General features: G+C 52.3%; 1 protein-coding gene and 1 pseudogene across 3 annotated transcripts; one reads left to right on the forward strand and one right to left on the reverse strand.

Annotated features, from left to right (window-relative positions):
• Positions 1-2,764: 2,764 nt before the first annotated feature.
• FBXO10 (F-box protein 10) lies at positions 2,765-60,318 on the reverse strand. 3 transcript variants are annotated; one of them, XM_051843964.2, is made up of 12 exons: positions 60,181-60,318; positions 36,963-37,174; positions 28,253-28,843; positions 25,134-25,955; positions 22,198-22,347; positions 18,625-18,761; positions 12,450-12,520; positions 10,585-10,737; positions 9,433-9,702; positions 7,898-8,211; positions 5,544-5,725; positions 2,765-4,222 (listed from the first exon to the last, which is right to left on the reverse strand). In XM_051843964.2, exons 3-12 carry the CDS (start codon positions 28,835-28,837, stop codon positions 4,048-4,050), a joined length of 2,859 nt encoding a protein of 952 aa, XP_051699924.1. In that variant the 5' UTR covers positions 28,838-28,843; positions 36,963-37,174; positions 60,181-60,318; the 3' UTR covers positions 2,765-4,047. The 3 variants fall into 3 exon arrangements, with proteins under 3 accessions (XP_051699924.1, XP_069910661.1, XP_069910663.1); XM_070054560.1 differs by lacking the exon at positions 60,181-60,318 and adding an exon at positions 39,147-39,309; XM_070054562.1 differs by lacking the exon at positions 36,963-37,174.
• LOC100344958 (prefoldin subunit 4 pseudogene) lies at positions 38,190-38,760 on the forward strand (annotated as a pseudogene).
• Positions 60,319-60,948: the final 630 nt, after the last annotated feature.

Here is a 60,948-nt window from a genome sequence, read left to right on the forward strand (position 1 = left end):
GGGGCTCTGGGATGTAGAGGTTCTAGGAGCAAGGTTGAGTTTATCCGTCCACCTGTCTGTCCATCATCTGTCCGTCCAGCACTTAATGAGCTTTGCTATAGGCTGGGCAGGCGGAGGACCAGCGATGAACAAGATGGGCGGGTAACGTCCTTGCCATCAAAGAACATGGGGGCAGGTGTGCCAGACAAATCAGACTGTTCAGAATCACTGCCAACATGGGTGATGTGAAGGGGCACTCAACAGAGAGAGAGATCAGGAATGTGTTCCACAGAGGTGGTGTCCAAAGGTCCTGAGGAGTGGGCAGGATTTGGACAGGGAGATAGATTTTGGCTCAACTAAGGAAAAAGTGGATCCGATGGAATGGGTTCTGCGGGTGCAGAGCAGAGCTGGGCGGGGCTTCCGCTGCTCTCGCCCTTCCTCCCAAGCATGTGGAGGTGGCCGTGTGTCCTGGCCATACCTTTTGCTGCTGCCTGAGCAGTAGGTAGCGGCACTCCCCACACCTCTGCCTGTAAGCTCTCAGCACTTAAGTGGACTTTTGAGCCATGGGGCCTGAAGCAGCAAGGGGGTGGTGACCTCACCAGTCTGGGATGCGGGCATTACGGATGGAAATGGGGATGATTCTGGGTGCCACAGGACGGATCAGTCACATACTAGGTTATGCTCCTTTGACTAAACCCCTATAATCCATACTGCCCGGCATCTGGTTCGGGTGATTTGCTTGTGATGCACCTCTCTTGGCCACAGACACCAGGGCCTCTGCTGTGTTAGCCTCATGCTAGGTCCTAGCTTCATGCTAGGACTCAGGCTGATGGGAGTGACCCCATCTGACCCCGGCCATCTACCAGCTGAGGGAGAAGCAATGGAAGATATCTCGCTAGCTCTTGAAGCTCCTGCCTGGTGGTGACACTCAGCCATGTCTGCTCACGTTCATCTGTCAAATCCAGCCACATAGCCACTCCTGATGTCCACCAAAGTCCCCTGGGAGGAGCAACAGATCTTTAATAGTCTACCACAGTTTGTGGGTATTTTCAATTAAAAAAAAAATCATTTATTTGAAAGGCAGAGTGACAGCTCTTCCATCTGCTGGTTCAGTCCCCAAATGGCCACAACAGCCCAGGCTGGAGCAAGGCTGAAGCCAGGAGTCAGGAACTGCACGTGGGTGGCAGGGACCTGTCCTGGGCCATTTGCTGCTGCTGGGATGCATTAAGCTGGATGGGAAGCAGTAGCTGAGACCAGAAGCAGGCACTCTGACGGGCTGTAAGCATTCCAAGTGGCTGCTTAGCCTGCCTGCACCACGATGCTCACTCCACTTTAGATTGAGAATTTTTTACTTCATTACTATAAATGAAGAGCTGGTATTTTCTAATACGCACTAAAATAAGCTTTTAGAGGGCTGGTGCTGTGGCGCAGCTGGTTAAAGCCCCAGCCTGCAGTGCTGATATCCCATATGGGCACCAGTTTGAGTCCCGGCTGCTCCTCTTCCAATCCAGCTCTCTGCTATGGCCTGGGAAAGCAGTAGAAGATGGCCCAAGTCCTTGGGCCCCTGTACCCGTGTGGGAGACCTGGAAGAAGCTCCTGGCTTCAGATCGGTGCTGCTCTGGCCATTGCGGTCATTTAGGGAGTGAACCAGTGGAATGAAGACTCACTCTCTGCCTCTCCGCCTCTCCTCTCTGTGTAACTCTGACTTTCAAATAAGTAAAGTAATCCTTTAAAAAAAATAAGCTTTTAGGATGAAAATATCCTGCCACCCATGTGGGAGACCCAGATGGACTCTGGACTCCTGGCTTTGGCCCGGCCCAGTCCTAACTGTTGTGGGCACTGGGGAGTGAAGCAGTGGATTGGAACATTCCCCTGTGTCCCTGCTTTTCAAGTAGATGAAAATAAATAAATATTAAGAAAAAAAAAAAGATCTTGGAATGGAAAAAGGACACTGGCTAGCAGTGGAGATGAATCTAAATGAGGCACGGACTTGGAGAGCGGCGATGCGCAGAACTGGGTTTGTTAGTGTCGCTCCCCTACTCGCGGAGGAACGACACACCGGACCCTGCGCTGTTCTCTTTGCCCGGCCCTTCCCGGGTTAGCTGCCGGCACCCCCGCCGCTTTCCCCGCTTCTGTGGAGGAGCGGCACACCGCCAGCCGGTGCTCTCAGATGCTCCTGGTGCATGTTGTCTCTCTCCTCCTTTATAGTCCTCTTCCACCAATCCGTGCTCTGCTGCACACACACCGAGCACGCTGCTCTCCTCCAATCAGAAGCAGGATCAGCTCCTGCAGCTTGTTAGTTGAATTGGTGAGGCAGCTGTGTGGAAGTTGTTTACTCCCTCTCAGCGCCATATGGTGGGAGATCAGATGCATAGAATTAGTCTTAGCAGTTCCAGTAATTTAGTCTGGTCTCGTCTCGGTTGCTCCCCACAGTTAGTTTTGGCAAGTGTGTTCAGCATAGAGAGAGGGACACGTGCTCAGGTTTTCTGGGCATCTAAGATACCTTGAGAGATGGTCTATTAATGAAAAAGAAGATAAGTGGATTTACAAATGCTGAGTGCTAACTTCTCAGGTGACCGGTGGATGTGGCCAGAGACAGTGAGGCTGGGAAGAGTGCATCTGAGGACTGTTACTGGTGACCTTCACAAAGCCCTGGCGTGAGTTAGGGCCCAGGGGGTGGCAGAGCTGGCATGTGCCTTGGGGAGAGCGGGGCCGTGCAGGGCCAGCAGCTGGTGCCCCAGAGAGCCAGTGTGCACTCACACCAAGGAAGGGCCCCACACGTGCCTTTTAAAATATAGAACTTTATTTTGGTTATCAAGATTTGTATAAGTTCACAGAAAAGTCATTTCTTACAAAATAATCAAGGCAGCATTTTGTACAGCGACTCACACTGGGGCCACCACACACAAGTGCAAAGGACAGTGCTGGGCACAGAAAGGGCTGGCACACTCATGCCTGAGTCCCGGGGAGAGGCCAGCACTCCTGGCTCCCTCCAGCCCCCCTTCCCAGCCCACCCAACAGCAGCACCGAGGGCCCGACCTTAGCAGCCGGGGAAGCCGTCTGCCCAGCGCGGTGCAGCAGTCCCGCACAGAAGGCCAAGTGGGGGGACTGTTCAGGCTGAGCTGGCCCTGCATCCAGCCCCTCCCCACGTTGGGGGCAAGCCCGCCTGGCACCGCAGCCTCCGCATTCCCAGGACAGTTCAGGAAGCCCCTGGGAGCTGGCTTTCCTCTCCTCACTGAGGCCACAGCCCCGGCAGTGAGGTGTGGCTCCCGGCTCAGGGAGCCCACGGTGAGCGGGCAGACCCGGGAGCTCCAGGACAAGGCAGAAAGTGCTCAGGACCCTGAGAGGGCAGAGGGCTGGGAGGCTCTGCCGGGGGAGGGCAGTGTCCGCCAACCCTGGAGGAGTGGGTGGGGCCTGGGCTCAGGGCATGCCAGGGAGGGGCTGAGTGGGAACCAAGGCACAAGAGCGGGAGCCAGGGTCGTGCCAGGGACCGGGGGCACTCACTGGGGATTTGGATCCTCCCCCGGGGCAGGCACAGGGTTAATGTCCCCCAGAGTCGGAGGGGGGGCTCCTTGAGAATAGAGGAGCCTCACACATCCTTGGCTGCCCACCTAGCACCTGCCTGCACAGCTGTGCCGCTAGGGAAGGGAGCCTCTGGCAGCAAGAGGTCCCTGTCATCCCTGGGGCGCTTTTAGGAGGGGCTTCCACCCCAAGTCCCTCCCTCAAGTTCTTGTCCCTGTCTAAGAGACCTTACTTAAATAAGCGAAAACTCCACTGCTGCAGCCTGCAGAGGCAGCCAGGAGGGGGCGCTAGGGTCAGGGGAAGGGGGCCCAGGCCAGGAGCAGCTGTCTCCACCCCACTGGAGTCTCTCCCTGAGAAGAGGCTTGGTCGGTGCACGTCACGCGGGCTTCCCTACAAAAGCCCGAGTCCCCAGCTCTCCACGAAACCTGCCAGCTCCTGCCCCTTCTCCTCCCAGGGCTGTGGAGCTGAAGTCCCAGCAGGCTGGGGCCTGCGCTTTCGGGGTGGCAAGGCGGAGGCGCTGGTCTCTCAGCCCTGGCAGGTGCGCCCCTACAGGATGGTGCAGAAGATGCTGCGGTTGCTGTGGTAGCCGCCTTCCACGCGCGCTGTGATCCTGGTCCCCATGGCCGTGACCTTCTGCCCGCTGTGGCCTGCAGAGGGGCCTCTGAGGGGGTTTTCAAGGTGAGGCCGAGCAGGTGGGTTTACCAGGCGCCACGTGTCGGACCTGGAGGTGCAAACCCGGAGTCAGGAACTGTGAGGCCTGAACGCCTGCAGGTCCCTGGGTCTGGTCTCTCCCAGGCGAGAGGCCGCCCACCGAGGGGCTGAAGGCCCGCTCTCCGCCCCACTCTGCACAGGTCTTCTGGGAGAAGTTCCCTCCATGGGCCCTGCTCTCCCTACCCACTTCCAGGAAGAATCTGGGTAAGACCAGCAGCCTGCTGAATGACTGCGACTGTTCACAGCAGCTTTGTTCGTAACCACCAAAGCTAGACACTAGGGTGGGTGCTTGGCCAAGGGGTTAAAACACTAGGATGCCCGCATCCCATATCAGTACCTGGGTTTGAGTCCCAGCTCTGCCTCTAATCCAGCTTCCTGCAAGGCAGCAGATGATGGCCATGAGTTGGGTCCCCAGTACCTGCAACAGCCCGAGCTAGGCCAGGAACACCACCTGGGTCTCACAGGGGAGGCAGGGCCCAAGCACCTGAGCCATCATCTGCTGCCTCCAGGGTGCATTCGCAGGAAGCTGGGTCAGAAACTGAGACTTGCACAGCAAGTGTGCATCCCAAATGGTGACTTAACCACTATACTTAACCACTCCCAGAGCACTCACTTGATAAACCGAACCCGGCAGAATAAACAGGATAGGGTGGACTAGGGCCTGGCCCACAGGCAGGAGGGGATCATCGTCACCATCTTTGCACAAAGCTCTGACCAATCAGAACAAGCTGGACTGCTAATACGTGTCAGAGGTCAGGGTAAGGGGTGCTTAGGTCTTAATCAGACTGGCAGTGGTTGGGGGAGAGAAGCCAGATGCAAGAATACTCTAGAAGCAGAACCCAGAGGACCTGGCTGAGCGGACTTTGGTGCCGGGGAGCAAGAGGCGGCAAAGCTTTATAGCCGGGGGCTGGTGATGCCATCACATGGGGAACATGGGAGGAGAAGCTCTGGGGATGATGAGTGGGAGGCAACTGGGAACTGAGGCAGAGGTACTAGACACAAGTACTGCAGCAGGAAGAGCACCTAGCATTTTTGTGAAACTACAGATAGTCAGATCTGACCTTATCCCAAGTTGGTGCCAAAAGGGGAGATAGTAACAACTAGATTTCACTAAGGCTCAGAGGTGTCTCAGTAACTTGCCCAAAGTCACACAGCCAGTACCTGGCAGAGATGAGACATGAAACCAAATACCCTGATGCTCAGGTCTGTTCCCTCCCAGGGAGTCAGGTACAAGTTCTCTGGCCAGGCCGCCGGGGCAAGGGCAGCCGGGTCACTAGGCCTGCGTCTGGCTCCCCAGCGACCTCATGGTTCGGGCAGCGCTGGGCACTTACTTCTTCCTGAAGACCAGGAACTTGTTGTTCTGCATGACACAGTCCCGGTTGTTTGCGATCTGCTGGAAGATGGTCTTGCTGGTCTTGCCCTGGAAGATGATGTTATCCTGCACCAGGGCCTTGGCGCGGCCCCGCACTGCGATGCCGTAGGCCCGGAATGAGTGGATCCGGTTCTTTATTACCTGGGAGAGGCAGCCACAGCTTGTCAGACCTCAGGGACTCAGGCAAGTGAGTCACTTACATGGTAAACTATAAAACCGAGGTGGTAAAACATTCTAGGTGGGGGCCAGGGCTGTGGCGTAGCAGACAAAGCTGCCACCTGCAATGCCGACATCCCATATAGGCGCTGCTTCCTATCCAGCTCCCTGCTGTAGCCTGGGAAAGCAGTAGAAGATGGCCCAAGTACTTGGGCTCCTGCACCCACATGGGAGATTGGAAGAAGCTCTTGGCTTCAGCCTAGCACAGCCCTAGCCATTGTGGCTAGGGAGTGAAACAGCAGGTGGAAGATCTCTTTGTCTCTCTCCTTTCTCTCTAATGCTTTCAAATAAATAAATGTTTTAAAAAAAAAAAAAGACAAAGACAAAAGAGAAAGAGTTATTTCCGGGTCTCCCACGGGAGTATGGGGCCCAAGGACATCTGTTGTCTTCTGCTGCTTTCCCGGGTGCATTAGCAGGGAGCTGGACTGGAAGTGGAGCCATCAGGACACTGGTGTCCGTATGGGATGCCGGCACTGCAGGAGGCTGCTTAACCCTCTGTGCCACAGCACCGGCTCTGACTTTCAAATAAATAAATAAATCTTAAAAAATAATAAGCTAGGTAGGTCAGCCGAGAGCCAAAGGAACTCAAGGAAGAGCAAGAAGACCAGCCTGGAGGAACCAGGGAAAGCTTCCTGGAGGAGGTGATGTGTTAGCTGTCAGAGTTACCAGGTGCAGAGCAAGGGCGAGTTATTCCAGGAAGAAGCCACGTGCAAGGGCTGGTAGAGAGGAAGCTGGTGCCGGAAGCCAGGGCTGCTGAGACCCAACTGAGGCCGCGGTGTGGCCCTCGCTCCCTGTTTCCACAGCACTCGGAAGCCAAGTCGAGGAGTTCTCTGCTCCTCGCCTGTCACTGCTTGTGCAGCTGCAGAGCTGACCAGAGCCTCTGGGGCCCGATTCCACCAGGGCAGGGACCGGGTCCGTCGGGGAAGCCGTGCAATGGCCCCAGCGCAGAGGTCTGCACACGGAGCTCGGCGCTCACGGTGTGAGGCGCAGGCAGACAGGCGAAGGAATGGGTGTACGGCACTGCGGGAAGAGGGGCTCTGCGAGGGGCAGCTACCCCGACGTCCTAAGAGGCGCCTCAGACAGCTGGAGGACTCGGAAAATTGGGGCAGGGGGTTTCCAGCGCACGTGGAAGAGCATGTGCAAAGGCCCTGAGGCAGGATGTCTATGAAGCACCCGCTGCATGCCGGATCGTGCACAGATCATTCTCCTGGGGAAGGGAGCTGAAATAGTTCTGACCCTGACCCGGGACCAGGAAGACGCCTCAGGAGGCTTCTAGCACCCCCGGCCTCCTGTGGGTGAACTCTCACTCAGCCTTCAGGGCCCAGCTTGCGCGTCCCTTCCTATGTGCGGCCCCACTGGCATATCCAGGGGCACGTCTTGGCAGGAGGGACGGCATCCCCTGCAGAGCTGGGAGCTCGTGCTTCTGCGCTGGGCAGAGGGGCACACGCCGCAGCCGTGCACGCGCCCTCACCTTGGTGTCGGGCACACGCCGCAGCTGTGCACACACCCTACCTTGGTGTCGGGCACATGTCACACAGCCGTGCACGCACCCTCACCTTGGTGTCGGGCACACGCCGCAGCTGTGCACACACCCTACCTTGGTGTCGGGCACATGTCACACAGCCGTGCACGCACCCTCACCTTGGTGTCGGGCACACGCCGCAGCTGTGCACACACCCTACCTTGGTGTCGGGCACATGTCACACAGCCATGCACACACCCTCACCTTGGTGTTGGGCACTCGTCACACAGCCGTGCACATGCCCTCACCTTGGTGTTGGGCACTCGTCACACAGCCGTGCACATGCCCTCACCTTGGTGTCGGGCACACGTCACACAGCCGTGCACGCGCCCTCACCTTGGTGTCACACAGCCATGCACACACCCTCACCCTGGTGTCGGGCACACGTCACACAGCCATGCACACGCCCTCACCTTGGTGTCGGGCACATGTCACACAGCCGTGCACATGCCCTCACCTTGGTGTCGGGCACACGTCACGCAGCCGTGCACGCGCCCTCACCTTGGTGTCACACAGCCATGCACACACCCTACCTTGGTGTCGGGCACATGCCGCAGCCGTGCACGCGCCCTCACCTTGGTGTCGGACCTGGGCAGCAGCTGCAGCCCGCTGCCCCGGTTGCCGATGATGTCGTTTTCAATGACGACTGTGCTGTCGCCTTTGGTGATGACGCCGTGGCCTCTGTTGTCATAGATGCCATTTCCCCGGAGCTCCACCTTGCACTGGGCCTCGACCTTGACCCCACTCTGGCGGTTGCAAGAGATGCTGTTGTTGGCCACGCGGGTGAGCTGGCTGCTCTGGGCCACGGTGATGCCCCGGTCGCCATTGGCATGGATTACGTTGGCGGTGACGTGCAGGGCCTCGCTGCTCTGGACGTAGAGTCCTGAGGCTACGGGCAGGGAGAGCACAAGGTGGTCCCAGAGTCAGCCCTGACAACACGGGTGGGCAAGTCTGCCCTGAATCACACGCCCCGGTGGGCGAGCCTGAGTCGGCTCTGCCTGGGCCTCTGCCAAGCTTCCCCCCTCGTGGAGACGAGAGCCGCCTATTCCACGCAGACACGGCCGCCAGCTCCACCCACCAGGAAATGTACCCGTTTGTTTTCTTTCCCATACTGAGCTGGAGTCTGCCTCCCTACTGGTTGTTTTTTTTTTTTTTTTTAAGATTTATTTTATTTGAAAGGAAGAGTTACAGAGAGGCAGAGAGAGAGAGAGAGAGAGAGAGAGAGAGACAGAAAGGTCTTCCATCCGCTGGTTCACTCCCCAGATGGCTGCAACAGCCAGAGCTGAGCTGATCTAAAGCCAGGAGCCAGGAGCTTCTTCCTGGTCTCCCACACGGGTACAGGGGCCTGAGGACTTGGGCCATCTTCTACTGCTTTCCCAGGCCATAGCAGAGAGCTGGCTAAGAAGAAGAGCAACTGGGACATGAACTGGCACCCAAATGGGAGGCTGGCACTGCAGGTGGCTATGCCACAGCGCCAGCCCCGTGCCTCCCTACTGTTGTATTTTCTTCGTAAGAGAAACTCTGTAACTTGTATTATTATTATTTTTTTTTTGACAGGCAGAGTGGACAGTGAGAGAGAGACAGAGAGAAAGGTCTTCCTTTTCCATTGGTTAACCCCTCAATGCCCGCTGCGGCTGGCAGGCTGCGGCCGGTGCACCGTGGTGATCCGAAGCCAGGAGCCAGGTGCTTCTCCTGGTCTCCCATGCAGGTGCAGGGCCCAAGGACCTGGGCCATCCTCCACTGCACTCCTGGGCCACAGCAGAGAGCTGGACTGGAAGAGGAGCAACAGGGACAGAATCTGGTGCCCCGACCGGGACTAGAACCCGGTGTGCCGGCGCCGCAGGCAGAGGATTAGCCTAGTGAGCCGTGGCGCTGGCTGTAACTTGTATTATTAAGAGAAAGAATATGTGTCTGAAAGAAGTCAGGGAAGGGAGCCGGGGTGCTGGCGTTGCCTATGCTCGGACACTGTGTGTGCACGGGAGCCTGGCACGTGGACCTGCTGGGAAGAGGGTATGGCAGGTCCGGGCGGGGCGGGGCAGACTCTGCAGTAGCTCTGGAGGTGTGGGGCGCCAGGGAGGGTTCTTGAGTGGATGTAGTGGGAGGCACTCACCTCCGTTATGGTTTACACTGTTGGACTCCACCAGCGCCACGGTGACAGGCCGGCGCAGTGGGTCGTCGTCTTTCTCCAGCTCCGGCTCCCAGAGGATGGCGTCCCCGTCCTCGCTGAAGTTCTCCTGGGCGCCGTGGCCTCCAGGGAACTCGCTGGCGCCATCCTTCTGGCTGAACACTGCCACCCCGTACAGGCCGTTGTAGCTGACGTGGTTGCTGGTGACGTGGGGCAGGCTGGATGACATCATCCACACGCCACAGCCCTTGTTAGCTAGGACAACCAAGAGCCGGTCACTGGCACCCAACGGCAGGGGAGGTAGCACCCAGTGTCCCTGCAAGCGGGGAGCAAAGAGGCACTGGCCTGGGGGACAGAGGCCCTGACTGGCTAATGGCCTTGGCCTGGCTGGCGAGAGGAATCAGCTCAACTGCAGGGGCTAGGACCATTCCACAGGGTGAGTGCTGCTGACCACTGTCAAGGCCACACTGAGAGCAGGGGCGCGTGCACTGTCACTGTGCAGCCAACCCCTCCCCACCAACCCCACCCCTCTGAGGCTGCGGCCTCCGTCTGTGTTCCAGCCGCCGGCTTCCTAGGCGTGGCACCCTGACCGGGTGAGCAAGCCCTCCATGCCCCATGTTGGCGGGCTGACAGCGGTACCTAAGGCAGGCGGCAGGTGGCAGGCGTGAGGAATGTGTGTGATATGTGTGCAGAGGTGGCCCGAGAAGTGTTCTCAGTACCTTGGGCACCATCCAGGAGACAAGAGCCTGCTCTAAGCCCCCGACAGGGGTAGCAGTTTTCTGTGAGTGTCTTGTTTTCTTGGTAAATGAGGGTACTTCAAAAAGTCAGGGAAAATGGAATTTAAAAATAAATCTATTCTGGTGCAAAGACACCTGGAACCCACACACAATTTTTTTATAATATGCATTTCGGTTCTCTGGCTCACAGAGGAGCCCGGAGCCCAGGTCAGAGCTGCCTGTGGCCGTCCTCAGTGGGAGTAAGGGAGGTATGGCTCTGTTATGCTGGCCCCTGGGGCTGATGGGAGGGGCTCCCAGCCGGTGAGGCCTGTGTGACCGAGACCGAGGCGTTCCCTGGGGTCCCAGGAAGCCGGTGACTTTCTCGGGACTTCCGGCCCCCTCCCTGGGAACCCCCGCTCACCGTAGATGGTGTTTCCTTCTATCAGGCCCTTGCCCTCGTCCCCGACGACCACGCCGTCGGAGTAGCCAAAGCAGATGAGGTTGCTCCTGAGTACGGGGACGCCTCCGCGGCGGATGTCCACGCCGCCCCACTGGTTCTCACGGATGACATTTTCTACAGAGACAGGCAGAGAATGAGGTCCACAGCCAAGAGCCATCTCTGGCACTGGCAATGGGGCGTGGACAGCTAGAAGGGGCACTCCAGACAGCATACACAGACCCGGCCGGGCCGGCAGTCAGCACCTCGCAGTGCGTCTGTCTGTGGGTTGGGTGCTTCTCGTTCCCCGGAAGCTGCTGTTCCCCGGGGCCCACAAAGCCCAAAAGGCAGCGTCCAGCCCTCCCCCAACGCCAGCCAAAGCGCTAGCCTGCCTGTCTGCCGCGGCTCTGTGCTTTGACCAAACCCTCCTCTTCCTCCTCCTGCGGGAGCGCACTGAAGAGACAGGGGCGCCCCAGATCCTGCTGCTGTCCGCTGTGGTAGGCCAGACTCCTGACCTCCCGGGACTTGGGTGCAAAGACTCAGGAGAGCAGCCCCACCTCTGGCCCCTTGCCCCTCGCTCACCGCCCTCCCATCCCACAAGCACGCGCGCCAATCTGGGGCCTGCTGGGTCTGCTCCACAGCCCCCTGAGGAAGGCTCTTTCCTGGGCTCCCTCCTGGCACTCAGATTCTGGCTTGGGCCAGCTCCTTCCAAGGGCCTGCTCCGACCACACAGCCCCTCACCACCTGGCTTTTTTTTTTTTTTTTTTTTTTTTTTTTTTTTTGACAGGCAGAGTGGACAGTGAGAGAGAGAAAGGTCCTCCCTTGCCGTTGGTTCACCCTCCAATGGCCACTGCGGCCGGCACGCTGCGGCCGGCGCACCGAGCTGATCCGAAGGCAGGAGCCAGGTGCTTCTCCTGGTCTCCCATGGGGTGCAGGGCCCAAGCACTTGGGCCATCCTCCACTGCACTCCCTGGCCACAGCAGAGAGCTGGCCTGGAAGAGGGGCAACCAGGACAGAATCCGGTGCCCCGACTGGGACTAGAACCCGGTGTGCCGGCGCCACAGGCGGAGGATTAGCCTAATGAGCCACGGCACGGACCACCACCTGGCTTTAACGACCCGGCGAGCACTTATTGCCCTCACACAGGCCCTTTCTCGCTCACATCAAGGTTTTATTTTTTGGTTTCTGCCTTCTAAGATGCAGTTCCCAAGAGCAGAGATGGTGTCTGCTTCGCTCACTGCTGCATCTCCGGCCCCTGGAACACGACCTGCGTGCAGTGTGTGCTCAGCAAGTGTCTGAGGAAGGCTGGCACGGGCTGTCCAACTCCCGCGCACACCCTAAGGCTGGCTCTGCTCTGTGCTGAGGCTCCACTGACGGACGAGGCTTGATCCTCAGCCTGTGGAATCTAAGCCTTGAAACAGGCGGTGGACAAGACAGGTCACTGAGACACTGAGCAGGACAGGCTGGGGCGGCTGTGTGCACGGGGAGGGCGCCTAGGAAGTGACTCTGAGGCCGAGACCCAGGGGTGAGGAGTTGGCCAGGCAGAGAGGGCTCGCCGGAGCAGGGGAGGTGCATCCACAGCGGAGGGCGGGACCCAGCCAGGTGGCCTGGCATCAATGCTTCTGCAAGAGTCACGACACTGCCAGGCGAGATCTTCCAGTTCTAGGCCTGGTAAAGGGCAGAGACCGGCCCTGTGCTAGGCCTTCCCACGGCTAAGGTGGCCCAGGCGTCCCTGAGGGCCAGCCCACGAGACAGAGAAAGAGAACAAAGTCTGTGGCGAGGCCGGGGACGCTGGCCAGGTTGCTGGCGGCCTTGGCTGGCGGAGGCCCCACCCCCAGCCCATCCCATACCTGTGATGAGGCCTTTGCCATTCTCATTCACAGCTATGCCAGCAGCACGGCCCTTGAAGATGTGGTTCCCACTGAAACAGATGAGAACAAGAGAGAGGTGAGCCCAGGGTACCAGTGTCTGCTTTAACACGACCGCCTTTCCTGGGGGCTTCCTTATGGCTGAGTCCACAGAGACCTAAAGCACTGCCCAAAGCCCCACAAGCCAAGTATTTAGAAATCTTTTACTGTCCCTGGGACGGGCAGACCAACACCAAATCCACAACTGCCCACACAAGCACCAGGACAGCCTCTTACCAACTACATATAAACACCACTTTATTAGTTTATAGGTGGCTCTAATGTTTGTTATTTTCATCTACTTGAAAGGCAGACCATTGGGAGGGGGAAAAAAGAGAGAGAGAGGGGGAGAAAGGGAGGAGGAGAAAGACAGAGGAGATCTTCCATCTTCTGGTTCACTCCCCAAATGCCCGCAACATCCAGGGATGGGCCAAGCCTGAACTCTGTCCAGGTCTCATTTATATCGCAGAGTCCCAGGGCCTGAGCACCCTCTGCTGCCTCCCAGAGTGGAAGCCGAGTATCCAGGACTCAGACCAGCACTCCTCCAATACTGGATGTGGGTGTCCCAAGTGGCAGCTGAAGCCACTAGGCCACAACACCTGCCCCTAAACACCACTTTAAACTGATGCCTTCATGGTTCCCGGGTCACGGGTGAAGTCTCGGTGGCACAGAGTTCCTAGGTGGCTGTGTGTCCCAAGTGTGAATTAGACTCTGCCTGTATCGAAGGCACAGTCTCCCATTTGCAGCCAAGTCACTCCTCATGCTTAAAAGGAGAACACCAGATTCTGACAGGGGGTTTCAGGAACACTGGCAAAGTGCCTGGGAGCTGGGCAGGTGCTGTGGTGTAGTAGACCAAGCCTCCACCTGCAGTGCGAGCATACCATATGGGCGCTGGTTCAGATCCAGCTCCAGCTCCCTGCTATGTGCCTGGGAAAGCAGGCCCAACTGCTTGGGCCCCTGCACTTACAATGGAGACCCTGAAGAGGCTCCTGGCCCTGGCCCTGGCCTGGCACAGTCCTGGCCGTTGTGGCCATTTGGGGAGTGAACCAGTAGATGGAAGATCATCTCTCTCTCTCTCTCCTTTTCTCTCGGTATCTCTGCCTTTCAAATAAATAAATCTTAAAAACAAAAACAGAAACAAGAAGTGCCTGTGAAATCTTACAGGCAGTAGCCTGCGGATGCAAGCTGTGCGAGGACATGTGCCGGCTCAGAGAGCCACACAACCCTCACTGCCACATGCAGGCCTGGGCAATGAGTTCCTCAAAGCAATGCAGTGGGGCTGGCGTGTGGCACTGAGGTAAGCTGCCCGCTCGATGCCAGCATCTCATATATCGGGGTGTCTGGAATCGAGGACTGCCTCTTTCTCTCTTTCTCCCTTTCTCCCTTTCTCTCTCTCTTTCTCTCTTTCTTTCAAAGATTTCTTTATTTCAAAAGTAGAGTTAGTTGGGCCAATCTGAAGCAATGAGCCAGGAGCTTCTTCCAAGTCTCCCATGTGGGTGCAGGGGCCCAAGGACTCAGGCCATCTTCTACTGCTTTCCCAGGTCATAGCAGCGAGCTGGATTATAAGAGGAACAGCCAGGAACCGAACCGGTGTCCATGTGGGATGTTGGCACTGTAGGCGGCAGCTTTACTCACTATGCCACTGCGCTGGCCCCCAGCCTCTGTTTCTGATCCAGCTTTCTGCTAATGCTCCAGGGAAGGCAGCAGAAGATGGCCAAATTCCTTAGGCCCCTGCCACACAAGTGGGAGACCCAGATGGAGTTCCTGGCTGTTGTGAACATTTGGGGAATGAACCAGTGGACAGAACTCTCTCAGTCCATCTTTCATGTAAGTAAATAAATAAATACATCTGAAAAACAACTCCACCGACTACCAATGCAAGTCTCTGCACCCCAGATTCACTGTCCACAAAGACAAAGCAAGTCACCCCTGACATCAACAGTACTGGGCTGTCCCCAGAGGACACATGCTGGCTGTTTGTCATCCTTACTAACAGGAATGCCATAATGCCCTTCCCCACCAGAAGGGCCCTGCCCTGAGGGACCTAGCTCCGAACACTCATCTGGGCCTTCAGGGCCTAACACAGGCCTGGCCCTCCACGGCACCTCACTGATTAGGAGTCTGCCAAGTGTTCCCACTGCTTGGGCAGGATCCAAATGACTTCCTGGGGATGAAGATGGACAATTATGTTGATGTTGGGAAGGCCAAGTGCCAACTCCATCTATGTATTTTGGAGTTTAACAAGCAAAATTATCCCTTTCTTTTAAACTCAGATTTGAAGAGTCTGCTTTGGTCTGGTCACTTCAATCATCTGATAGTTCCCGCGGGTTTCTAGCATTCTCAGTCAGATGCGGTACCTGGGCTGCAGCATGCCATATCCACATCTTAGACAGCTGGGCCACAGGCAGCAAATGCATGGCTCGTATATTCCCCCCCCCCTCATTTTATTTGAAAGGAAGAATGACAGAGGGAGAAAGACAGAGATTGTCCATACTCTGGTTCACTTCCCAAATGCTTGCAATAGCCAGGACTAGGCCAGGCTAAGGCCAGGAGCCCAGAACTTAATCCGAGTCTCCTACGTGGGTGGGAGAGACTCAGACTCGAGTCACCAGCTGCTGCCTCCCAGGGTGCTCAGCAGCAAGAAGCCGGATGGAAGCAGAGCCAGGACTTGAACCAGCCACTCCAATAAGGGACGCAGGAGTCCCAAGCAGCATGTTCTCTGCTGCATCAACGCCCACTCGGGTGATCCGTTTTTAGTACAAATCTCACTTCCAGAAAAGATCATGGCCACTCGGAGAAACCTGTACGCCGAGAAGGCAAAATAAAGGAGAAATAGACAACACCTAGAAGGGGACCGATTGGAGCACCAACAACCAAGGACAGGACATTTACTGCAGGTGAGCAGGCTGAGCCCTGTGCTTCCTTGTAGCCAAGGCAAAAAGAAAAGCACAACAGGTTCCATAAATCTCAGTGGCAAAGACATGTGCTGTGGTTTTCTCCTTGCAGGTCACTGTGGGGATGGATCTCAGTCTTCCTTCTGAATCCTCCCCTAGACTCCTGCTCCCCATCACAAAGAACTGCTGGAAGAAAGCACACAACCTTTCCTTTCAAGGTGATGATGTTTTAAAACCCAGGTCACTGATCTGATGACGCTATTCCTCATTCAAGCCCTCCAGCGGTTCCCGAGCACCACAAGGTGAGGTCCAAACCAAGAAGCCGGGTGTATTAGTTTCCTGTTGTTTCTATCACAAACTACCACGGTGCTAGTGGCTCAAAACAGCACAAACTTGTTTCCCAGGGCAGGAGTTTAGAAGTCCAATGAGGAGACTTGGTTCACTGTCACTTCCAGCGTCTAGAGGTTGGCCCCATTTCTTGGCTGATGGCCTCATCACTCTGACCTCTGCTTCTGCCGTCTCCTCCTGCTCCCTTCTTACGAGGACCTCTGCTGCTCTACTGAGACCATGCGATAATCCAGAGTCAGTCCCTGATTAATCCGATCCCATCTAGAAAGCTCCTCTTGCCGGGTCAAGGAGAGCAGTTTCTGGTTCCGGGGACGAGTCAGTATTCTGCCTCCCACAGCTAGCATTCGGGCCCTGTGTGCTCTGGCAGCAAGCTGTCCTTGCACCGTCTCCCAGAGGATCGTGTGTCTCTACATACTCTGAATTTCGCTGCCACTGGGCCCGAATGCCTTTCCCAGCCATAAAATCCTGTTTCTCCTTTAAGCAAATATCAGCTCCCCACATGCCCTTCCCCCACACTCAGCCCAAACTGTGGCTGAGCTGGTTTGGCATGTGGCATGGAGACCCAGGGAGGCTGCCGTGGTGACGGTGAGCTCCATGGAGTACACTGCGCTGATACAGTTTTTATGCTGCTGGCCCCTTATATGAACTAACTTACATCTGTGTTAAATATACAATATGTGGGCTGGTGCTGTGGTACAGCAGGTTAGCCTGTAACCTGTGACACTGGCATCCCATGTGGGTGCCGGTTTAGGTCCCGGCTGTTCTACTTCTGATTCAGCTCCCTGCTAATGGCCTGGGAAGGCAGCAGATGATGGCCCAAGTACTGGGTCCCCTGCCGCCCACATGGAATTCCAGGTTCCTGGCTTTGGCCTGGTCCATCTCTGGTTGCTGTAGCCATTTAGGGAGTGAATCAGCAGATGGAAGACCTCTCTGTCTCTCTCTGTAACTTTGCTTTTCAAGTAAATAAATAATTCTTAAAAAAAAAACAAAACAAAACAAATAAATCACATATCAATCAACACATATACATACAAACATATACCCTTAAGGCAATAGAAGGGAAAATAGCTCTATGAACACAAATTACTATCAATAAGCTAGTGTCTAGCAGTAGAAAGACAACATCTGCCTAAAAATAATAGAACTGGCTTAGAAATTATGGTATATCAAAAAAAGTCACTTTCCAAAGTGATAAAGGCCACAAAAGTACACACAGAATACAAGGAAACCTTGGAAGATCTGCTGCATATCATGGCCAGCTTTTTTTTTTTTTTTTTTTTTTTTTGAATTTATTTGAAACAGAGCTACAGAGGGATAGAGAGAGCCAGAGAGAGGGAGACAGATATTCCACCCACTGGGTCACTCTCCAGATGGACACAATGGTTCACCCAGGCTGGAGTCAGGAGTCAGGAGCTTCATCCAGGTCTCCCATGTGGGTGCAGGGGCCCAAGCACTTGGGCCATCCTCTACTGCTTTCCTAAGCACATTAGCAGGGAGATGGATCGGAAGTAGAACATCCAGGACACACACCAGTGCCCATATGGGACGCCTGCAATGCAGGCGGCAGTTTAATCCACTACACCACAACGCTGTCCCAAATACCAAGTATTTTCCTAGGGCACAGACACACCCGTGGGAGGCCTCTGCTCAGTGGCTGCCAGCGTCGTGACACAGTGGGTTAAACTGTTGCTTAGGACACTCACTTCCCATATCAGAGTGCCTGGCTCAAGTTCCAGCTACTCTGCTTTTGATCCAGCTTCCTGTAATATGCCTGGGAGGACGCAGATAATGGCCCAGGTACTTGGGTTCCTGCCATCCACATGGAGAGTTCCTGGATCCTGGCTTTGGCCTGGGCAAGTCCTGGCTGTTGCAGGTATTTGGAGAGTGAACCAGTAGATGGAGGCTTTCTCTCGCTCTTCCTCTCCCTCTTTTACTCTTTCAAATAAAGAAATAATAATTCAATCTTAAAAAAAAAAAAAAAAAAAACAGTAATCACCCACCGTGTAGACAGAATAAACTCCACTGTCCTCAGCTTGGTTGCCATCAGGCCTTTCCCAGCTGGCCCAAGCCTGTCTATCACTTTCTACTCTGCTGTGCCATGGGGGTATAAGGTCACACAGCGGTGACATGGGGCCCAAGATTATTTTAGGACACTTTCAACGTACACCAATGTCACCATTTTTATCAGGATTGTTCCTGAGCCATGGGGGACTGTTTGCTGACCTGCAACCCGGGTCATGTGGTTTCCTTTCTTAGGAATGGCCCCTGCCCTCACCGGCTCTATGAGATTCCAAGTCCTAACCATAGTCCAAAGTGTGACTCTAATGCAACCTCCTAACTGAGGCCTTCCCACATCCACCCAGTCAGAATGCTTTTGGAAGCAATGGGATGGAGTCTGCCAGTCTGCCTCATCCTCTAGTGGGATGGCAGACACAGGGTCCCTGTACTGCCGCTGTTCCTCCCAGCTACGACTCACATCACTAACTCATCATAGCACACTCTCATGCTAGGCCGACGTAGCTCCAGGATCTTAACACAGCCTCCCAGGAGGCCACCATCAACAGACAGTAGCTGTCCAGTGAGTGGACATCGCCATAGCACCCCTGACCCAGACTATGTCTGTACATGGAAGTCCTCCTAGGGATCAGACCTGGTCCTTGCCCACGTCTGTCAGCCCTCGGGAGAGGTGCCCAGTGACATCTGTGGATGGACAGAGCACCAAGGCAGCTGTGCCACTGCAGTGGGATGAGGCAAGTGTCTGCTTCCCTTGCACGTGCACAGTCATTTTCAAATGAGGAAAGAGGGAGTGCAGGAAACAGGGCAGAGGACAACGGGGCCACTGACCAGCGAGACAGCCAAGGGACGGCAGCACATACCTCACGATTGGGTTTCCATGGTACAGGATATAAATTCCGGCCTCCTTATTGGAAAATATTTGATTATTCCGGATGACGCCTTTCCCATTGCCGAGGACCACAATGCCAGAGCGAAGGCCATGGTGGATCTGGTTACACTGCAAGTGAAAGTGAGACGCCATGGAACACACATCAGACATGCCACAGAGCCACAGGCTGCGCAACCACGGGCTCACAATGCTGCCAGGCGCCAGGATCAACAAAGCAGAGAGAAGACTGTCACTGGGAAGACCCCAGCCGTGACTGAGGGGACACACCCGCTGTGGCCCTGCCCTTCCTGCACAGGTGTGCACGGGGACAATGTGGAGATGGGAGTCTTTGTGCCTGGCCTCTCAGGATGTGCTACGGAGGTACCTGCTTGCCCAGGGCTTTGGCACTTCCTCTGCAAGGCAGGCTGCTGAAAGTTTCTGACCCTCTAAAGCAGGGGTGGGAGCCTTTTTCTTCCATTTGGATATCTGTAACATCATCTGTGGGCCATATAAAATCATCAACTTAAAAATTGGCCTGCTATAGATTTACTGAATTTTGAGTCCTGCCTGTGGTGGCCTTGGCAGGGCCAGACTGAATGATTCACACAGCAGCCATCCAGGCCCCATCTCCCAGGCCCCAGAGCCCACCTCCCAGGGAGGGGCAGCACAATGCTGGCCAAGTCCAGTCCCAAGGCGGGACACATCCAGGGAGAGCCAGTGGCTTCTGGTCTTTACTTCTCATGCATGGGGAGGCCTGTGGGAAGATGCAGGTGCTTGGGGCTTAGCTGTACCATGGGGCAGAAGGTCACAGAAGGTTTAGGAACTGCAAGATACTCAGAGACATTCATTTCTAATACCTCCTTAAACAAATGGGGAAATGTCCAGGATTACATTGTCCATTTGTGACAGAGCAATGTCTGAAACTAGTTTTCTGTCTCCTGGTCCAGGTAGTTGCTTTGCTCACTGACTTTATTTTACCACTGGAAAAACTATTTTATTTGGGAGGGAGAGGAGAAGGAAGAGGAGGAGAGAGAGAGAGGAGAGTGCGTGTGTGCAAGTGGACTGGTTCACTCCCCAAATGTCCGGGAGCCAGGAACTCAATCCAGGGTGGGTGCAGGGACCCAACTACATAAGCCATCCTCTGTTGCTCCTGGGCTGCACACCAGCAGGAAACTGGCCTGGGGCAGAGCCAGGACGAGCACCCAGCACTGATGTGGGACACGGGCATCTCAACCACAGCACCGAGTGCCTGCCCTTGAATTAATCTTTTAGATTATAGTAAATTATAATAAAATCCTCCCTCTATACAGCCAAAACCTAATCCCACACTTAAACCAGGGTGTGATTTTACAGAAACAAAATTCTAGCATGTTTTCAACATCTCCTCACTCTCTCCCTTTCCAGGTTTTCCCCAAATGATCTGGCAGACTCGCCAGGGCAACCACAGCCTGAGAGAAGTCCCTTGCAGGGTTAAAAAGCTCCGAGAGGCCGGCGCCATGGCTCACTGGGTTAATCCTCCGCCTGCGGTGCCAGCATCCCATATGGGCGCTGGGTTCTAGTCCCGGTTGCTCCTCTTCCAGTCCAGCTCTCTGCTGTGGCCCGGGAGGGCAGTGGAGGATGGCCCAAGTGCTTGTGCCCTGCACCTGCATGTGACACCAGGAGGAAGCGCCTGGCTCCTGGCTTTGGATAAGTGCAGCGCCGGCCATAGTGGCCATTTGGGGGGTGAACCAATGGAAGGAAGACCTTTCTCTCTCTGTCTATAACTCTACCTGTCCAAAAAAAAAAAAAAAAACAAAAAACAAAACAAAACAAAAAAACACGGAAGCAAGCTGAGAGAGAGAGAGACATGTGCAATGGCACAGCCTTTCACAAAGCCAGGACTGAAATGTGCTTCCCCTCCCTGCTCTCCACCTGCTCAATTGGCCTGCTTCCCTCTGTCCCTCTGTCTGGGGAAGGCAGATTCCTCTCATCTCTTGGCAAGGGGGGCAACCGGTTCCCAGGCCAAGGCCATGTACCAACCACCAGCTGCATGGCAGAACACAGCAAGGGGAGGGCCCGGCAGAGGACAGTCTTTAAATACAGCTGGGAATCCTCTCTCTGCACTTTCAGGGAGGTCGTGGCTCGAAAGGCTTAAGAACATCAGCCCGAGTCAGGCTGCCTGGATTCAGGCAGTTGTACGACTTTGAGCAAGGTCCCCTGCCTCTTTCCTGCTTCAACGTCCTCACCTATAAAATGGAGCTAATAATCCTCCTTCGGAGGCTGTGTGAGGATTAAACAATAATTAAATATCTATAAAGGAGAGTATCTGTCATCCCATAAACATTACACGTTAAGGGCAGCTATAATTTTTCTAAGCTCATATAAAGACTGTCATAGTTCCCAACTTCTGGGAAACGTGTGTTTCCAGAAAAGTCCGAGTAGAAAAGAGGTTGGTCTCTCATGACACTGCTCAGATTACAGCATTTGAAGTGGTTTCCACACTGGTGTGAAATCAAACTCAATATGCAAAAATTCACAGTGCCCATGAATAACAACTTTAGAATTAAAGATCCCGGGGCCAGCGCTGTGGCACAGCGGGTAGAACTGCCTCCTGTAGTGCTGGCGTCCTATGTGGGCACCTGTTAGAATCCTGGCTGCTCCATTTCCAACCTGGCTCCCTGCTAATGGGCTTGAGAGAGCAGCGGAGGATGGTCCAAGTGCTTGGGCCTCTGTACCCACATGGCAGACCCAGAGGAAACTCCTGGCTTCAGAATGGCCTAGCTCTGGCCATTGTGGTCATTTGGGGACCAAATCAGCAGATGAAAGATCTCTGTCTCTTCCTCTCTCTCTCTCTATAATTCTGCCTTTCAAATAAATAGATAAATCTTTTAAAAAACCAAAAAGCTAAAGATCCTAAATGCCCCGTTTACAGAAAAGAGTGAATTAACGTGGAGGGTTGTTTCTGGACTCAGCTCCAAGTGGATGGATCTGAATCTGGGGCGGATGTCCATCCTTACTTTATTTATTTATACAAGCCATTTTCAGGAACGGGTGCTTTCTTTTTCTTTTCAAAGATTTCATTTATTTATTTGAGAAACAGAGTTACAGACAGAAGCAGAGACAGAGACAGAGGTCTTCCATCCACTGGTCCATTCCCCCATTGGCCTCAATGGCCAGAACTGAGCTGATCTGAAGCCAGGAGTCAGGAGCTTCTTTTGGGACTCTCAAGTGGGTGCAGGGGCCCAAGCTCTGGGGCCATCTTCTACTGCTTTCCCAGGCCACAGCAGGGAGCTAGATCGGAGGAGGAGCAGCCAGGACGTGAACCGGCGCCCACATGGGATGCCGGCACCACAGCCGGAGGCCTAGCTCACTATGCCACAGCGCTGGCCCTCTATCCTTATTCTTATCAAACTCAAAGCCAACACAGCACACGAGAGCAGAGGGAGGGCCTCTTCCTCCCTCATGGGAGGCTGGGGAACGACTTGTCCAGAGTCACTGCCAACGCCTGGAGAAACCAGGAGGGACGCAGAGCAGAGCAGGGGCCACCCTCACCTCTGTGTGCTCAGCGAAGCTTTCGGGGACCTACCAGGATGAGGGGGTTGGACTTCTTTCGGATGTCCACGCCAGCCTCGCCGTTGTGGTAGATGTTGTTGCCGGCGATCAGGCCGCCGCCTTCCAGGCGCAGGAAGATGCCCGAGGCGCGGCAGCGGTGAATGTGGTTCCTGAGCATCACGATCTGGGCAGAGGGCAGAGGCGGCGGTGTCTGTCACCACGGTGGTCTCAGAATCCACGGGGGCAGCGCCCGAGTCTTCTCCTTCCGCCACCCATTCCCTTCATGCTGGGCTTGGCGCGAGGGGAGTGCCCCGGCCCCCTTCCCGCACCAGCTCCGGGGACATGACAACCTCTGTGCCCTGTCTGGCTTTGCCCCCCAGGTTCTTCAGTAACTTCACACCAGTCCTGTACTAAAACCTGGACCCAAGCTTAGCCTGGGTCCCCATCACAACTTGCAAGCAGCATCTCCAGATGGTGGACAGAATGGAAGCTCGGAGAAGGGATTTAGTGGAGTTCAAGCTGTAGGCAATGAGTTGCACGGTGCCTTCCCCAGGGCTCCACAGGCTCAGCTACTTTTAATGGAATCCAGCTGCAGAGGCAGCACTTCCAGCTGCACCCTCACTGAAACGCACCTGCCTGAGCACGCACTGAGAGAAGGGACCTCGTCCCACATGCCCTTTCATGGGGTCAAAAGCCAACACTTGCCCCATCCTTCTTTACGTGTTATCTGGGGTGGAAAAGCCACTGGGGCTCCAAACCAAGGACAATTAGAAATACAGATACGGGAAGCCTCCTTTAAACAGGGACTACAACCAGGCACCCAGCTTAGCACCTCTGCACCTGCAGCTTCCGCACCTATGGAGTCAACCCACTGGAGACGGAAGTATCTGGAACTCCCTGTGTCTGTGCTAGACATGGAGAGACTTATTTTCTCCTTGGCATTAGCGCCTCAGCATGGCAGTGTAGCAACTGTTTACATAGATTACACTGTATTAGGCATTACAAGTAACCTAGAGATGATTTAGATTACATGAGAGGGTGTGCACAGGTTATGTGCAAACACCACACCATTGTATATGCTAGGACAAATCCACAGATTTGTCCTGGGGGGAATCCTGCAGCCAATCCCCTGCCATGTGCTGGGGCGACTGCATACTCTGTATCTGGTAAGTACACCAAAAGCCCGGGGTTATGTTTGTGATGTTTTAAGCAATAGGATATTCACACACATACTACACTAGGATAAAGTGCATATTACTAATAAACAACACAGTGCATTAGGATAAAATTCCAGGAGGACAGAAGGAGAACAAAAGCACAATTTCAAGGAGGTCTCAGTCTCTGCTGAGGATGGAAAAAGCTGGAAAAACCCTGCTCCCACGCTTACAACAAGAAAAGCAGAAGTTACCATGCACAGCCACAGCCTTTCTGGAGCCCATCCAGAAGCTGGCCTGAAATCTGAGGAGAGACAGGCGCCCTCAGAGAGACCGAGGGAGTGGGAGCTGGCTCAACAGACGCAGGCAGCACACCCGCAGTGAGAAGAGGCCCACTAGCACCACTGATTGCTCGCTGCAGGCCATCCATGGGGCGTGAGAGCACCTACCAGCTTCTCCAAGGACCTCAGCAGGTGCTCATGGAGAACGACTCTGGGCAGGCAAGGCCTCACAGTGCAGGCTTTGGGGCAAGTCTGGCAGTTCCTCCAGGAAAGGCAGTAGGACCCTGTGGGACTCTCCCCCCTAACCTGCCTGCAGACTAAGTGTAAGGCAGCTGCAGGAGGGCAGCAGACCCTGTGGCACCCAAAGACTGGACATACCTCAGGCTCACATTATCAGAGCTCGGGCGGAGGCAGGATTACTGACAAAGCCCCAGCCCCAAGACTCACGAACACAGCACCTACCTTGACTAAGCCTGGAGCAAGACAACAGATACGCTGTCACCCAGGCTCACAAGTGCAGAGAAACAAGTCACAGGGAGTCGGGGATAGAGGGGGCAAAGGCAGGGACAGAGACCTTCTTAGGAGCAGGTGAAAGGGCAGAGCAAAGGCCAAGAAATGCAGTGCAAGGCAATGGTAGCAGGACGTGGTGCCTGCCGGACTCTGAGGGCAATCACTATGATGTCACCATCCACACCAGCTCCACTCCCAACCACGCTGACCCCAAGGCCTGGCAAGGAGGAAGTGTGCCCATCTCCAGCTGTAAATGCTAATCACACCCCAGTCTCTATTGTCTTATACAAGGTGTCTGCCTCCCAACTAAAATCACAAGACACACAACGAAGAGAAAACAGTGCTGTCATGGGTGCTGATACTTTTCTTCTAGGTGCTCCAGTAACCAGGCTTCACCTAGCTGGGGACGCCCTAGAAGGTGCAGACAGGTGCCCGGACCAAGACCCCGCTCATCAGCACTTCTACCTACAGCTCCCTCTTGTAATAAAGGCACATTGCAAATAACTGTTCCTGAGGCTTGGGACTCATGAGACACCATGGACATTTTTTTTTTTAAATCCAAAAAGTCTAACAGCAATTTTTCCACTAGGAGTTTCTGGCTGCATGACTCCTGTAGAAAGCCTCCTGTGGCGACTGTCTGAGAGGCTGCTACTCAAGCTGTCCACACACCGCTTCATCTGCTCGTCAGCGACACCACTGGCCACCCACATAGTGACAGTCCCCGAGCTTGCAGGTCAGGGCACTTCCTTCCAAAGACCCTGACCCAGGCAACAATGGTGGCTCTACCAGAGGTTCTAGGAGCTCCAAACTCAACGTGCCCAGAACTGAACACACTCTTTCTCTCCACACCCTCCCCTCTCCCGTTCTTGCCAATGCCTTGGCCACGCAGGCCAGAAATCGAAGCCTCCCCAGGCTGCCCTTACCCTCTTCTCTGTCTCTGGACCATGATCCCTGTGCCTCTAGCCTTGATCCCCTCCAACCCATCCCTGCAAAATGGGCAGAACGAGCATTCAAAAGGCCAGCACCTTGCTGTTGTGGATACACCGCACTGCATAAGTCAGGTTCCGGAAGACGTTGCCTTCCATCTTGGCTCGGCCGTAGGAGCAGACGAAGACGCCTCCCTTCCCGTCACGGAACAGGCACTTGCGGATGAGGCAGCCCTGCACGGAGCTGGCCAATGCCATGGCCTCCTTGTCCTTCTGCAGCTCCTGCTGCAGTGAGTTCAGCACCAGGCAGCTAGGCAGCTGGATGGATGCCCCTGGCAGTGGGGGGCCCAGAAAGGAGCCCCCCAGCACAGGGCGTGGGCCCTGTACCTGGTAGGACAGTCTGTATGTGAGCTGGTCCTCATCCTCATCCTCGCCGCTGGGACTCAGGCCTCCATCGCTGCTGTCTGGGGTCTGGGCCACCCTTTCCCCATCGCTGCCTCCCTCTGTCTCCTGGGAGCCAGCCTTGGAGGAGCTGGAGGCTGGGCTGGGAGGGCTCTGGCTGCCCTCAATGACAATGTCACAGGTCTTTGGGCTCCAAGCCTGGTCCCGGCTCTCTAGGTCCACGGACATTAGGAAGTCAGAGTCCTCTGTGGGCAGCAAACTGGGAGAGGACTTGATCAGTCCGAGGAGGTACTTGTAGGCCCAGTTCTTATCTGCAGAGGGGTGACCCTCCACGGTCACAGAGTTGTTTTCACTGCCCACGAATTCACAGTTTTCCAGGACACACAGGGGCACGTTGTGCAGGAAGACATGGGTGTTTTTGAAGATGCAAAACTTCACTTGGCAGGTACCTGGGCCATGTACCTGGATATGCCCATTCTCAAAGTTGCAGTTGTCAAACTGGACATGACCTGATGTTGTCTGTGGGAAGAAAAGCGGAAAAAGGCTGTAAGAGGGATGAGCCTGGTGTTACTGGTCGGCCCTCCAGGTGCTTGTTAAGGAGGGTGGGGTATGGAAAGGCCATCCACTCTGCTGACCAGCCTTTGCCACCAGCACATGGGTGTGACTCGCCCCAGAAGGAAGCTGCTCTCTACATCAGAGGGGAGGAGGCTGGAGCTGGCCCCCTTCCATCCTTCTAATAACAAGGAAGGGGGACAAGCATGGATGATGGCAGGAAAGCTCACACACCGCAGCATGACCTAAAAACCTCACTTCTGGGGTGAATTCTCCTGATACTCACGAATGCTTCGTGAGACTCCCTCCCTCCTTTCCTTTCCTGCTGGAAACGGGCAGTGGAGTTGGCCCTGTTAATACAGGAGAGGGTTTCTCTAGGGGAGGTCAGAAATGCTTGGGAGAGGGGCTGATGCTGTGGTGTCACGGGTTAAGCCACTGCCTGTGATGCAGGCATCACGTATGGGCACCAGTGTGTGTCCCAGCTGCTCCACTTCTGATCCAGTTTTGGCTAATGTACTAACTTCGCTGGCAAAAGAGAGTGCAGGCCAGGAAGGGCTGAGCTGGGCAGTGGGGGAGGCCTGGCCACAGGTGCTGGGAACGAGTCCAGCTGTTTGGCAGCCATGGGGGCACAGCAAAAGGCAGCAGTTCCATCTCTTAAGGAGAGGGGCAAGGCGCTGCCATGGCTGGGAGGGAATGAACTCTGGTTCGGAGCACAGGCTCTGGAGGCTGACCACACGGACAGCTCCCAGCCCTGCCTCTTTCGAGCACGTTACCGTGTGTGAATGGCTTCACCTCTCAAGACCTTGTTTCCTTGTCTGAAGCATGGAGCTTACTGGTTAACAAAACCTGATGCCAAGGCACAAAGCTGGCACTCAAAAGAAGTTTGCTGCTATTGCCATGGTCAGGGACATACGAGCAGAGGGACCTCGGGAGGCTGGCGTGGGGAGTACTAATCCCCAGAGCAGAAGCCATCTGAGCCCCTCAGCTCTCTTGGCCCGATTGATGAGCAGCTTGGTGAGCTGCTTATGTTCCTGAAGAACTGTTTCTAGATTTCACACAAATTCCACCACATATATTTGAACCACAACACAAGGGAGCATCTCATTATCCCATTTAATAATCCAGACACTTCTATCCTTTGAGCCATCTTTTCTTTTTCTATATTATTATTATTATTTATTATTTCTTTATTATTATTATTATTTATTATTTCTTTTTCTTTATTATTTGAAAGGGAGAGTGAGACAGGGTGCTCCCCCACCCGCTGGTTCACTCCCTGAATGCCTGCAATAGTCCCTGGCCGGGGCTGAAGCTGGGAGGCAGGAACTCAGTCCAGGAACCCAGCTACTTGCATCACCACTGCTGCCTCCCAGGGTCTCCACTGGGAGGAAGACAGAGTCGGGGGCTGGAGCTGGGGTTTGAACGCAGGCGCTCTGTTGTCTTAACCCCTAGGCTAAATGTCCACTCTGAGCCATCCTTATCCTTTAACTCTCTGGCAGGAGGCAGGCATGGGACAACGGCTGAACAGCATCTACCTGGCATACACTGTGTGCAGCACAAACGACTGGTGGTCTAACGACCATTACAAACACAAGAGAGAATTACATGGTTACTGGCCTGACAATGGCAATGTAATTCTTACTGGCATAATTATTGTGTATCTAATTTTCAGGTACGTAATCCCAGTAGGCAGTCGGTTTCCAGGCACTGTATAAGCTGCTGGGTTCTGCCAGGAACTGCAAACCCCTTGATTTGCGCTTTGCTCTTTTGCTCTGTGCTCATGGAAGGAAGTTGTTGGACTCATATTTCTGTACCCTCTCTGCAGTCACCATTGAGACATGGCTCATCCTGGTGAAAGCCTGGCCTTCCCTGACCTTGCACAGGCCTCTCCCACGGCTCCTTCTCCGGCCATGCTGCCACAAGCTGCGGACGCGTTCTCTACTTCCTGTCACCACACGCAGGCTCCCAGGCCCTGGCTTTGCCACCTAACTGTCCCACCTGTGGCTCCAGTCAGTCCAGCTGGGAAGGTAAGAGCTAGGAAGCAATTCTGGCCCTAAGCCCAAGCCTCATTTTTAAATGCAGGCGTGTAAGGAGAAAACAAGTATTTTGAACTATCTTGATCCCTGTGCCCATCAACTGCTCTAGACCTCAGAGGCATGTATGTAGAGGACAAGCAATAAACTCTCAGTCCCAACAATAAGGGGATTACAAACCCACAGAGAAGGGGCCCAGCCCCTGGGGTCAGGACTGGAAAGGCCACCCACCTTATACATGATGGGTGAGAACCAGGCCGGCATGAAGACCAGGTTGCACAGGCGTGTGGTCGAGCAGTGCTGATCAATGCTGGCCAGCAGGGCCACCTCGCCTAACTTCCCTCGGCCCACGATCTCCACGGGCACCTTCAGGATGATTTCACCTTGCTCTTCGTACACGCCTGGGAACAGCACGATTCGGTCATAGAGGCTGGCCATGGCCAAGGCACTGCCCAGGCTGTCAAACTCACGGCCTGGCCCGACGCTCAGCGTGCGCCGTTCCTTCCTCCGGCGGAAGAGAGAGAAGCAGACTGAGGACTCCAAGTCCAGGGCATTTTTGGTCCAGGTCTTGGAGGCGAGATAATGCTGCTTGAAGGCCTCTCTCCAAGACTCAGGCTCCACGTCCGGCTGGTTGGGCCAGTTGGGGTGGCGGCACTCGGTGCAGCCCAGGCACAGCTGCCGCCAGCGGGTACTGTCGAGACTGAGGATCAGCTCGTACCAGGCCCGGCACACCAGGCTGCAGCGGCCCAGGTCGGGAAGGTGCAGGTAGGCTAGGATCATGCGCCACAGCTCCAGGGGGAGGCCGCCAGCTTCCATGGTCACCTGTGAGATGGACACACAACAAAAGAGCATTTTGTCCTGTTTACTATTGCCTTTCTCAAAATACCCCTTGCCACCTTCTGGTCTTAGGGGACTGAAGGACTCCGTCCCCTTCCTCAGAATACTGCCCTGGGATTTTCCTCTGGGAACCAGCAGGGCAGATGCTTTGTCATACACTGCAAGGACATGACCCCAGAGTGTGGGCAGCCAGGTTCCCCACCCTGCAGAGAGAACCTCGGGGTGTGAGAGCTAAGCAGAAATGAGTTCAGATGAAAGATGAACCAAGGCGGACGTGTGGGGCTGTGCCTGGAGGCTCGGACCCCAGATTCCTGAGGACGCCCTGCGGCATGCAGGTCCCCCTTCAGGGTGGGAAGTGCCCCAGTGGCCTTCCAGCAAATCTCCTTTTGCTTAAGATGGTGTCATTTGGGTTCCCGTGACTCGTAACTGACCGTGTGTTCCTTTACGCAGAGGAAACCCACGCACCTCTGGCTGTTGCGGTCTCAAAGCTCTGGATCCCCCGCACTTCCAGGGAAGAGATTCCCGCTGGAGTTAACAGGAATGAGAACTGTGGCAGTGAGCCATCTGTCTGTCTCCCCTCACTCCCAGAACAGGTATTACCACTGCTTCCCCATGGGGGCAGCCCCAGGAAAGACTGATGTCGGCTCTGATTCTGTGGGTTCTGGATCTGCCACGGTTATCATTATTATCAAATATCCTTGAAAGGCAGAGTGAGCGAGAGCTAACAAAATAAAGATAAGATCTTCCATCCACTGGTTCACTCCCCAAATAGCTACAACAGCCAGGGTTGGGCCAGGCCAAAGCCAGGAGCCTGGAACTTCAACCTGGTCTCCCACCGGTGGCAGGGACCCAAGTACTTGAGTCAGCATCCATCATCCAGCATGTAGGATTAGCAGGAAGCTGAATCAGAAGCAAAAGAGCCAGGACTCAAACTGGCACTCTGATATGGGGATGCAGGCACCCCAGGCAGCGGAACCTGCTGCGCCACACACCTGCCTCTGTCCCAGGTTACCAACGGAACCCTAGTGTCTGATTTATACTGCAGAGATGTGTGGAGAACAGTGGTACCCTGGAGGCAGGCGTTGTGAGATAAATCAATCAGAGACACAGAAATAAGCAGAGAAAATGGTAGAAGCAAAGGGCTCCCAGTTTCTCTCCAACACTGCAGGTCATGGCTCCAGTTTGTTCTCAAAGCTCAGTGTCATCCTTGCCATTTGAAGGCCATCAGGTATCTACTTTGAAACAAATTCTCTTCTTGGCATAACCTGGCTTCACTGAACTCCAGTTTTTTATACCTCATTATGAGTGTCAATTTCTTCAAGTGAAAAACAAGGGGGCTGGGACCAGTGCTGTAGCGTAGCAAGTAAAGCCACCGCCGGCAGCGCCAGCATCCCATGTGGGTACTGGTTCAAGACCTGGCTTCTCCACTTCTAATCTAGCTCCCTGTTAACGTGCCTGGGAAGGAAGCAGAAAGTGACCCAAGTACTTGGGCCCCTGCACCCACATAGGTGACCCAGAAGAAGCTCCTTGCTGCTGGCTTCAGATTGGTCCAGCTCTGGCCATTGTGGCCATTTGGGGAGTGCACCAGCAGATGGAATATTCTCTCTGTTTTTGCCTAACTCTTCTTTTGAAATAAAATAAATAAATCTTTACACAAACAAACAAACAAAAAAGAGGGCAGAGTGAGATGTTCCAGTAGGGGTAGGGAACCTTTTTCTGCCAAGGGCCATCTGGATATTTATAACATTATTCTTGGACCATACAACATTATCAACTTAAAAATTCGCCTGCTATACTTACTGAATTTTGAGCCCTGCCTGTGGGTGCCTTGGCAGGCTGGATGTGCCCCACCCCTGATCTAGAGCAAAATCCAGCCTAAAACCCTACAGTCTGTCAACAGCTAGAAATGAAGACTAGGAACAGGGCAGACTCTGCAACTGACCTTAACTTGCTAAGCTCTCCACGGTCTTGATTTTTCTCTCAATTTATGATCACATGTGTCAGTTACCTAAACCCCAAGAAGGCTAGGAACACAAACACCTGATTATACCTGCGAGCAGTGCTGGGCCTCCTCCACACTGCAGTGCCTTTAACTCTACAGAGTGACACCAGGGTGGGCCTAGGCAGGCAGGTTCTTCCGTAACGATCACCCAGGGACACTGAAGTCCTCGGCTGCACCGCAGAAGTTGCAGGGAAAAGGCTGGGCTCCCGACATCCACCACTGCCCCAGGGGAACACGGCTGGGTCACGGCGCTTTCTGTCACACGATGCCTCCTGGTGCTGACGTCTCTAGCTCCACTTTCTCAGACCTCCACCCATTCTCTTTCCCTTCTGAAGCTGACTGACCTCATCAATGTCCTGGCTTCAACCACAAAATCTGATTCCTTGCCCCAGTGACCTCTCTGGAGCTCCACAGAGAATACTCAATGGCCTGTTATATGTCTCTACTTGCATATTCCATAGACAACAAGAACTTAACATCATGTCCAATGCTGAAGCCCGACTTCTGCTTCAGGCCAAGATGAACAGTTGGACCTGATGCTCTCTCCTGTCATAGCAACCATACAGCCGGACAAGACATGAAGCCACCTCTCGATGCTTTCAGGCTTCACACAGCCAGCGGTTCAGGGCTATGATTTTGGGGAGCCAGGAAACACAGGCAGCGAGTACCAGGAACGTCCCCAACTGTCACTCTGGGGACCTTTCTCACTGAGCAGATTCTGAGTTCTCAGATGTTGACGAGGTTGGCATCTGTGAGGCAAGAAGCCAGAGAGCAGCCCAGAGCAGGCAGGGGGTGGACCATCTCCTGGCTGGCGGTGGGGCTGCCCAATGGCAGGGCAGGACCTCCACCGGTCCTAGCAGAGATCACGTGCTCTGAGACTGAGGGCTCAAGGGTAACACCAGCCAGCGCGGAGCTGGGAAACAATGGAATCCCAGCCCAGGCAACATGGAGGTTTCTCATGGAGTCTCAGACAGGTCTGCCATATTCCAGTTGACAGGGAGAATAAAGCCAGCCCAACAGGATCAGAAGGCTCTGCCAATGAGTTAACTGCCAACCAAAGTAAATCTCATGCTCTAAAAACAAACAACAGGGGCTGGCATAAGGCTAGCTGGTTAAGATGCTTGCATCCCACACTGGAGCTTCCTGCTAATGTGCACCCTGGAAGGTGGCAGGTGATGATGGTTCAAGTGGTTGGGTCTCTGCTTCCCATATGGGAGGCCTGGACTGAATTCTCAGCTTTAGCTCAACTAGGGGCCACTGTGGGCATTTGGGAAATGAACCCATATATGGCAGCTCTTTCTTTCTCTCTGCATCTAAAAAAAAAAAGGAGAGGGGTACTGTGACATAGTGGGTAAAGCTGCCGCCTGCAGTGTGGGCATCCTGTATGGGCATTGGTTCAAGTCCTGGCTGCTCCACTGCTGAACCATCTCTCTACTATGGCCTGGGAAAGCAGCAGAAAATGGCCCAAGTCCTTGGGCCCCTGCACCCATGTGGGAGACCAGGAAGAAGCTCCTGGCTCCTTGCTTCGGATTGGCCCAGCTCTGGCCATTACAGCCATTTAGGGAGTGAACCAGCAGATGGAAGACCTCCCTCTCTCTCTGTGCCTCTGCCTCTCTGTAACTCTTTCAAGTAAAATAAATAAATCTTAAAAAAAAAAAAAAGGGCAATCTAGACATCCTCAATGTATCAGCCATAAGACAGTCTAATAATGGTATAAGGAAAACAGAATCCTTAAACAGAACCATACATCCATCAGTCAACTGACTTTTGACAAAGGATCAATATAGTCCAGTAAGTAAAGAAAAGCCTTCCAACAAAAACTTTGCCAGGCACATGGTACAGCTTGATAGCATCTGGGAAAAAATGAATCTTGACTCACATCTTACACAATACACCAAAACTAGCTCAAGTTTGGTTGTAGACCTAAACATAAAAATTAAACCTATTAAGCTTCTAGAAAAAAATGCAGAAAAATTTATTTGTAACCTCAGGATGGGCAGATTTCTTAGGAGACATTTTCAAGCACTAACTATGAAATAACTGACAAAACAAACTGGTCTATCAAAATTAAAATTTCTCATCCAAAGATCCCACTAAGAGGTAGGTGTTTGGTCACTGGTGAGGCGCTGTTTCTGGCCTTACTTTCTGGTCTCTCTATAGTTTGGATCACAGCAACAGACTCTTCACTGGTCTCCCTGGAGCCAGTCCTGCCCACATCCAGTCCATCTGACAGCTGCCACAGGGATCTTCCTAAAATACAAATCGAATCCTGTCACCTGTCAGCGGCTCCCCCAGGGCTTCCGGGATCAAGCCCCGAGCAGAGTCATGAGCTTGTCCCCCTTTCTCTCCAGCCTCGTGTCACTCCCCCTCCCCCTGCCCTCGCCTTCCTTATCCTCTCCTCTGAACCCGGTGCCTTCTCTGGAATAGCTCCATCACGCATTTTTAAAACATAAAATACAACAGAGTACACAAAGCAAAAGGACAGTTTCCGGAATCATTGATAAGGCGAACATCCTGCTCACACTCAGCTTAGATAAAAAACAAACAGGATCTTGCCCGTCGCTGAAAGCTTCTCCATCTACCCCATCACATCCCGCTCCGTAGTTCTGATTTCTGTGATCAGGAAGTGATCACTTCTCACCTCCTGCATTTCTCTGAGGTTTTATCACCCACTCTTACATACTGTAGGCTTTGTTTTGTCCTCAGGTTTTTAGCTTGACAGGCCTTTTGAGTCTCATTTCATCTGTACGTCCCCCTTCTCTTTCTTCACAATCTGTTTGTTGAAGAACCTGCCCCGTTTGGCCAGTTTCTCACAGTCCAAATTTTGCTGATCACACACGCACTCACAGGAGTGTTCAATCTGCTCCCCAATCAACAGTGTTCCTTGCAAATTGGCAGGTGGACTCGGAGGCGTGACCAGACTCCGACTGGACCCAACAGCAGCGTACCTTTGTATCAGGAAGCGTACTTCTGGCTGCCTTTTTGCTGTGAGTGCTCAGTGGTGCTCACTGCCTAGATGCACGCACAGATTCTTCAGAGGAAACAACATGTGCTGTTCTAACCGCATCATTCGCTTTGATTTATCAGCTGAAATAACTTTACAAGGAGCTGCTTCCCTTCATCTACTGTTGGTTACCCAGTGGTTTAGCACATACAGGAAACACCAGACTGACTTTCATTTCTGCCTTTAAGGTAATGAATTAGTTCTCTGCTATTTTTGGGAAGTAATATTGTGTATGTGTGTGTGTGTGCTTTTAAAACTATTATTATGAATTCACGGATTTAGGCATATTTTATGGGTTTCAGTTCTTTGAGATTACTCTTCTTACTCAAGTTCAACTGAGCCATCTTTGGCCTCAAGTTGATTCCTCAGCCCTTGTGAAACAACCCCAGTAATTGTCAATACCTTTCTTACTATCTGGTATGCCCAGGGGTTCCTGCCCAGACATGGTATCAGACATTTCTTTAAGAAGCTATTTTAAAAATAACGTTATAGAGGTAATTATAGATTCACACACAGCCTCTAAGAGAGAACATGGGGGGATTTCCCACGAATGCTTTGCTCAGTTTCCCTGGGGGGCAACATTTTAAAAAGCTGCAGAACACAACCAGCAGTGACCCTGCAAGCATCTGCCATCTCAGACTGCCCCCGCTTGTGCTCATGTGTCTATGACATTCTCTGCAGTTTCATTAGCCACGCAGGTTGTGTCATCAGCACTACCAGAGCCTTTGCAGAGTCCTAACACGAGGACCCCTCGTGCTGCCCTTTCATAACCACACCCACCTCCTTTCTGCCTCCCAACCCTCACCTAACCATTAATATGCTCTACATTTCTAAAACTGCCCTTTCACAGACCTTATGTAAACTGTACTTTGTGATTTTTTTTCATGCCTGGAGATTCATCCAATTTGTTGTGTGTCTGAAGAGTTGATTCCTTTATAATGCTGAGTAGCAGTCCTCGGTATGGACATAGCATAGTGTGCAAACTCAGAACTCTGACAAACGTGGTCACCTCTGTAATCCAGCCCTCATCAAGAAACAGAATATGCCAGAACATTCTCTCCTAATTCTTCCTAATTCCAATCCAACCACAAGAGGCAACCACTGCTCTCACTTCCCACCACAGACTAGTTTCATCCTAGAATTTCATATAAAGGGAGTCATACAGTGTGTTGAATTTGGTGTAAGGCTTTTCTCACTGAGTCTAACAGTTTTGAGATCCATCTGCTTTGTTGCCTATATCTATAGTTAATGTCTTTTTATTGCTGAGTAGTAGTACATAGTATATTAATATACCACCGTTCTTTTAAAAAGTCAGTTTTCCTATGGTGGGAAGCTGAACTGCTTCAGTTTGGGCTATGATGAATAGGCTGCTGTAAATATTCTTTTAAAAGTACTTTTGTAGCTGTAAGTTTTAATGTCTCTTCAGCAATACCTAGGAGTGAAATAGGTCCTTTCCCAAAAAGTCGGACCATTTTACACTTCCAGAAAGAATCTGTAAGAATGCAGCTGCTGGCCGGCGCCGCGGCTCACTAGGCTAATCCTCCGCCTAGCGGCGCCGGCACACCGGGTTCTAGTCCCGGTCGGGGCGCCGGATTCTGTCCCGGTTGCCCCTCTTCCAAGCCAGCCCTCTGCTGTGGCCAGGGAGTGCAGTGGAGGATGGCCCAGGTGCTTGGGCCCTGCACCCCATGGGAGACCAGGAAAAGCACCTGGCTCCTGGCTCCTGCCATCGGATCAGCGCGGTGCGCCGGCCGCAGCGCGCCGGCCGCGGCGGCCATTGGAGGGTGAACCAACGGCAAAGGAAGACCTTTCTCTCTGTCTCTCTCTCTCACTGTCCACTCTGCCTGTCAAAAATAAAAAAAAAAAAAAAAAAAAAAGAATGCAGCTGCTCCACAACTTCACCATTTGTTGCTGTCCATCTTTCTAATGTTACCATTCTGGCGAGGGTATAGTGGTGTATCATGTTGGTTTTAATATGCATTTCCCTCATGACTAGTGATATTCAGCACTTTTTTCACACACATATAGCCACTCCTATATCTTCCTGAAATACCTGTTCAAATCTTTCACCTATTTTTAATTGGGTTGTTTTTTTAATTACTGACTCCTGGGCCTTCTTCCTTTTCTGTTGAAAAGTCTCTTTTCTCTATTGGGTTGCATTGGTGTTTTTGTCAAAAATCAAATGATGGGAGCGTGGGGTCTACTTCTGGACAATTTATTGTTTCACTGATCAACTGGTCAGTGCTTATGCCAGTCACCCTGTTTTTTACATTTTTTTTCCTACTATGAATTGCCTTTTTGCTGTCAAGTTTAAAAATTCTTTGCCTAGCTCTAGATCCTGAAGATTTTCTACCATGTTTTTTTCTAAATGTTTCATAGTTTTACATTGTATATTTAAGCCAATGGTCCTAAGCCAATGGTCCTCGGTGGGTGATTTTTGATTAGGTTTTGCTTTAGATGCTGGGTTTTTGTTGTCTGTGGCTGTTTACCCATTCCAGCGCCACATGTTAAAAAAGGCCATCCTTTACCCCTTGAACTACTTTTGAGATTTTGTCAAAAATCAAATGAGCATATTTTTGGCCCAATTTCTTTTTTCTTTTTTCTTTTTTTTTTTTTTTTTTTTTTTTGACAGGCAGAGTGGACAGTGAGAGAGAGAGAGAGACAGAGAGAAAGGTCTTCCTTTTGCCATTGGTTCACCCTCCAATGGCCGCCACGGCAGGCGCGCTGTGGCCGGCACACCGCGCTGATCTGAAGGCAGGAGCCAGATGCTTCTCCTAGTCTCCCATGGGGTGCAGGGCCCAAGCACTTGGGCCATCCTCCACTGCACTCCCGGGCCACAGCAGAGAGCTGGCCTGGAAGAGGGGCAACCGGGACAGAATCCGGCGCCCCGACCGGGACTAGAACCCGGTGTGCTGGCGCCGCTAGGTGGAGGATTAGCCTATTGAGCCGCGGCGCCGGCCCCAATTTCTTTTAATGGACGTAATATTTCAAGACCACAATCTGGGTTCAGAGACACTTATTTCTGCTGCTTCTGTCGATCTCAGCCTATACAGGGGACTCTATCTCCACTAGACTATGGGTTTCCATTCAGGTGCTTTTACCTATGAAGATGCAAGGCCACGTGCTGACTCCCTCCTCTTCTCCACCATTCAGGGTGACAGGACAGGCAGGGAAAGCATTCTCAGCGACAGCGCATCTACGCTGCACCAGCACCAGGTCCACTTGTCCCAGGCACTCTGAGAGCAGGATTCTCAGTCTTCTCAGGCCAGAGTAAGTGATGACTTAATGTCATCGATGGTCTTGACCACAATTCCTGGAGAAGAAACAGGTCAGCAATACCTCTGGCTTTTATATTTAACTCCCACATAACTCACGCTCTCCTTTCAACTTTACATCTTGTGCTAGACATCCCTACCAAACATTCCCCTACACCTTTCCCAAGAATTAGGGTAGCTCTACTTCTAATTACTCTACCTAATATGAATGCTGCTTTTCTCATCATAATGTCATTGCATAAAGAAGGAGTTCTGACATCAGTCAGGCCTTCTCTAACTATAGCCAGACCTGTGTACCCATAGGATCCACACTAATGGATTCAACCAACTGCAGATAAAAAGTATTAAGAACAAACCCTGGATCTGTGCTGAATAGAGATTTTTATCATTTACACCATATTAGGTATTATAAGTAATTTAGAGATAGTTTAAATTATATGAGACAAATTATGTAGATTGCATGCACATATACCATTATTTTTAAATTAAAAATATTCTAATTTATTTGAAAGGCAAAGAGAGAGACAGGAAAAGGGGGAAGGTGGGGATAGGAGAAGGGATCATCCATCTGCTGGTTCACTTCCCAAATGCCTGCAACAGCTGGGGCTGCACCAGGCCAAAGTCAGGAGACCAGAACTCAATCTAGGTCTCCATGTAAGTGGCAGGCACTCAAGTACTTGAGCTGTCACCTGCTGCCTCCCAGGTATGCATCAGCAGGAAACTGGAGAATGAAGTGGAGCCAGGACTTGAACCCAGGTACTGTCGTATGGGATTTGGGCACTCCAAGTGGTATCTAAACCACTGTGCCTAATGCCCACTGCCATATGCCATTTTATGTAAGTGACCTGGGCATAGCAGGTTTTGGTATCCATGGGGGATCCTAGAACCAGCCCACACAGATACCATGGGATGACTGTATGTTCTTGGCTTGCCTCACTTAAGAAGTAATTTTTAAAATGTTTTGCTGCCACTGCCCAAGGTCTGAGGATCAGTATATGGTTCTCTGAATTCATAGACATAGGCCGTGAGAGGGGCCTGCGGGTGACTGCACCATTGCAGCCCTCCCCACCTAGCCTCGTAGCCCAGTCCCAAGATGGCAGCCACCATGAAGAAGGCGGCTGCAGAAGATGTCAATGCTACTTTTGAAGATCAACAAAAGGTAAACAATTTTTCAAGGAATACGAGTAGAATCACAGAGCTAAAGGAAGAAGTACAAGTAAAAAACAAGTCCAGAATGTAGAAGATGCTTGTGATGACATCAGGCTTGAGGTGACGACTGCTTAATGATTCCTTATCAAATGGGTGATGCTTTCATCAGCCACTCGCAAGCAGAAACACAGGAAATGTTAGAAGAGGCAAAGAAAAATTTGCCAGAAGAAATTGGCAGCTTAGAATCCAGAGTGGAATCAATTCAACAGGTGTCAGCAGATTTGAAAGTTCAGTTATATGCAAAATTTGGGAGAAACATAAACCTTGAAGCTGATGGAAGTTAAACATTTCATACAACTTTTTAAAATTTGTTTAATAAACTTGAATATTGTTTTAAAAAATTCCTATATGACATTTCTTCTAATTAGCCTTGATCCTTCACATCATCCATTTCTGCTAACCAGCAGCCCCACCACACTCTTCTCCAGTTTACAGTCATCTTTCTACATTTCTAAATCTCCCTATAAAATGCAGCACATGCACAATCCTTCTGTCGTCCTTTTTATTCCTTATTACTTTGCTTCTTCAATTCAAAGCCACCGGAAGAACACCGTTATTGCCACGTTAATAACTCCTATAAGAGAGTATAAAACCTACCAACTGCCCAAACACTCCCGCAGAGGGTGAGCTCATCTTAGGCAGGACAGCGCTGCATCTGGAGGGCTATCTTTTGATCATTACAAACAGCTCTGACCCACTTTTACAGTCCTGTTCTTCCCGTCCCCACATCTCGCTTTCTGATCTACAAGCTCCCCTGAGTACGACAGCACTGTTCCTTCCAGGACAGCGTACACCACGTACTTCCATGTACTTCCTGATGTTCCATGATGTTCTTTTCTTTTACAAGGACAAAGCTTGACAGGTGTTCAAGAGTCAATCAGTTAACCCTTGACGAACCAAATCTACATGGCCTTCCAGGTCAGTGTCTTCCACGTGGCCCTCTGCCGGTCTGTCCATGAGGGTCCTCCCTGGGACGTGTTGCGAGTGGGGATGTACGAGAGACCCAATTACAACCACCAACACTGATAATGACTTTGCCTCACTGCTAACTTAAGCACAGCTTACTAAACAAAGGTGTTTGACCCAGCCAACCTGTAGTGTGCACCATGAGACATCCCATAGAAACTCATACTGCCAAATTCTGCCCCAAATGGGTTTCCCAAGGTTACCAGAGCAGCTCATCAATAAGGAGTACCTAGGCCATCCCAATTCAGTTATAGAGAGATTACAGCAAGAACCCAACACACCATCCAATGTCTAGCATGAAGTACTAGATATTGTGCTTTCAAATTAATCCTCATCATGCCTTCACTCAACTTTTAGAATAACTAATGTTTTTTCAATGTTATGTAAGTTTACTACATGCATACAGCTTCGACAATCTCCCAATACACACAAGAGGTTGCTGCATCAACACAGAAATTCCTACAGAGTTTTTAAAACTTTATTTACATTTTTATTTATTTGAAAGGAAGCCAGACAATGAGAGAGAGGAGAGAGGGGGGGAGAGAGAGAAAGAGAGAGAGAGAATCTTCCATTTCTTGGTTCACTCCTCAAATGTCCAGAGCAGCTGGAGCTGGGCCAAGAAGCAGCCAGAAGCCAAGAACTCAAAGTGGCTTCCCCCATGAATGACAGAGACCCAAGTACTTGGGCCATCCCCTGCTGCCTCCCAGGGTGCACAATGGCAGAAAGCCGGAATCAGAAGCAGAGCCAGGACTCAGGCTCAGGTGCTGTTATGGAGTGTGCCTTCATCACTGCACCAAACACCTGCCTCAACAGAACTTCTTAAAGTTCCACTGTGAATAAGAAGTAAAAGAATAAAAGCCTCTTTTATTCCTCAGTTCATCTGTTTTGCAAACACAGCCTTTACGGAGCTGGGAAATACTGAGATGAGAAAAAAGGGATGCCTGCCCTCCGCATGAGAGGACATGGACACAGCTAACAACGCCAGTGAACAGAGGACTGAACACTACTGCAGCTTAGAGAGTTCAGGAGGAAAGGAAATCTTGAGTCTGAACTTGGAAGCACTTCCCATAGCTCTGGTTCTTCCAACATGGCTCCTGGCCCTCAACCTGAGACGGTCAACCACCCTCTGGGGCCTGGCCCCGGCTCCACTGCAGACCTCCAGGTTGAGAACCCCCAGAGTAGCGCCAATGATGTGCGTTTTTAACAAGCTCCCTGGTGACTGCGCTAGAAAGAGCTCTCAGCTCCTGGGCTGCAGCATCCTCAACAAATGGCTCTGCTCCTCAGCTGCAACCCTTTCAGCAACACGACTCTCCCTGTACCAGGCAAAGCCCGATAATCTCAAAGTCAGAAGACCTGGAATCAGTGTAGACAGCCTTGAGCACATCACAGAGCTTCCCAGGGCATCAGCTGCTTCATGCATGGACGGGGATCTTGCTGACACCCCAGAGGCTTGTTGTGATGACAGAGATCTAGGGCACACTGTGCTGGTAACCAGCTTCCCCCGCTTCCCGGCACAAGGAGAGCACTCTGGACCCCCAGCAGCTGCTGGGGCCACAGGACTGCCACTGGCCAGTGCACTCTGAGTAGAAGAGATGTATTACTCCTCATGAGAGCACTTCACGGCCTGTGCAGGATCCTACTGGGTACTGTTCTCTCTGGCACAGCAACTGGCAACATTTGAGATGATGGCTACTCACGGGGTCTGCACCCTTCAGTGATTAGGGTGGCCCCAAATGGACATACACATGCAGGAAAAATAAGCCTTTATTTTGCATTAAGGTAGAAAGAACTTGGGGATTATTCTTCCCTCGGGGCCAGTGATGTGAGCTGGCTGCCTGGTTGATACGGCATGAGAAACTCTACAAGGCACCATTGCAAGGTCCTCGGACACCTTGAGATTGCCTAGCTCCTGGCTGTTCTGAAGTGACTCAGTATTCTCCCCCAAACCGAGGGGGCGTCCAGCTCTTACTGTCCCAGCTGACCCAGTTCTGTCCCCTCTTAGACACACTGCATGTTGGCAAAGGCCTGGGATGCCAGACTCAGAAGCTTGTGCTGTTAGTGACAGGACAATCAGGAGGGGAGTGGCTTGAGCTGACCTACTGTATTTTAAGGATACTAATCCAGAAAAAGTCTGTTAGGTAGAACAGTGAAGGCAGACGCTCACAATTTTGCAAATATTAAACAACAGTTCCTTTCCCTCAGGATGCTATGGGACTATCTCAGTCTCTGGGGCAAAGGCTGAGGGTATGGTCCGGGTGGTAGGAATCCACACCCTGGGAACTGAATCCCCATCTCTAGGTGGGGCCTTTGGGAGGTGATTAGGATTAGGTCAGGCTCTGAGGGTGGGGGCTCCAGGATAGCATAAGTGACTTTATAAGGAGAGGAAGAGAGACCTGAGCTAGTAGCTTGCTGTGTTTCACATGTGACATCCTCCGCCATGTCATGACCTGCAGGAGGGGGCCAGTGGTCCTCAGCCGGCCTCGCGGGGCAAGGGGGGATGCCAGCAGAGCTTCCAGCCTTCAGCACCGCCTTCCTCCCAACTCCAGGGCTCTGAATCCAGAGTGAGACAGCAATTCTCCCCCAGGCCCCGCCCTCTGAGCTCAGATGAGGATTCCCTTTCATTCAAATGCCATACTCCCCATGTTCCACTAGCTTTATTTACTGTATCTTTACACGAACCCACTGGGGTTCTATAACTAGGTAACACCTTTAAAGAAAGTACTCAAGCTCTGCCCTTCCTTTGTGCCACTGGGGCCTCTGAGGGTGTAACAGACGTCTCCCAGCGGCTGTGCACCTGTGAAGACATGGAAAAAATACATGGGAAAATAATGGCGACGGTGGGAGCCCACCTCGGGTGGGAGGGGCAGACCACAACCTAGTCTACTTTTTATGTCTTCCTAAGAGTGTGAGAACTGGGGGTCTATGTGGCACCCTCTTCCCTCTCCCTCCAGAGGTGTTCCTGTGCCTCCAGGCCCCCTGGTGTCCCCAGCCTCTGTGGGAGAAGCAGAGGCCCCCTCCTGGGGGCGAACCTCAAGAGACGTGGCTCTCAACAAGCAGGCTCTGCGCTTCCCAGCCCTGTGCCTTGAGCTATTTCCCATCTCTCAGCTGACGTGATGGCTGCTCTGCATACTCATGAAGATCCTGAGAATCTTCAAAGAAAAAAACCCCTATCCAACAAGTACCCGCTGACGGCCTACCGCATGCCAGGCAGTAAACAAGTCCCCCCCTTCAGAGACAATCAGTCGAACCCAGGTTAATGTCAAAGCAGGCGAGCTGTGTGCGCATGCGCTATTTCAGATGTCAGGGAAGGCCTCTGAGAGAGGGACACTTAAACAGAGACCTGAATGGTTTCCAAGCACGGCAAGGGATGAAATCCCTGTGACACAGTGGAGAGAGGAGGTGTGATGGCCAAGAGCTCGACCAGTCTCACCTCCCAGGGCATGCAGTGGAAAAGGACTCAGAAGGGAGACGTGGGAAGGGATCCCTGAGAACGCTGTGCAGGACTCAGATGGGAGGCACTAGAAGGAACGCTTTTGCTTTGTTTTGCTGTCTACACTCCGCCTACTTCTGAGCAGGGCGGGCTCTGTGGGCTGCTCAGTTTGCCAGGCACCATGGTCAGAGACCACAGTAAGGCCAAGCATCTGCAGGGGGAGTTGCCAGCAGGGCACCCCTGCAGTTAACACTCTCAGAAAGGGACTCTGGAGATGTCTCATACAGATGTCTGCGCGGTCTGCTGTGGGCCACACGGTGAAGCCCTTTCTCTGGTCCCTGGTAACCTCTTAGCTCACTGATGTTTGAGTGTAAGTAGATCTGTGGGCTGGAGCAGGGGACCTGAGGAAGGACTGTGCCACACCTAGGGGCAAGCCGTGTGAAAAGTGACAAGGCGCCTACAGACCAGGGCGGCCAGCCGACCCAGTGCCTGAAGAGGAAATTCACCGAGATGGATCAAACACACTGTGTAGGACCCCAAAAGCGGTGTCCTCTTGTGACGACCCCAGAAACACAGACTCCGGACCAGACGATGCAATAGAACAGGAGGTAATTTATTTCATTTGTACAAATGGGCCCTCTACTGCTGCAAGCAGCAAGCAAGCGAGAGGAGCCCCGAGCAGCTATCTCACACAGCTTTTAAGGGGCAAAACCACAAAATTAACATACCATAGGGTGGCATAAGTTTATTGGGTAACTACAAGGGGAGGAGGTCGTCGAGGAGGAGGAGAGAACAGAAACGGGGGCTACGTGCCCTACGTGTCTAAGCTTGGACAAGGGGAGGGGGTCCTTGAAGAGCAGAAAGGGGTGGCTACGTGCCCTACGTGCCTCACGGTTTCTTTGTTAAGCTTGAACAAGCACAGGGGAGGGGGCTTAGGTGCATACCAGGATGTTCTGTCGCCCTTATCTCTGGGTAGTAGCCCTTATCTCTGGGTAGTAGCCCTTATCTCTGGGTAGTAGCTATCTGCTTTCTCTGTGAACTTAGTTTACTCCCCATTTCCCAGGACTGTTTTATTAAGGCTATTTTATGGCGGCTCTCGGCCGCTCCTTTCATTCCCCCATTTTCTCTTTGAACTAATTTTAATCCTAAAATTGTGTGCCCATTAATGAGGGGTTTCAATACGGTCACTGGTGGCCAGGGCTTGATACTGTTGCGTGAGGACTAATGCCAATGATCAGCAAGCCAGGCCTTAGCATGTGGGCCCATGGCCAGCCATGGGTCCCCACATCTCCTCCTTTTTTTTTTTTTTTTAAATTGAGAATGGCCTCTGTCTTAGGTTGCCCTCAGTCATCTCTGTCCTTACCCGTCATCGGTAACTCTGGCAGCTTGGCCTAGAGCCCTGTCTTAGGTTGGTACAGGATGCTGAGCGTCTTACCCGTCTTTGAGTACCATTCCATCCCAACATTAGGTGAGAGATGAAACATACAGCCAAATATCAATTATTTTGATTACAAAGGAGGCTTGGTACGAAGTTTTAAATGATGAATCTCAGTCCATTCATACTATAGGGAAGTCAGCATAAAATGCAGAACACACGGAAGACATCCCATACAAAGTGGGAAAAGCAGTAGCAGTCCAGCCAACATTAATAACCAATGAATCCATTGAAACCCTTCAAGTGAATAGTGGGTTAGTAATAAACATATGTTGCATTTTACTCTTAAGTTTATCAATAACAGACTCTATATATGGCACATTGTTAGTAATGTTAAAATAACATCCCCCAGGTACAGATTTACAACTTATATGATTTTTTTAACAGCAAGTAATTGTTAGCTGCATGGCTTAAAAGCACTCCTGAGTGAACTTGATCCAATTCTTTGGCTATATTGGATAGCACAGTAGCAGTAAGATTGATTGCTTTGGTCACCAAACATGTAAGCCTTTATAGTCCACGATTATTTTCAAAAGCCAGTCCAGGAACACTTACTACTGATGCAGCCATGGCAAGGGCAGTGTCTTCTCCTATTAGGATGACGTTGTTATTGTAGTCTTCAGGTAAAGCACGCCACTGACGTGCTCTATCCGCTGCTGTAAATACAGATGTTAGCATCAGGGCCACACGGCCCAGGGAGCAATTGCAGAAAGGCATGTTGGTTACATGGAAAAACCCATCCCTTAGGAGCCCTTGTCCAATACCAGTACTGGATCAGGTCCATTCCATTGATTGGTGATAGGATCCCTCCATTTCACCACTGCTCTTTTTACAGCTGTTTTTAAGCAGTTAGAATTCAACAGAGACATCAAGAGAACATAATAGATTACTTTAACTCATTGCTTTAACAGAGGATCAGATTTTGATTTTATGTCAAAGAAAATAACCAAAGATTTTTTCTTCCCATAACATTTTGCGACTTTCTCACACCTTCTGTAACTTGCTCAAACCTTTCTCTTCCCCCCCCTTTTTTTCATTCCAGTATAAACCAGCCATTAAGATAAACAATTTTTACAAATCATATCCTTTTAAAAGTATCTCTTTCTTTTAACTTTCCTTATCAAGAACACGCTTTTATGTTTGTGACCTTTTACATCAAAATGATGGTATCTGGGACTGTAGCAGTCAATGGGAGAGTAACTTTGTTTAATTCCCTGTAATCCACAGTCATTTTTCAGGTTTCATCTGATTTCTTAACATGCCAAATTAGATAATTCCTTTTAGTGATTATGGGAATCATCACTCAGCACTAAGATAATTTTTTTACTGTTTTAGATTTTTTTTTTTTTATGTCCACCTGGAATTTTGTATTGTTTACACTGAATAACCTTAGTTGGCCCTGGCAGCAGTACAGGAGCTTGATATAATTTTTTTACCACTACCTAGCAGTTTGACTCTAAAGGGCAGTATTTTTTTTAATTTATATTTATTCTGTACTTTTTTTTTTTTTTTTTTTTGACAGGCAGAGTGGACAGTGAGAGAGAGACAGAGAGAGAAAGGTCTTCCTTTTGCCGTTGGTTCACCCTCCAATGGCCGCCGCTGCAGCCGGCGCACCGCGCTGATCCTGGCAGGAGCCAGGAGCCAGGTGCTTTTCCTGGTCTCCCATGGGGTGCAGGGCCCAAGCACCTGGGCCATCCTCCACTGCACTCCCTGGCCATAGCAGAGAGCTGGCCTGGAAGAGGGGCAACCGGGACAGAATCCGGCGCCCCAACTGGGACTAGAACCCGGTGTGCCGGCGCCGCAAGGTGTCTGTACTTATTTTTTAATTGCTTATACATGCATCAGTATGCAGATAACAAAATCCATTCTCACCTCCCCAAAGCCTATAGTTCATCCCCCTTTTCCACCGGCACTGATAGCAAAACCTCAATAACTTGTGGAGGCTGTGCACTCTGTAACTTGCCATCCCAATTCTCACTCGATTCTGAGCAGAGAGCCCATTCCTTCACCAAAGAGGCGATCTGAAGGTCTTTCCAGCCAGGAACATCACAGGTTACACATGCAACTTCAGTTTTTCTTTTAAAGAAAGGCATTGCTTTGCATACTTGCAGATCCTGCCAACTACGCCAATTTGTGACAGTAAATTACTTTTTAGCTGTCTGCTGTGCACAGACTTAGTTACTTTTAATCTGCAAGAAATACGCTGCAAGCCTTGTAGTGCACACTAAAATTATTTACAGGAAAGATGGTAAAGGAGCATAGATTAACAGAATGTTGCAATAAACATGGCTCCATTGCTTTAATGATACTATAGCAAGATGGTCCACTGATCCCTGTAGGGAGGGCCTGAGGCTGGCCCCGCTTCCAGTTTCCTGAACTCTGTTTTTTAATGAATTACCTTCTTTATCAGTTTTGGAGTGACATTTATTGTCCCAATGCCTTCCCCTTTAGCACTGGAAGCAAATCCCAGGAAGAGCCTTATTTTGATTTTTGACTTCTGGATAATTTTTGTACATGTCCCTGTTGCCCACATTTATAGCACCCTCATTTATCAGGCATAGCCCTCCTTGATGATTTTTGTAATGACATACCAAGCAGAGCGTCAGGTCCTGAATGTCCTGTTATTAATCCATTTTGTTAATTTCTCATTAAAGGGACTGTCACAGAACACCTCAATCACAGTAGCCAATTGATCATGTTCACGTTGTACTTAAGTTTTGTAGAATTTACAGTACTGTGGGCATCACTAGGCAATCTTCACACAGCTCCGGAGAAGGATCCATACTGAGAATTAAACATTATTAGTAATCATCACGGGCACATTTAACATTCAGCTTGATTGCGTGTTCCCCCCCGAAACGAAACAGCAGCAACAGAGGCTTGCTCCGTCTCCCCCTAAAAGCCCCCAAGGACAAGGGTGGCTCATTGCCAAGATGTTAGGCAAGCAGTGCGTCCCATCTCGGGTCTTGGCCAGAGAGCCGAGACATGAAGCATGCCCACCTGTTTATCAGAAAACATTCCTTTATCCTCCTCCCCGGGAGCTGGCCAGGCTCCCAAGGAGCAGGAGAAGGTCATTCGGCAGCAAAGTTTCTTGGTTACCAGAGCCAAATCTAGGTACAAGCCTCTCCATTCCAAAAATTTGTCCTTACATTTGGCCCTAGAGTTGCATTGAGAAGTAGACATAATTAACACATCATAAGAATACAATACACATTTTTCATACAAGTATACATCTAGCAATCAAACACAACAATAAAAACAGATGGGGGAGACAGTAAGAGATAAAGGACAACAAAAACAGTGACACACAGAACACAAATCACAAGCCGCGCGGCAGCAGACCGAGACAAAACCGAAACTATCAGAAGGGAGCGGCAGTCTAGCCAGGCTCTCCCCTGGAAGAAAGGAAATTCCCTCTTTCCCTCCTTCCCAGACCACCACTGGAGCGTTCTCCAGGGTTGAACCAGGGGTCTCAGGACACGTCTGAAATCACAAGCCGCGCAGCAACAGACCGAGACAAAACCAAAACCAGAATTTCAGAAGGGAGCGGCCGTTTGGCCAGGCTCTCCCTTTGAAGAAGGGAAACACTCTCTTTCCCTCCTTCCCAGACCACCACTGGAGCGTCCTCCAGGGTTGGACCAGGGGCCTCACGACACGTCTGTCTCCCCTTTGGTCCAGTCAGTACTGAGCCTGTACAGGCGCCCCAGGACGGATTCCACGTCGTCCTGGCAGACAAGGACAAACAGTACAAACCACAGTTACAATAATACACAAGTAAGCAAACTTACCTCCGTCTGGCCGATGGAGTGTGGGAGTCTGGGGTCCCCCAAATCCCGGACGAGCCCCCAGATGTAGGACCCCAAAAGCGGTGTCCTCTTGTGACGACCCCAGAAACACAGACTCCGGACCAGACGATGCAATAGAACAGGAGGTAATTTATTTCATTTGTACAAATGGGCCCTCTACTGCTGCAAGCAGCAAGCAAGCGAGAGGAGCCCCGAGCAGCTATCTCACACAGCTTTTAAGGGGCAAAACCACAAAATTAACATACCATAGGGTGGCATAAGTTTATTGGGTAACTACAAGGGGAGGAGGTCGTCGAGGAGGAGGAGAGAACAGAAACGGGGGCTACGTGCCCTACGTGTCTAAGCTTGGACAAGGGGAGGGGGTCCTTGAAGAGCAGAAAGGGGTGGCTACGTGCCCTACGTGCCTCACGGTTTCTTTGTTAAGCTTGAACAAGCACAGGGGAGGGGGCTTAGGTGCATACCAGGATGTTCTGTCGCCCTTATCTCTGGGTAGTAGCCCTTATCTCTGGGTAGTAGCCCTTATCTCTGGGTAGTAGCTATCTGCTTTCTCTGTGAACTTAGTTTACTCCCCATTTCCCAGGACTGTTTTATTAAGGCTATTTTATGGCGGCTCTCGGCCGCTCCTTTCAACTGTCCGACCTCCAGCAGCCTACAGCTCTATGAATAATACGCTTTACTGTCTGCCTCCCATGAGTGAACTGTCAGTTCCCGAAGGGCAGAAGCTTTGTGTCACTGCTCCACCTTAAGCCTAGAACCGTACATTGCCCAGGATGGGCGCTCAACAAACACTTAGGAATGAACGAACAATCACCCTTGTCATTAGCTGGTGCTGAGACTACTCAGGTCAGTACCTACAGATGCCTACTGCCACACAGGTCCCTGTGAGTAAAAAACACACAAAAGGAGTAAAACTCCAGAATGAATAGAACTTTTGCTGTGTACAAGACCATGTGGGAGGCACCATGAGGATGTCAATGGAAAATCAAGCAAAGACTCTGCTCTCAAGTCTGGTAAAGGACAAGGATACATCTACCCTAAAGCAAAACCCACACAATGAAACAGAAAAAAAGCACTTCAGGCTTCAGGCTATCCAAGGAGGGGAAGCCTGTGTTAAAGCAGGGGTGGGGAATGTGCAGCCCGCTGGCTGTGTAAGGCCCATGAGATCACCTGCTCTGGTTCCACCAAAGCAACTGCGGGTGGGATGCACAATTCAATAAATCTGCAGCAGGCTCATTTTTAAGTTGGCCATTTGTATGTATGGATTGCACATGTTATAAATACCCGACTGGCCCTTGGCAGAGAAAAGCCTCTACACCCCTGGTTTAAAGAATAAACAGATGACTCCAGCTAAGGAAATCAGAAAAGAAGTGGAAACAACGCTGCACTGGAACACCTTCAACACGCGTCATTTCACCTCCTCAAAGCCTCCGGCTCACAATGCGCCCCGCACCTCGGACTCGCAACTTGTTAAGAAAGGCCAGAGTGTGGGCACCACCCTACTTACTAAGTCAGAATTGGTATTTTCACAAGATCAGGAAACCTGTGTCTCCTCAGACCATGAGTCTGAGAAGCGCTGGCTGAAAGTAATATTGTCTTCATTCCACAGATGAAGAAACAGAGCCCGAGAGAGTTTCCGGGACAAATGACTTGCCCTGGATGAGTGCTAGAGAGGGGTGCAGGCCGACCCCAGAGGCCAAGCCTCACGGAAGAGCTGGCGGCTAGGCCGGCTGTGGGGAGGCAACAAGGGCATGTGGGCAGAGGAGACAGTGTCAGCCAAACCCTGCATGAGGGAACCTCCAGCCGGGCTCAGGGCTCCTTAAGGGCAGCCCGAGGGGTCAGTGAGAAAGGTCAGCTAGGTTAGCTCCCATGGGACATCCTCAGCCAAGGGTGAGGAGTTTCTAGGTGACCTGGGGGCAACGAGGAGCTGGCTGGGTCCCAGCTGAATGACTCAGACAAAAGGGACCCAGGGGCTTCCTGTTCTAGTCTGGGCTCTGCCTCTCCCTCCCCCGCCGGTCTTGAGGGCAGGTGACTTCACGCGGCTTCCAAGCCCAGGTCTGTCTACTGCAGGAAGCACATCTGCTCTCTGTTAGGTAGGAAGTCAGTTATGCGCTTATGTGTGTGTGACATAAAGGCCTAAAGGGAAGACATCTATGTCCAGCATATGCATCTGCATCTCAGAGTCATCCTGACAATGTTTCAGGGGCAGCCCGGTCTTCGAATCCTGCCCTGCCCCCTTCTACCTGATAACCTGCCAGGTGGAGGTCCCCACCCCTTCTGCCTGACAAATCTTCCACAATCTCCCAGATGCAGCCCAGTATCTGCATTTCAAACACCCTGCTCCGGATCCCCATTCTCTAGGGGGTCCTGGTCACCCTTCCTCTGAATCCAGGATGGCGCCAGCTAGGTTTCCTCCTGTCTGATACCTTCAAGGGAAAACTCAGATAGGAGCTTCTTAATATTTACAGCCATAAAATCCTTTGTTTCAGGAGGAGATGTGTGAAGACAAAGACCCATCTCCTTACCCCTCCCCCCCCCCCCCCCAAGCGCGCTCAGCCCTCTGCCTCTCTGCTGAGCCTCCCACCTGGTCTGGCCAGGTGTACTCCACTCCACTCAACCACGTAACCTCCGCCCCCCCCCCCCCCCCCCAGTCTGAGCAACTACTCTTTCCCAGGTCTTGTCTGGAGAAGTGCCCATCCATTCTTACGGATAATGTCCCTTCCCTGATAAACCTTGCTATTTTACCTCCCACTACTCTCTGTCTCATGCCTGAATTCTTTCTTGCGCGAAGACAAGAACCCTGTAATTTCTCCGGTAACACTCTCTACCTGGGGGAGGCTGGGTGAGTACCAAAGTGGCAGGAGTTCGAGTTCACTGAAAAGTAACGGAGGCACAGACTGCCACCACTGTGGGCACACAAAGCCCGGGTACCTAACCAGAACTCTGTTAACCAGGCAGCTGCCATGGGTTAACGTAAAATCTTTCTTCTGATCAAGATTTCCCTAGTTTTATGGATTTTAATTTGAAATTTTTTAATTTATAAAGAACATACCTTTTTTTGACAGGCAGAGTGGACAGAGAGAGAGACAGAGAGAAAGGTCTTCCTTTTCCGTTGGTTCACCCTGTCAATGGCCGCTGCGGCCAGCATGCTGCGGCCGGCACACGGCGCTGATCCGAAGTCAGGAGGCAGGTACTGGCCTCCTGGTCTCCCATGTGGGTGCAGAGCCCAAGGACTTGGGCCATCCTCCACTGCACTCCCAGGCCACAGCAGAGAGCTGGACTGGAAGAGGAGCCACTGGGACAGAATCTGGTGCCCCGACCAGGACTAGAACCCAATGTGCCAGCGCCGCAGGCGGAGGATTAGCCTATTGAGCTGCGGAGCCAGCAAGAACATACCTTTTTAACTTAAAAAAATCTACGTGGGAGAAAAGATATCTATATCTCCCTATATCTGTATCTCTATTTAGAGAGGGAAATAGAAGAAGAGAGAGCTCGCATCTGCTGGTCCTCTCCCAAATGCCTGCAACAGGCCAGGCTGGGCCAGGCCAAACCTGGGAGATGGAAACTCAATTCTGGTCTCCCACGTATGTGGCAGGAACCCAACTATAATTGAGATACTCGAGCCATCATCTCTGCTCCCAGGGTCTGCATTAGCAGTAAGCTGGATTCAGAAGTAGGATGTCAAACCAGGGGACAACTGTGTCCCTGCAGGTTTTTTTTTTTTTAATTAATTTATTTATTTGAAAGGCAGTTACAGAGAGACAGAGGTAGAGAGAGAGGACTTCCATCCTTTGGTTAACTCCCCAGATGGCCACAACAGCCGGAGCTGTGCTGATCCGAAGCCAGGAGCCAGGAGCTTCTGCCTGGTCTTCCATGCAGGTGCAGGGGCCCAAGGACTTTGGCCATCTTCTACTGCTTTCCCAGGCCACAGCAGAGAGCTGGATGGGATGTAGAGCAGCCAGGACTCAGACAGACACCCATATGGGATGCCAGCACTGCAGGTGGAGTCTTTACCCACTATGCCACAGCACCAGTCCCCTGCAGGTGCCTTAACCAGCATTTTAACCCCTGGACCATATGCCTGTCCTTAAAAACTATTCTAAAGTAATAGAGAGGGGGCAAGAGTTTGGCCTAGTAGTCAAGACACAAGATGGGATGCTGGCATCCCATATTTAAGTGCCTGGGTCCAAGTCTTTGGTCTGCTCCTAATTCTAGCTTCCTGTTAATGCACACCGTGGAAGGCAACAGATGACGGCTCAAGAAGTTGGGTCTCTGCAAACCATGTGGGCCATGTGGATAGAGCATTTGGGAGCTCTCTCTGTCTCTACCTCTGAAATAAATACATGAAAATTGTAACAGTAAAGTATTATGAATCACAAGGAACCCTATACACATACCTATAAATACACACACTATTGGAAATGAGACAAAACTTAACACTGAAGATGACAAAAACCTCAGGTAGGGACTGGTATTGTGGTACAGTAGGTTAGGCTGACACTGGCATCCCATACAAGCGCTGGTTAAAGTCCCAGCTGCTCTGCTTCTGATCCAGCTCCCTGCTAATGTGCCTGGGAAAGCAGCAGAGGATGGCCCAAGTGCCTGGGCCCATGCCACCCCTGCAGGAGACTAGGGTGAAGCTCCTGGCTTTGGGCTGGCCCAGCCCTTGCTATAGGCCACCTGGAGAGTGAACTAGTAGATGAAAGATCTCTTTCTGCCCACACCCCACCCCCCGCCCCAACCTCTCTCTTTGTAACTCTGCCTTTCAAATAAATCTTTTTTTTTTTTTTTTTAAGATTTATTTTATTTATTTGAAAGACAGAGTTACAGAGAGTGGTAGAGACAGAGAGAGAGGTCTTCCATCCGCTGGTTCACTCTGCAGATGGCCACAACGGCCGGTGCTGCACCGATCCAAAGCCAGGAGCCAGGAGCTTCTTCCAGGTCTCCCACGTGGGTGCAGGGGCCTAAGGACTTGTGCCATCTTCTATTGCTTTCCCAGGCCATAGCAGAGAGTTGGATCAGAAGAGCAGAAGCTGGGACTAGAAACGGCGCCCATATGGGATGCCAGCACTTCAGGCCAGGGCTTCAACCTGCTGTGCCACAGCACCGGCCCCTCAAATAAATCTTTAAAAAACAAAATCTCAGGTAGGCTTTTCACCATTTTCTGAAATTTTAGGTCTGTTCGGCTCAAAAACTAACCAGCTGTTTCTCATTTTCAGCTCTGAATTTGATGACAAGACCCAGAACACTGCGTTCTGATGCAGGTACAACGCTTTCTGAGTGGGCTCAGGGCCCCAAGGGCCTGCTCTGCCTCTCAGTGCACTGGCTGTTCACTGTGGGTCACCTAGGATGACCAGCACTGGACAAGGAATCCCAAGTCCTCAGCTGTCTTGCTGATTCTCACACAAACTCAGTGGATGACCTTGAGGGTGCAGGGGAGGGTGCTTTAAGGGCTTTCTAAATAGCAGGTGGTTTGCACAGGGAACCTCAAAGAGCACTTGCAACAACCCCCAACCCAGTAACCTTATTCCCAGTTTCCAGAACTGGTTACGCTCTTTTCACTTAGAAAGCACACTGCTGGGATTCTTGACCTGGAGTGTCCAAAGCCTGTCCACTTACCACCCACCGCCTGCCTCCCAGTTCCCTTCGGGGAGTACTCTGCTTCCCAGCTTGTGAAATGACAGTATGGATTCTTCCAGCCTCTCCATCAGGGATACATAAAATCACAGTGCACAGAACAAGGATGAATGTAGCCCTGCAATTCCTAGGCATACAGTGTCACACAGTGTCTGTGTCAGATGTGACAAAGTAACGCTCAGTTAGGAAGCCTGGCCCAAAGAGCGGGGGGCCTCACAGCAGAATCTGAACATCAAGGGCCCCTCTGCCCGCCAGCAGCAACTAGGAATACATGCGAGGGGACTCTAGAATGTCCACGGAAATTCATGTTATCTTTGGATTCCATTTTCCCCTGAAGGTTCTGAGGTGCCCTGAGCACAGCTGAAGTGGACCCCTAACCAATCCGGATGCTGTGGCCGCTTCCCTCTGGCCTTGTCGCACCAGCGTGGTCTGCAAAGGGAACTGTCTGGCCAGTGTGCCCTGCCCACCACCTCCTGCTGCCCACTCAGCCGCACACTGCTCCCCAGCCACTTCTCTTTCATCACTCTCTGCTTGAGGCACTTCCACACCAAGTGAATGCTACTTTGCCTGTGAAATTACACATTCCATGGAGTCGGCCCATCTCATCTGGGCTTCCTGATCTATAAAAACGAGGCCCATACCCTCCACCCGCTAAGGGAATAGCCGTGGGTGGAAAGACAGTGGAGGGAAAGCAGTGAACAGTGCGCACGTGCACAGCGAACACACAGCACGTGGTGAAGAAGCTCCCCACCCCCAATCTCTGCCCTGTCCTTACATTCCTTTCTCTTTCTCTCTATCAAACTTCGAACCTACTCTCTCCACAGGTTAGAAATATAAACCGTAGCCAGTAAGTGAAGCTGGGGTTCTCTACTGAGGCAGGGGATAAAGACATGACAGGTGCAGAGCTCCCTGTCTCCTCTGAGGCCTACGGTACAGACGCCACCAGGCCAGGTGGTGGTGGCTGAGGATTCCTTACTGTAACCGAGCCAACGACGCTTGCAGCTCCTGGGCATTTTCAATGGCACAGACAATAAGCTGTGTTATTCAGAAGAGGAAGACTGGAACAGCATGGCAGAGAAATTTCTCTGTAGGGGCGCTGCCCCCAGCTCCCACACATCGGTTCTCAGGAGCCTTTGGATGACAGGTGCAATTAAGGGAGGGCTTGTCACAGGGTACACACAGATACTAAGGATAATAGGATCTTCCGGGGATGCAGAAACAGAAACCCAGAAGGAGGTGGTCTCCCAGTGTCTGGAACGACAGGTCTGACCCCTGGGCGCCTCCAAGGTCCTTGGCAGCTGGGGGCTCTGCTCCATTCTCCTCTCACCTGCAGTCTACACACACTGCTTCTGCTTCCTCTCCACATCTGCTTGCCAGGACTCCTCAAAGCCTGACTCAGAAGCCACTTCGGCTTCTGCCTTTCAGTAGTCCCCGGTGCAAATATCCGAGACAGACCACACATCTTTTTCCCTACGAGGTCACATACAGGTCCCAGGTGAGCCTAGCATCAGTGCAGCTCGTGGGTCTAGTGTCTCATTTCTTACCCAGTGGGTTTTGATTAGGAAGTAGGGACGCAGCAAGATTTTATGGGTGAAAACCTGTTCATCTAGGGCTGCCCCTCCATGAATAGGAGCTGTACAAGCTTCTCTCCTAAGGGCCTGTGGGTACACCCCCACACCAGCTCTCCCTCACCTCAGCTGCTACAGACCCCGCCGTGTCCTCAGCTGACAACGCCACCCTGTCCAGTGGTTGGCAGGCCAGGAACTGTCTGAGCAGACGCTGTGTCCTGTGGCTTTCCTTCGCAGTCAGCGGGCTTGTGAGCAGGTGATGGTCCCCCCTGTCACCCTGGGCAGATAAACTGAGTTCGCTCCAACTGCAACCTCTCCAGCCTCTTCCTTCCCAGTATCCCTTGCCAGCCACGACTGGTGCAGTGGCCTGTGGAAGCTGTAACATGTCTGCCTAGCACATCGTCCCGCTCTGGTTCCCCAGGGGACTCAGCTCCCATGCCCATGCCCTGTTGTCCTGGTGGGGTTGCCACTCAGTGCTGCCCCCCAAAGCACAGACACTTTTCATTTGAAAGGCAGAGTTACAGAGCAGGGGATCAGACAAAGAGATCTTCTGTCCACTGGCTCACTCCCCAAATGTCCACAACAACCAGGGCTGAGCCACGCCAAAGCTCGGAGCCAGGGGCTTCTTCCAGGTCTCCAACATGCGTGCAGGGGCCCAAGCACTTGGGCCATCTTCCACTGCTTTCCTAGGTGCATTAGCAAGGAGCTGGATCAGAAGTGGAGCAGCTGGGACTTGAACCAGTGCCCACATGGGATGCAGGCATCAGAGGCAGTGTCTGGTCTGTCTGTGACCAGATACTGGGCATGCCCCTTGCAGGTAGAGGCCAACTTGGGAAACTTGTGTGAGGAATTAAACCAAATTAAGACAGGAACAGTGGAGAGATTGAGAGACATGAGCGAGACAGACACATGAAGAGTGAGGATGGATGAGAAATTTTCTTCTTAAGTTCAACATATTTTCTTTTTATAGTTCAGACAGTCTAAGCTGATCATTCACAAGAACTCAAATCCAGGACTCGAACCAGTGCCCATATGGGATGCTGGCACTGCAGGCAGAAGCTTAACCCGCTACACCACAATGCCCGCCCCATCCAAAATATTTTTATTAACAGCACAGGACACAAGGTTAGTTTCTGTAGCCATGGCTGGCCCATGCTTCTGGCACACTCAGACTTCTTGGCTTTGGAGAGGACACAGCGGCTGATGTGGCTGTGTGGGGTTCCTGGGGCTTTGCCAATAATTTTTTAATCAACATGTATGAGACCAAGTATCCCTGGCTGTTACAAGGATATAGCATAGTTAGGAAACAACCTTATTTTGAGCAGGGAGGATGATAACACAGCACTAAACACATACTACAGCCTGAATCCTGCTTAAAATCCTTCATTTTATAATTAAAATCTTGCCCCCAAATCATTAACAGGCTTAATCCCAACTAAATTTTCAATAATGCCTAATTTTTTTTAGGCCTCCAGGTGGAGACAGTCTCTTGGGAACTGATCTAAGCTCCGGTTAGAGTTGCCCAATGACCCCTCTTCCATATGGAAAAGTGAGGTGAGCAGGGACCCAGCGTCCTAGGGTAGGTTTCTTGTTGAAAGCTGCCACTCCTGAGAAAGGAAGTAGAACCAGTTTGGCAAAGGAACCTGGTTGGGGTAGGGAAGAAGAGGAGCGATTAAGACCCCAAATCTTGATTAAATATTCAAAAATACAGGACTCTCTTGTGTGGTATGAAGTGACCCTGACCAAGGCCACTGATAGGAAAGGACCCCAGCTGCCCTAAAATGGAACTCTCCTGGAGCCCAGGGGAGCCCAGCCTGGTGACAAGCTCAACACAAGCCCCTAAGAGTAGCACTTTCGGGCAGGATGGTGAGCATGTGAGCATGAACTACAGAAGCTGTAACCACGGAATCCAAGTATGGGATCACACTGGCAGGGATGCGGTGGCAGCGGCCACACGTCCCCGGACCATGCAGGACAGCTCAACAGTGACGGCATACAGCTGTGTCAGAAACCACACCGCACAGCAGCAACAGGACTGACCCTGCAGACTCTGAAAGCCTCCAGAGTTCCTGGAAGAGAGAGCAAGGATTTCTCACTAAGCAGGGCATCAGAGGGCTTGGAAGACTACTTGGAAGAAAGAAGTATGTGGGGCCAGCGTACTGGCATTGTGGGTAAAGCCACGGCCTGTGATGCCTACATCCCATGTGGGTGCCGGTTTGAGTCCCAGCTGCTCCACTTCTGATCCAGCTCCTTGCTAATGCACCTAGGAAAGCAGCGGAAGACGGCCCAAGTACTTGGGCCCCTGCATGCATGTTGGAGACCTGGAAGAAGCCCCTGGCTCCTAGCTTTGGCGTGGCTCAGCCCTGGTTGTTGTGGTCATTTGGAGAGTGAGCCAGTGGACAGAAGATCTCTTTGTCTGATCCCCTGCTCTGTAACTCTGCCTTTCAAATAAAAATAAATAAATCTTTAAATAAAGAAAGAAATTAGTATGTGACTGCATTAGAACCCAACTTGGGAATCTGTGTACATTCCTTTATGCACACGAGAGCAAATATTTCAGTTGAGTGGTAAACTAATAAATCACTGAGCTACCAGAAGAAGGACAATGAGAGAAATTAGCAGACATTCCCAACAAAGCACAGGACAAGTGACTTGAGAAGAGACGCTTCATTCATCAGGGCAAACTGCAAGAACAAAAAGCTTCTTGTGCCATCTATTATTTCCGAACGACTGAGGCCATAAAAGGAACTTGTTTCTCTCACATGTTCCGGGAAGAGTATGTGTGTCTTCCTGGCTGCCCAGCACACCGGCCCTCCTGCCTTAAGAAGGGCTCCTGCTGGCTTTCTCAGAGGCCCCCTGCCGGTGTCCAGCAGGCATTCCGTTATCCGGGTATCTGGGTTGGTTTCCCTGCTCTGACTCCCAACTCCAGCTTCCTGCTAACGCAGACCCTGGAAGGCAGCAGTGGTGACCCCAGCCGTCAGGTTCCTGTCACCGATGTGGGAGACCTGGATTGAGTTCCCAGCTATTGGCTTTGGCCCTGGCCCAGCCTTGGCCACTGTGGGCATTTGGAGAGTGAACCAGTAGGTGGGAGCTCCATTTGTCTCTGTCTCTCAAACAGACATTAAAAACAAACAAACAAACAAAGAAAAAACCACCCATTGATCTGCCACTAACACATGGTAATGCCATGTTTTATCCCCTCCAAAGATTCCCAGGTGCCTACGACCGAGCTCCATATATATTTTTACCTGTTTACTCCCACCTGCCCCTGCCACCAACACATGTTAATCCAATAAAAGAAGGAAGGAAGGAGGAATGTACTGCACAGCAACCGGGAAAAAAAAATAACCCTAGAAAATGGACCACCACCAGAAAACAGAAACCCACAGTGAACAAGTGACTGCTTGACCACACAGCACTTAGCAGCCACTTGTGCTGCCCTGAAAATACAATCCCGATATCCATGGAAACCAGAGGGAAGGTGCTATGGTGAAGGCAGCTCTGTATAGAAACCTAGCACAATTATAGGCCTGTAGCCAGAAAGACAAGGAAGCCCCTGCCTGTATGCCCTGAGAGGCAGCACTTTCTGTCTGCAACATCTCACCAGGCTTCACCCGGGCTCCAGGACTGCTGTGAAGGACCCGGAGAGAGTTCAGGCCTCCCTGTGCGCTTCACCTCTGGGGCCAGCTGTTAGGAGGCAAGCTCCCCGGGAGCTGGAACTTATTGTTATTATAAAATGTACCCAGAGCCAGCACGGAGGAGATCCGACACACAGATGGGCACAGACCTGGATATGGACACAGGATATTATATAACTTCAAACTAACAGAGGAAAAGCTCCCATGGGGGGCCGGCCCCTGCCTGTCTTGCTCACTGCGCCTAGCAGGTGTACAAGCAGCAGTTCCATAAATACTTGCTGAATAAATAGAGAATTAGGTCAGGGCTTCAGAAAAGCACAAGGCCCAGTAACACGCGCGCTCTCCACCACCCAGTGCCAAACACTCCTCAGCAAGATCCAAGTCCTGCCCTCTTTCTGGCTCCGGCTCCTCTGTCCGCCGGAGGCGCCGGTGGGATTGCGGGCGCTGCCAGGCCCTCTACTGTGCTTTTTGGTGGCTGCACAGGCTTGGCACTTCTTTCCCTCCGAGGGAATCTGATATCCATCTGCTGGAGTAAATCCTGTTCCCATCCCGCCTGACTCACTGCATTGGAAGAACAGGTTCACGTGCCAATCGCCAACGAGAAGGCAAAGGGGACCGGGTCCTCCGAACCCGAACCGCACTGCTTTTTGGGCTAAATATACACAAGCTTGAGGATGATTAATTCTAAAGGCCCCGCACGCGGAGCGCTCTGGGAATTAGGAATTTTGACAACGCTGCCGCGAGTATTGACTGCACTGTCTATGGAGACTTCTGTGCCAGCCCCCGGGCAAGCTCCGAGCCAACAGTATCACTAACCGCCTTCGGCAGACGACGAACCCATCTGGCCTGCGGTCCCACCACTAGGACTTGAACCCAGGGCCGGCTGACTGCAGCCTGGCCCTTCAAACGGCGCTGCCATCCGTTCTGCATTGGCGTCTTAACAGGGGGTTTTCTGTAAAGATGCAGAAACCGAGCCTGGGAGGCTCGCGCTGTGCACACAACACAGGGGCGCCCGCCCCGGCCCCGCTCCTGCTCCCTAGGTGACGGCTTCTCCCGTTCCCAAAACGCCTTCGTCCCCTTCGGCTTGACTCACACACACGCAACACGAGCCCGGCCCGGGCGGTTCACGGGAGGGGAAGCCGAGGCACGGCGCTTCCTCGGACTGAGCGCACCCCCTCATCGCCACCCGGCCCCTGGCTGACGGGGCCCACCTGGACGCTCAGCCTCCGCCAGGACCGAGTCGGGGGCGGCCCCAGAGCGCCCGAGCCCGAGCTCGCTCTCCCCGCCGCCCCCGCTCCGGCGTCTGGGCCTCCGGGACACGCGGGCGGAATACGCCGGCCCCGGCAGCCCCTTCCTACCTGGCAAGGCAGCTCTCGCCGGCGCCCTCGGAACGCCGTGCGCCGCCCCGCAGGAGGCGCAGCGCGCAGCCGGGACGGCGAGCCCCGCCTGGGGGCGGCCGACGATCCGGAGCCGGCGCGGGGCCGCGCCGTCACGTGGCGTGCGGGCCGGGGGATGCCGGGAGCCGCGGGCGGGCCCCCGACCCCCGCGCGGAGGAGGGGCTTCGGGCGCGCGCGCGGAGCCTGTGGCGAGGGCGTCCACGGAGTGGCCGTGGGGCCGGCGCAGGGGCGCTCGCCCGGGGCGCTCCGGGCTGGGCGCTGCGCACGCGGCGGGGCGGGCGCGGAACGGGTAGGTGGCGGCTGTGGTGAGGCGCGCTGCGGGCAGTGCGAAGGCGGCTGTTCCGAGCATCCTGGTCACCTAACTGTGTGAAACAGGCCGTGTCGGGAGGCGGGGAGCTCCTCGGAGAGGAGCACCCAGGGCTGGGGCCCCTGATCCGTCCCCCTGACCCCTGGCCGGGGGCGGGGGGCGACACGCCGGGAGTGTGCATTCCCTGAGGCGCGGGGACGCGGGGCGCCGGTGCCTGCCACGTGGTAAACGCCGTGTGTGGGTTGCTGCCGCTCTGACTCTGATGGGTACCGAAGTGAACACAAATGCTGTGGTTCCTGCTCTCTAGAGGAGGGCAGGCAGGCAACAAATACGGCTTAACTCGAGAGTTATTTAAAATGAGGGTGTCGGGGAAGGGGGACTTAGCCAAATGGAAGAGGGGCCGCGAGAGCCCGTGGGAAGGC

This window comes from Oryctolagus cuniculus, chromosome 1 (assembly GCF_964237555.1).
Source record: "Oryctolagus cuniculus chromosome 1, mOryCun1.1, whole genome shotgun sequence".
NCBI classification, from domain to species: Eukaryota; Metazoa; Chordata; class Mammalia; order Lagomorpha; family Leporidae; genus Oryctolagus; species Oryctolagus cuniculus.

Coding starts and splice junctions, on each gene's coding strand:
- FBXO10 (XM_070054562.1), bottom strand. CDS start 28,837: ATGGAAGCTGGCGGCCTCCCCCTGGAGCTGTGGCGCATGATCCTAGCC. Junction 25,956..28,252: donor TCTCACCCATCATGTATAAG/GTGGGTGGCCTT, acceptor TTCTTCCCACAG/ACAACATCAGGTCATGTCCA. Junction 4,223..5,543: donor TTCCTGGTCTTCAGGAAGAA/GTAAGTGCCCAG, acceptor TTGCACCTCCAG/GTCCGACACGTGGCGCCTGG.